Source organism: Coenobita brevimanus, chromosome 92, assembly GCF_032717465.1.
Source record: "Coenobita brevimanus isolate Jiangsu-jjx chromosome 92, ASM3271746v2, whole genome shotgun sequence".
In the NCBI taxonomy this organism is placed as follows: Eukaryota; Metazoa; Arthropoda; class Malacostraca; order Decapoda; family Coenobitidae; genus Coenobita; species Coenobita brevimanus.
In genome coordinates this window covers 8543872-8615960 of record NC_137045.1, presented here as the reverse complement: position 1 = coordinate 8615960, position 72089 = coordinate 8543872, and the positions used below count along the sequence as shown (strand labels likewise).

The 72089-nt window shown below is 40.7% G+C and overlaps 1 protein-coding gene across 6 annotated transcripts; it reads right to left on the bottom strand.

Moving 5' to 3' along the window:
• Positions 1 to 11700: 11700 nt before the first annotated feature.
• Positions 11701 to 71349, bottom strand: LOC145412252 (glutaminase liver isoform, mitochondrial-like). Of its 6 annotated transcripts, none has more exons than XM_080282199.1 (20): positions 71276 to 71349; positions 67472 to 67593; positions 56394 to 56693; positions 55833 to 56180; positions 55004 to 55105; positions 54123 to 54245; positions 46303 to 46463; positions 38618 to 38714; positions 37428 to 37561; positions 35314 to 35443; positions 32174 to 32301; positions 28443 to 28558; positions 22747 to 22805; positions 22439 to 22471; positions 21636 to 21812; positions 20996 to 21172; positions 19972 to 20103; positions 18553 to 18710; positions 17352 to 17487; positions 11701 to 17061 (listed from the first exon to the last, which is right to left on the bottom strand). In XM_080282199.1, the coding sequence occupies exons 3-20, from the start codon at positions 56664 to 56666 to the stop codon at positions 16882 to 16884; spliced, it is 2664 nt and encodes an 887-aa protein (XP_080138325.1). In that variant the 5' UTR covers positions 56667 to 56693; positions 67472 to 67593; positions 71276 to 71349; the 3' UTR covers positions 11701 to 16881. The 6 variants fall into 6 exon arrangements, with proteins under 6 accessions (XP_080138325.1, XP_080138324.1, XP_080138323.1 ...); XM_080282198.1 differs by lacking the exon at positions 71276 to 71349 and adding an exon at positions 71171 to 71212; XM_080282197.1 differs by lacking the exon at positions 71276 to 71349 and having other exon boundaries at positions 67472 to 67699.
• Positions 71350 to 72089: the final 740 nt, after the last annotated feature.

Genomic DNA, 72089 nt, shown 5'->3' with positions numbered 1-72089 from the left:
TTGGGCTCTTACAGTACTGGTACTGTACTTACCTGAACATACTTCTGCCCACTCTCCTCCATGTAGTCAAGGCCCCTCGCTACTTGAGTGCTCCAGAAGTCCCCTATCGCTCCTCTTGAACCAGAATCAGGCTGAACTCTCTGGAACCAGAGTACAGTATGTTAATACTTCGTTTTCACCCACACGAACCCATGGCCACCATGGCAACACCACTGCAATGATTGCAGAAATACAGTACGAATTATTTACACAAGTAGGCAATTATACAGATAACATTAGTCCTTTTACCTTCTACTTGCCCTGGATTTTGCCTTAGGCAATTCATTACCCATAGTTCTGTGGCAGAACAAGATAAAGTGGCTGCTAGTTTTCCTTTCTACAGCGCTTCTTCGTGATCAGATTCTAGTATTCATCCACTGTTACAAGTCAACATTCAAGATGCTGAGCAATTTTATACCTAGTTAAAGTGAAGAGTATAGAGTCATATTCAAAGCTTTTGTTGCAGTTAAGTATTCAAAGTCAGGGGTTGTCATCTACTGCCAGTTTTTCTGATAATGGGTCACTTCCACAAAAAATACGATGTGGTTGTACGGACTTCGATGAGCCGCAGTTATGATTTAGGAACGAGTCCTTGGTTACCAAACTGCTTTTACTCAAACTTTGCCTAAAATTGCCATCTCTCCATCTTGAATGCAAAATCGTAATATTGTACTTGATTGATATCAAATTAATCATTAAGTGTTATGGGAAGAATGCAGAGCCACACCATTGTTTTTCGGTTAATGAGTTACCCGTATGTAAAATATTACGAAAGAACGAAAATCTGTACCAAGTTATTGTGAAGTAACTTGTCAAAATTACTGCACTTGGCCATCAACGAACTGAAAGGGGCCGGGGATCTTTACGTTGTGTCTTGGTCATGAGTTACCCATGTCTCCCTGGTTACTATTCAAAATTATCATCCCAATCTGACTACACTTTGCCATCAACTAGCTGAAAAGGGACTAGGTATCCTTGTTAGATGAGACATGCTATACCATATTCTCAGAATGTGAAAATTAACCTTCCAGAAAAGCCATGTGGAAGAAGCAAACATGAAATATAATAAAGCAAATGTAAGCTATACTTGAAAGTAGGGCCTCAGTTCAATTCATATTCCACCAGTTTTTCTTTTTTCAGACTATTTCCTGCTGAAACTTAAGCCCTACCTACGGTTGTTGCGGCATAATGGTAGAATCTTACTCAACGTACTCAAAGGTAGAATTAGTTTCCCAACTTCCTCACTGGATGCTTGGTTAGGTTGGGTTAGCTTAGGTTAGGCTAGACTAAATCATTTGGTAAATTTACGTTAGATTAGATTAGGTTTAAACACTCAGGTTAAGGCAGTCCCTTTCGCCATTACCGCTGACGAATCAAACGAGTTGACACCAGTGGTTGACACAGTGGAGCATGACAAAACAGCGGGGAAACAGATTTCGCATGAAACTTTCTTTACCACCCCAGAAATCAGAAAAATATAACAGACTATCAGAAATAACTGACTTGTTAAGGTGCTTTTACTGCCTCAATGCGTATGTTTAATAATAATAATAATAATAATAATAAATAATAATAATAGCTGAAAAGACTAGCATACCAAATTAGTATCCTCTTAAAAGCTCCCTCCACAGTGATGGTTATTTGCGTTAGTGGTGGTGGTAGTTCTGGTAGCTGTGTGGTAGTTGTGGCAGATGTAGTAGTGGCAGTCCTCAACAGCTAAATGCCTTGAAACAGGAAAGTGGCCACAAATTATTCGCCTCCATGCTATGTTTTTCGCTATCATGCTGGAAAAAAAAAAAATCCTTATAAGCCATCACAGCCCCCTCCCCCCCAAAAAAAATCCATAAACTATAAAAACTAAAATTCAACATCCAAAACCTGAACTTCACATCTCATCCTAAACTCCACTCCGCACACAGCTCTATTGCCCTTCTATTATCAGCTATTACGATTTCAGTTATCTGAGTGAGCTTTGAAACTACTCAGGAGTGTTTATAATACAACCTATAATATCATAAAGGCAATTAATGGAAAAAAAAAAAAGGAAAAATAGCTTACCAAAATCGTAACAACTTTCGCCACCCACAGTTCAAGCCAGAATGACCGAAAGCCGGAGAATTCCACCTCACTACCCCCCTTTCCCCAGATTCTTTCCTCCCTCTTGTTCCCTCCTTCCCTTCCTCCCTCCCCCCACTAGCTCACACCCCCTCCACTAACTTGTCTCCACCAATGGCTTCCACCATCTCCCTCCCTTCACACCCATTCTTCCTCCTCCCCTCTTTCCTCTCTCCCCCCCCCCTTTTTTTTTCCTCAATTTCCTTTCCTTCCTCTCCCCTCCTTGTCCTTCCACTTCTTGTCTTTCTCCCTCCCTCCACTCTTCCCTGAAAAGCACGCTTCCTCCATCCCCCCTCCCCCCATTCCCCCCTCCCTCCTCTCTCCATCCCTCCTTCCTCCCTTACCTCCTCTCTCTTCTCTATACCCCCCTCCCTCCACCCTCCCCTCCACGTCCCCCTCCCTCCTCCCTCCCCTCCATATCCCCCTCCCTCCTCCCTCCCCTCCATATCCCCCTCCCTCCTCCCTCTCTTCCACCCCCCTCCTGCCTCCCCTACTCTCCCTCCTTCCTCCCTCACTGTCGCTCTTCCAATCTCTCTTGCTTTCTAGTACTTTCGATATTTTAAGGACATTTACACACACACACACACACACACACACACACACACACACACACATTATCTATGGAATGATGATGATTTCGCCAGTATTATTGGTTTTACAGTATGATCTCAAACAGGATTATCACCACCGCCATTATTTCCATCAACCTCCATCATTACCATTATTAACCACCACAATTACCATCACTACCACCACCAGCTACCACCATTACCACCACCACCAACTACCACCGTTACCTCGATTCAACCAACTACCACCATTACCACCACCACCACCACCAACTGCCACCATTACCACCACCACTACCAACTACCACCATTCCCTGCACCACCATCAACTACCACCGTTACTACCACCACCGCCAACTACCAATATTACAACCACCACCAACTACCACCATTACCATCACCACCAAAACCAACTACCGCCATTACCACATTATCACCACCACCACAACCAACTACCACCATTACCATCAACATCACCAGCTACCACTATTATCACCACCATCACCAACTACCAAAATTACCACCACCACCACCAACTTCCACAATTATCACCACTACCACCAAATATCAAAATTACCACCACCACTACCACCAACTACCAAAATTACCACTACCATTAGGCTACCACCAACTACCACCACCATCACAACCAACTACCACCACTACCACCACCATCACAACCAACTACCACCACCACCACAACCAACTACCACCACTACCACCACCAGCTACCACCATTACTACCACCACCACAATTACCACCAACTACCAAAATTACCACCACCACCATTACCATCACTACCACAACCAACTTTCACCATTACCACCACCACAGCCAACTACCACTATTATCACCCCCACAGCCAACTACCACAATTACCACTACCACCAACTGCCACCATTACCATCACCACCACAACCAACTACCACCATTACAAACAAGGACCAGCACTACAACCAACTACCGCCATTACCACCACCACAATCAACTACCACCATTACCTCCACCACATCCATATAGCACCATTACCACCATCACAATCTACTTCCACCATTACCTCCACCACAATCAACTACCACCATTACCTCCACCACAATCAACTACCACCATTACCTCCACCACAACCAACTACCACCATTACCAACACCACAACCAACTATCATCATTTCCATCACCACAACCAATTACCACCATTAACTCCACTACCACCAGCTACCACCATTACCACCACCACCACCGGCTGCCACAGTTACCTCCACCACCACCAACTACCATTATTATCAACCACTATTACCACCACCACCACGGCCAACTACCATCTTTACCACCACCACCACCAACTACCACTATTACCATCACCACAGTCACCAACTACCATCACTACCATCATCAAATACCATCATTACTACCACTATCTCCACCAACTACCACCGTTACCACCGCCACCAACCACCACCATTACTATCATCACCACCACAAACAACAACAACTACTATCATTACCACCATCACCACAACCATTACTACCACCAATACCACCAACAAATGCCACCATTACTATCACAGCCACCACCAACTACCACCGTTACCACCACCACCATTACCACCACCAACTACCACCGTTACCAACAACAACTACTACCACCATTACCACCAGCAACTACCACCATTACCACCACCAACAACTATCACCATTACCACCAACAACTACCACCATTACCACCAACAACTACCACAATTACCTCCACCACTAACTACACTACCACAACAACCACCAACAACAATTACAACAATTACCACCACCAATTACCATTATCACCATCACCACCAAATACCACTATTACCATCATCATCATCAACTACTACTACCTCCACCATCAACTACCACTATTACCACCACCCACAACAACTACCACCATTAATTCCACCCCAGACAATTTCCACCACCACCACCACCTACCACCATTACCACCACTCCCACCACCATTACAAAGTCACTGAACCTATTCAAGGTACGTAACTTTTTTTAAGAAGTCCTAAACTGTATCTCCTTAATGATTACAAAAATAAGAACAATAGCCTACTTTTTGTACTACGGCACTATCTACCCTGATAATCTTAATAGCCCAAGAAAGTACCCTTAAGTACATATACTACTCGCATTTTTTTTTTTTTTTTTATAACGGGTGAACAGAGGAAGGACGAACGAAATGGGCTAAATAGAGAAAAAAAAAAAAATCCATACACCAGACTACATGTGCCTTCTATTCATAAGAATATCTGTAACAATATTTAACAATCCTAACCTAATTTGAATATTTATTTCATTTTTTCTTGGGTAGTCGTAATTTTCTTTCATTGATAACTAGGCCTACCGTTTTTGAGAAAATATTTATACCGGTAAGTATACATGGGAGAGACAGGAGGGTGGAAGGGTTGTTGATAGAGCACTGATGGACTATGTGGTTGTGTCCAGGAGTGTAAGAGGAAGATTGATGGATGTAGGAGTTTTGCGAGGGGAGGATGGAGGTATGTCTAACCACTACCTGGTGGAGGGAAAGTCGAGAGTAGGTATGAGGTGGGTGAGAACTAGGAGAGTTGGATGTGGCAGGGAGGTCTTGAAAGTGAGTTGAACAAAAGAGACAGAATGAGAGCATCAGAAGCTGAAAGATGAGTGGAAAGCAGTGAAAAATAGGAAAATGGCGGTGTGGAAGAGGAATGGCAGTTCTATAAGGGTGCTGTAGTGGGGTATGCGGGTGAGATGTGTGGTGAAAGACGAGTGGGTTGTGATGTAAGGGAAGTGAACAGTGATACGAGGAAGTAAGTCTGGCTGCAGCTGAGAAGAGATGTGCATATGAAATGTGGCTGCAAAGGAAGGATGAGGTGTCATAATATGAGAGGTGTAAGGAAAAGATGAATTAGGTGAGAAGGGCTGTGCGTGATGCTAAAATGGCTAGATGAGAGGTGGGGTAGGCAGTTGACTGAGAATTTTCAAAAGGATATGAAAATGTTTTGGAAGGAGGTGAAGAGGGTACCAAAAGGAGAGTTTGGGAAGGACGAGTGAGTAAAAGTAAAGGATAGTGCAGGCCGGGCCATATATTAGCCCAGTCAGTGGGGTATGGGCTGATCAAAAAAATAATAGTAAGGAGAAGACAGGACCTGGGGATTCCCCAGCACACACGCCCTGTCTCCTGGCTGGCTTTGTGGTGTGTAGTTGGTAAGCTTCACGGTGTTTTCGTAGGTATAAGTTTGAATTTGAAACGGTGTTGCGCGCCGTTTTCCTAGCGGCACATGCCATATGAACTAGCAAACCGCTGCCGCGCTGGTACGGTTCATTCAACCACAAGCGGGTTCAACTATATTCCAGTCTAACACCTATAACCTATACCAGCTTATTTTGCATATGATGAATTACATCATGACCATAATTATGATAACCGTCATTAAACATGTAGCTTTATAGAATCAAATCATGTGTCATACGTAAGGTGACCAGAGTCCTGCTTTTAGGCGGGACAGTCCCGCTTCCTTGACGTCTGTCCCGCTAAATGTCCAGCTTTTTCAGCAAATTATCTTAAATGTCCCGCATTTAGAAAACTACTATTACATTAGATAAACCATGACCTTTTATGACGAATTAGCAAAATTATCCATAATCCAAACCATTTTAAATACCGAATTGTTAATATAAAATCTGTAATACTGTACTCACTAAACGGTAACTTTGGTCGGCCCATTCACCGTACCGTACTGAATGTTCGGAGTTCGTTTGAGGCGTATAGTGTTTAATTACCAGCATCAGGGTCAGGTGCAGCGTAGCAGCAGTCGCTGTCACTCGCATGTCACTGTGTGTGTGTGTGTGTGTGTGTGTGTGTGTGTATATATATATATATATATATATATATATATATATATATATATATATATATATATATACACACACACATGACAATGTCCTGCTTTTAGCTTCAATAAATCTGGCCACCTTTAGTCATAAGTAGTATATCTGGCTTGAATTTTCATATATTTTCCCGGTTTGTGTGTAAGCAAATCATATATGTTTCTAACTGAAAAACTTCTGGGAGGCTAATGAGCTTTTTGGGGGGCTAAGCCCCTCCATAGCCCCCCGTGGTTACGGGCCTGAATGTGTTGGGAGTGTTTAGTGGTTCTTTGTTCACGATGGAGGAAGTGGAAGCAATAAAGGATATGAAAGCAGAGAATGCTGCAGGTATGGATGGGTGTGCTGTGGAATGTTTGAAAGGTGGTGGAGCGGCTCTTGTTCAGTGGTTAGTACGATTGCAGAATGCGTGTTTTATGAGCGGTATGGTGCCGAATGACTAGGCAAGTGTGTGTGTGGTTCTGTTGTATAAAAGTAAGGGTGAGAAGTACAAATGTAGTGTACTAATTTTAGGGGTATAAGTCTAATGAGTGTTGTAGGTAAAGTGTGTGGTACAGAGGAAGTAATTGGTGATGAGCAGGGTGGTTTTTGGGGAGGGAGGTGATGCGTGGATCAGGTGTTTGCTGTGAGATTGGTGTGTGAAAAGTATTTGGCAAAAGGCAAGGATGTGTTTTGGGTGTTCATGGATTTAGAGAAAGGGTATGATAGAATTGATAGGGAGGCTCTGTGGACAGTTTTGAGACTGTATGGATTAAGTAGCAAGTTGTTAAAAGGAGTGAAAAGTTTTTATGTAAATAACAGAGCTTGGGTAAGAGTAGGAAATACTGAGTGATTGGTTTCCTGTGAGAGTGGAGCTCCGACAGGGATGTGTGAATTGCATTGGTTCAATATTTATATGGATGGTGTAACGGAGGTGAATGCAAGAGTGTCAGGTAGACGTTTGAGTCTGGTGAATGCTGATGGTAGAAAGTGGACTCTGAGTCTGCTGCTGTTTGTAGATGGTACTGCACTGGCGGCTGCTTCGGAGGAGAGACAGCTGGTAGAGGAATTTGGAAGAGTGTGTGCAAGAAAGGAGGAAACTAAGAGTGAACGAGAATAAGTGTAAAGTGATGAAGTGTATGAGGTTGGTAGATGACAGAAGGATGAATGTAGTTTTGAATGATGAGTTGCTTGAGGAGGTACAGTGTTGTAAGTATTTTGAGTCATGTGTTGCTGTGGACGGAAGAATATATGTAGGGATGAAGTTTAGAATGAATGACTTAGGAAAGGTGCTGGGAGGAATGAAAAAAGTGTTTAGATGTCATTCACTTAAAATGCATGTTAAGAGAAGGCTGTATGAGGGAGCAGTGGTACCGATCGCTGCGTTATATGGGGCTGAAGCGTTGAATACGGAAGTAGCAGAGAGAGACTGTAATGGAGATGAAGTGTCGGAGAAATATGTGTGGAGTGACGCGTATGGACCGAGTGAGAAATAAGTGCGAAGCTGGAGTTATGCTGGAGATGGCTGATCGAGTTGAGAAGAGGGTGTTGTGGTGGGTTGGACACATGGTGAGGATGGATGAAGAGCAATTGGTGAAAAAGATAACTGGATCTGATGCGAGAGGTGTAAGGCAGAGGGGAAGACCATGAATAGGATGGATGGGTAGTGTAAACAGAACGTTAGATGCGAAAGGGATGTCTGTAGAGCAAGGAAGAGTGGCTGTATGTGTGATAGAGATGAATGAAGAGAAATTGTGATGCGGTCCCAACGGGATATTCTCCCGCATCTGGTCTGATCAGCTGATCAGGTCAGGTGCGGGGAAGGGGGTCCTTTATGATGTGGCAGGAGTAAACCAGCTCTGTTGTCGGGCCCTGCTGCGGATGTCGCTGGATTTCACTGTGCAGATGGCCCTCGTGCGGTGTGGTGCGGTGAGGAGCTGTTCCTTTTCCCCTTAGGGGCTAAGATACGAGTAAATGTGTGCGAATGGATGCGTAGTTTGGTCAGCGTGTCGTCCTGTCTTGGCTACCCCCCATTAGAGAGGGGGCTTCCCGAGCTCTACCACAGGAAAACGTGGCAAATATGGTAGAAATGCCCATGAATAATCGATCAAAATACGATAAATGGGAAATCACCACAAAAATCCTAGGCATGCAACTGGAAGGACTACCCACACCCCCTTATAATATTAACAATCCAAACCCCCACTAAGCCTAACCTTGAAAGCCACTCAAACCTTCCATGCACATATCATCTTAGACCATTTGTAAGCCGCTTACCTTAGGGAGAAAGTGCTGTTTGGACCTATTTGCCTGCCACCTTCGAAGTGACTGGTATAAAATACATTTCATATCCACAGTCGGCGCATTTCTTCATTCTTGAGCTCTTGGCTTACGTCATATCTTTATTTTACACTGATTCAATTAAACACGAAAACAAGAAAAAATTCTTCATCGTTCGCGTTGATCTATCCCAACCAATAGTTATTGGTCCCAACACCATATGCGGTGCCGTTCGGCAGAATCAACATCTCGAATTAGTATATATATTTTGCTGCATCACATTCGACCTACCAATTATCAGTTTTCAAACGTGCACATATTCAAAGCCATTAAACGAATTAATTGTACTATTGATACACACAGATAAACAATGTATATTTCAAACATGCGTACACAAGTTATGAAGACAAGTTAGGCCAACAAAGAGTGGGGAGGTCCAAAATTCATGCCCAACATATTCTTTGTATTTGCACCATCCTCGCAATAAAATTTATTTTTTCTCATCAACACTTGTATTAAAAAGGCACACTTATTTTAGTATATATCATCTAATCTTTTCTTGCCTCATCAGACTGGGCAAGTAGTTTTCTTGTACTTTGCTGCATCAGACTGGGCAAGTAGTTTTCTTGTACTTTGCTGCATCAGACTGGGCAAGTAGTTTTCTTGTACTTTGCTGCATCAGACTGGGCAAGTAGTTTTCTTGTACTTTGCTGCATCAGACTGGGCAAGTAGTTTTCTTGTACTTTGCTGTGCCCTTAAATCCCTTACTCTAGCGTGGGAGCGCGGTAGCTTGGTTGTAGGGTGTCGGGCTCGTAATCGTGAGGTTGCGAGTTTGCGCCCCGCCCGGTGGCTGGCGTGCTGGGAGGGGTAGCGCTCTTCTGTAACCCTAGCAAGACTATATGATCTGATGATGTCTAGCTCGGGGATTAATCCCTTTTGCTCTAGTGGCATTTTTCTTTTCATTCTTACGGTAAGGGGTCATTAACATTGTGAAGGATAGAAGATTCAGCTAAGATTTTTTTCAGTTAGTATATATATTTTGCTTTAATGGTAATCTCATAAATATGATGATATGGCATTTAATAGAGAGTAGTGGTTATCTATCATGATGTCTGAAGACAAGTGGTCATCCAAACTTGTGTGTGTAGCAAATAATTGGTTCTTCATCTATGATGTTCACTGAAGGGCTGTGTCAATGACGTGAAATCCGTAGCAACTCTACCGGTGGCTCTTGGAAAGAACTGAATCAGAGGTGATGAAACTGTCCAGACCTTCGAAGGAAGACACGCACACACTGTAGTGCAGTACTTGGTGCTGCAGTTGAAGGCTCAGCTTACCCCACCAAGGAGGATTGGGAAGGCGAAGTCCAACCCAGGGCAGCAAGACATAGGATCTGAGGCAGTGTAACCTCTCTCTTCCTCTCTACTTATAACTCTCTTCCATCTCGCAACTTCTTCCACATCCCTGTTTCTCAACCACTCACTATATGCTTTCTTTTGTGCCACAGCCTGTCACACCTCTTCATTCCACCACGCAGTTCCTTGCACCCCCTTTCGTCTTCTCTTCACCCCACACACCATCTCAACATGCTGCACAGATTTCTTCTGTGAATATCTTGCACACACCTTCCACGTCCCCCATCTACCCGTCTATATCTACCCAATCGCTCCTCCATGTATCTCTTATATTCTGCCTTTTTTCCATCCTTTTGTAACCTTTCCACCCTCCTTGTATGAACTACTTCCTCCAGTCCTTCCCTTCTTCTGTTACTCCATTTCATTTGGACCTTGATTCTCACCACCACCAAATGGTGGTCAGAAAGTCCACTTCCCCAACCTCTATATGCTGTTTCATCCATTATAGACCTTCCCATCCTATCATCCACACAATAAGGTAAATAAAAGATATGTTTATCAGTGTACAGTACAGTATTATTATGTATATTATACCATATGATTCTTGTTACGAATCTCTAATACAGTACAGAACTGTAATGGTAATGAAAACAGTTTTAAAACTGTTGGTGCGATGTCTGATATATCAGGTAGGAGGGGGAAATCTGGATATTGCTGTTATCTGAATTTCACTTTTTTCAGAATAGTTTGGGCCCCAATTAGTCAGTTATAGTGAGGCTTCACTGTATATATATATATATATATATATATATATATATATATATATATAAATATATATAGGTGTCATAATTTGGTTATATGGTTACCACCTGACATAGTAAATGGTTTCCTGGTGTACAGGAAACCATTTGGCTTGTCACTCGGTGTAGAGTTACCCAGACAGAAAGAAGAGGAATGAATGAAGAAAAGACAGAAGAGGAAGGAAGGAAAGGGCAGGCACCCGAAAGCAGAACTACATCGAATGAGTGGATAGTGAACCCCCCCATCTACCACAAATATATATATATAAAGATGCTGCAAGTACAGTATGTGGATGGTCATTTATCGAGAAAGAAAACATAAATCTGGCAGCGTTGGAGAGTCGCCCTATGCATGCAAGCATGTTGGAACCTTTATAAATGACACGATACAATGTGAAGGAAACAAAAACTGAAATGCAACAAAAACAAAAAAATTATACTAGGTGACCATTTACAACGCTGGGTGGTAACCATATAACCAAACCATACGTGCTCCCTACGTGTCAACAAGTGGGTTGGTGGAGGGTTAGTGCCCCTCCCTGTAAAATAAATAACTCAAAGTCAAATGGCCAACCTTTACGGGATTATGGCGTCTGGCAATAGATAGACAGATTATTTTAAGCCCACAAAAAAAATATATATATACCAGGTTATTGAAAGCCCACAAAAAATATATATATATATATATATATATACCAGGTTGTACAGTAATAATTCATCATTCATCATCCAAGCCTACATAGCCCCATCAGGAGCGTAGGAGACCGGGGATAGGCAAGTTGGTCCTGACATTTAAGATGAGGGTGACCAGCGTCACCCATCCCTGAGTGGCACTACATGAGCAATAAACCCCAACCATCCCTTGGATATAAGCCTTCACTGGCTCAATCCAATTGGAGCACCTTAATTACCCACTAAACCACCAGCTGCCAAAATTTAGTTATATGGTTACCACCCAGTATAGTAAATGGTTTCCTGGTGTACCTTAAACCATTTGGCTTGTCACTCAGTGTAGAGTCACCCACAGGAGAATGAAGAGGAAAGAAAAATGGAAATGGTAATAAGGTAATTACTAGTAATAATAATTCATCCATCCATCCATCATCTAATCCTGTGTTGCCCCATGAGGAGCATAGGAGCCCAGGGCTAGGAAAGTTGGTCCAGACATTTAAGATGAGTGACCAGCCCCACTCATCCCTTAGTGGATTTACGTGAGCAATAAACCCCAGCTACCCCTTGGATATAAACCTGCAAAGGCTCAATCTGACTGGAGTACCTTAATTACCCACCAAACCACCAGGTGCCATAATTTGGTTTTATGGTTACCATCCAGCATAGTAAATGGTTTCCTGGGTTACAGGAAACCATTTGACTTGTCACTCAATGTAGAGACCATAAGACAGCACTACATTGAGTGAGTGAATGATGGGCACCCCCATCTACTACAAATAATGATAATAATATTATTATTATTATTATTATTGTTATTATTATTATTATTATTATTAATAATGCTCCAAAGAATCTCAGAATGAACAAACTCTATATCCATTCATTCAGAGGTGCCTGGAGGTTATCAGCAACTTCTTGGGACAACCAAGATCAGTTGAGCAAATCCCCTCATAATCTGCCACTTCCTTCTCATCTTGGACCACTCTTCATCACTCACACGATGTTTTATTGTAGATATTGATCTGTCTTTCCAGCAGCATTTATATAAATAAGCACATTTATCAGCATTCATTAATGACACAGAGCTGAGTATGATGCTTATGGTCACATTCGTAAAATTTAGGTTACAAAGGGGAAGGCAAGCCCCACATTTTTACAACTTCCAAAGCACCAGTTGTTGTTGGTGTTGTCCCAGACTCATGTGAAATGTGAACCAGGTGGACTATATGCTGATGCTGCCTTTCTTTCTCAGTCCACCACCCTCTGCCATGGGAACAGGGAGTGAGTTGAAGAGCATTTGTATAACCAGGCATTGTAGCCTCACAGTTATATCAGTACACCCACAGGCATCTCTCTCCAGCACCTGACAATGGTAAATTGCACCTGGTTTCTCTGTATCATACTTGACTGCATTCTGTATTGTTGGATAATGGTAAAGAAAAGCTAATAATCATTGTCATCCCATATGACCATCAAAAGTTGGGAGTTTTCTTTCCTTTTGCAATCTAAGTTTTAAAGATGCAACTGTTAGAGATCTCACTCCCTCTTTCATCTTCAGACCTGTGGGCCATAGCACTGAATACAAAGAATTAGCCTCCGAGTCAGCATTAAGGTCACTGAGAAATGGTGTTCTGGATGGTAACTCTTAATCACTCTGTGCTATTGTATTCTGATTGACAGAAAATGTGCCTCAGGTGATTGGGCAGATTTTTGTTAAGTTCTCCTTCCATCATTTGGTTTGTTTTTCTTGCTCTCTGGATCCTGCTTCACTTCATCCTCAGCTGAGGAAAGAGGTCTAGATGATGATAAAAACAGTTTGTAGACTGATACTACTGCAAAACTGTCACTGGGAAAGATCGCAATGCAAATATCCCAGTTGCTGGTTTAATTGCATATTTGTAGAATCAACTGAATCTTACACTAACTTAGAAAAAATAACGTAGTTCATGAAAGTCATTGTAACAATTTAGGAAGACTATTGTACTGTGTACACCATTAATAATTATGCCTTCCCAAAAGAGGCAAACATCACTGACCACAGATACAGTACAGTATTTGGTTATAACAAAATAGATACGGTACTTTACGAGTAAACAACCTTACAATTAAACAAGACGATATGTATAATCCCTCACATAAACTTGTATCTCACCTTGCACCAAAATAAATGAAATTTTGAGAAAATTATCTTCAATACAGTAAGGCATGTGTATAAATGGGAAACAATACAGTCAGGCTTCAGTATACTGTACATCAGGCTGGTATGCAATAAACTGATAGAACAATGAACTGTAAGTTATACTGTACCAATTTTGTGACAATAATGGTAAAATTCACCAACATGATGATTGTGGGGGCTGCATACGAAAATCCTGTGTACAAATGGTGCCTCCCAAGCGAGCTGAAAGTCAGACATTTGAGCAAATATGGCCACTCAGTGTTTGTATGCACTGTGATCATCTCCCTTTCATTCCATTTCACATGTGCAAGGCCACTGAAACACCACTGCTATTGCCAAATAAGTGGAATGATAAAATTGTGTGTGTGAAATATCGAAACTTGTGACTTGAAAATCATGTCTGACAAGGATGCTACCCCTAGTGGAAAGTGTGGTGCTACTGAGGGCACCAAGGGCAAGCCTAAAAAGGTAATGTTTTGTTAGATTTTAGGTCACATGGTCCATGGCCCCCTTCCTATCCCCACTGAACCCATGTACAGTAATAACGGCCTTGATACCTGTTTAAGATACATCATAATATGATGAGTTTTCATGTGATGTAACCCCCTTTCTATACCAAGGCATGACTGTATTTAGTGGCTACATTTCTATCACTAAGCTAACTTGTACTATAAATTTCTCTCCACCAAAAGCAAGAAAAGAGCTTCTTACACTACCACACCTACCAAATCTAGTAACATGTCTCAAAAAAACTATTGCACTAGCTATATACTGTATACATTCCGATTGTTTTTTCGCTTTTTACAAGATTCCTGTCTTTTATGCATCAAAAGCTATGTCCTCATATTCACTGACAACACCTAAAACTATATTCTGCATCAGATATACTCTAGACTCAATATAAGACTTGGATGGTCACAGTGTTTTATTGTCTTTTAGTCATGTTCTCCCTAAGGGACTACAGTATATGCATGGCCCCTAAATAGAAGACTTCTGCTGTATCATGTAGCACTTTGCAACCAGATGCTCTTCCTGACATCAACAAATGGTCCTCAGATGGGCTCAAATACTCACTCCTTCTGTCAGTAGTGTGCACAATAACCCACTGAGCCATGGTGGCTACATAAATTTCCACTGTGATAATGTTTTATTGCTGACACTTGTGTGGGAGTGAAATCTGGCAGTGAGTGACACAGAGCTTTCTAGGTTGCAAAATGTAGAAATGATACTTCTCAGAACTGCTACAGGCGATAGGAAGATGGATGTGTTAGTAATAGGGAAATTTATGGGTGTTCTAGAATGGAAGAACAAGGAATGAGATGTGGAATTGCTGAGTGGATAAAAAGGAATACACCGAGATTGTATAGACATATGCAAAGAATGCACATAGATAGGGTGCCAAAAAAAGGTCTGTGAAAGTGAGACTGAAGGTAATGCTGTTTGAGGTACACATTATGTGGTATGGAAGATAAGAGTGGAGCAGTACAGTACCCTCGCGTCCAAGACGGGTTTGTCCAAGACATCTCGTGTCCCAAACGGAGACCATAATTAATAATCTATAATACTGCTGTAATACGGTTACATACGTCCAGTATGGAACCAGCGATTCATAACGGCCCAAATTCGAGGAGAATACAGCTATGATGGTCTCACCCGGTCCAACACGGTTCCTGCACCCGAGAGAGTGATGTGGTTGAGATGTTGTCCAATAAAATATTGGCATCTGGTCACGTGATGAGTAAGTGGGGCTTGCTTTTGTCTACCTCACCAGAGCATCGTGGACACTTACCACGTGTTGCACTCAGCATTTGCTTGTAGGTTATTGCCTGTCCTTACGTAACCATGCCTAGGAAACCGTCTGCTAATCCCTTGAAGTGCCACCATCTACCTCAGGCTACTAAGCTGCAGATAAGCTCAGAAACACACATTTTGAAGGTGAGGAAATTTGTTTTGGTGCCAAAATAGGTCTAGGTTGATGTTTTTAGGGTCAGTTTTCAAAGATTTTGTGACAATATTAATTTTTTCCATAAGATCTTGTGTTAGTCCAAGACGTTTTTCGTCCTAGACGGGACCCTCAGGAGGCAATATTACTGTCTTGGATGTGAGAGTACTGTATATTGGTGAGAGAAAGGGAAGAGGAAGACAAGTGTCTGAGTGCATGAGAGAGGTATGTGAAAATAAAGTAGCCTGGAAGCAATTCTGTCATGGCTAACCCCTGTTTGAGGGTTACCAAGGCATTGGAAATAAAGATGGCCACAAATTTGTAAGTACAGTAAAGAAGTACCTTTAGTAAACTGGGTTATGTGATAATATTTTTTTGCTGTAAAAAATATATCTCACTATTTTCATCATTAATGTGACTATAGACTAAGCTATGACTTTCAGGACAGGTAGAAGTGAGGACAGTCGACACCTAACTGTCATGTTCATACTCAGATTACCACATTAATAGGACAGTTTCTCATGTTCAAGCTGTGAATACTGGTAACTATGTAGCTGTATGTTAAATAGTGTATATAATGAAATGGAATAAAAGTACCTCACTGTGTGGTGCCTATGGTGATTGTCTCTAAGCAGTAATAAATCATCATACTACACTGCTGTCTCCGGTACATTACATAACCAGATTTCTAATGTGACTTAAATTATACAGTAGCTACATGCATTACAAAACCTTAGAGTACTGCTAATACAGGAAGGAAGTGTAAACAAAGAAGTAAACAACTGGCACCTTGTTCAACTTATTTGGTTCAACTGGTACCACACCTCTCTATATTATTCAACTTAAATGTTAGAGCACCCCAGTCCAAGTGACAACCTTGACATGTAGCGTTGATTCTCAAGAGGCAACTGGAGGTCCTTTTTTCTTTTTTTTTATCATGTAATGCCAGTATTACATGGTGTTACCATTAAATTTCTTGAACAATGGTAGCCTAGCCTTGGGCACCTGCATTTTGAAAGAAGTTATATGGAATTTGCCATTACCCATTTTTCATTAATTATTTTGGAAATAACCATCATAATCACACTTCAGTTCAGTGGTGCTTGAGGTGGAGTCTGCAGGTCCATGTGGCACCTCAATGCCTCTCTTCTTGCAACTCTCCCGAATAAGGGCAGCACAAAGTGGTTGATTGAAACTGACGGCATCATCCAGTGGCGTCCTATCCCAACGATCCTGTACAGGAAAGCAACTCAAATGCTCAAGACAATCAGAATCACTAAAGCTAAAAAACAAAAAAGGGGTAGGTTCAGATTAATACCTGTCAATTAAATGTGGGAGCTGACTGAACAAGTGATCTTTTAGAAATCAGCATGTGATCTAAAACACTACACTACGGCTGCTAAATACGGTATCACTTATGAACAGCACAATATAAGTACTGTAAATGAGGTCAAGAAGGAACTGACTAAATCATAAGTCTGTGATGAACAGACAAAAAATTAGTTAAGACTTCTTTTTCAGACCTTGGGTAGTGGATGGACTTGGCAGTTCCTGAGAAGATACTCCACAATATCCGCATGACCCTCTGAGGAGGCCACATGCAGGGCTGTTCGACCATCATAATCCCGTGCCTGCATGTCTGTCCCAGATAATGAGTGTCTGGAATGGAAAGAGAGTATGATAGCACAGACATAATGAGGATTTTGTTTCTTTGTGCTATTATCACCATCATCATCATTATAATCATCAAAACTGTTTTCCATGAGAATACTCTGCAAATATGAACTGGAAATTAAAAAAAAAAAAAACTGTAGATCTATCAACAGAGTGCCCAGTGAAATGAGCCATACATCCACTCATTCATCACTTAAAGTCTTCAAAATTCTCAGCTCCACTTTAAATGTTTAACAATCCATACACACACAAAATGTGCTTCATAATGCCTGAGGGATACACACCACCCTGTCAAGCACCAAGTTATAAGAGTGGTACAATCTGTGTCATGCACAGCTCCATCCATATTTCAACCATCCACTCCTATCATCTATCAATTCCTTTGCTTCCTAAAGTTCATACCTCTCTTATTTACACAAGCACTTACACTATCCACCAACTATCTTCATCTGCCATGTCTCCTGCAACCCTAAAACTCACATTCAGATATTCTGTAAGTGTCCACACCAAGTAAATGCACTCCCACATACTCTTTTATTGATATTACTCCACATCTGTTATTAATCTGGCTCTGTTGCTGTCCAATGAATGCATTATTAAAAAAAAAAAAAAATACAGCTCAATTGTTGACTCATATTTTAAATCTTATTATACCATCTTTCACCTGGAAATGTACCACAGGAGGAGAAAAAAATTTGCTTAAATGCCTGTAAATAATAATTTGAAAATACTGAAGCTAACTTAATTATATATACTCACTTATACTCAGTGTTATTATATATAGCCTACTCACTTACACTCAATGTTACTCCTTCATTTTGCAGTTATTGCATTTCTAATGACTCCACATGAATTTCCATGGATGTTTAAGTCTTATGCAACACGCAAGGTTTTGCTTATTCCTACAGTGACAAAACACCCCAAAATTGAAATAAAGTTGGCTGCATGTATGCTTCCATCAATATCCTATGATCCTGAACACTAACAAGAGCTATTACTCTTCGTCCTGAAAGTGCTGATTGAAAGCAACAATTAATAAGAGCACCATACCTTCTGAGTGCAGAGAGGTCTCCAGCAGCAGCTGAAAATAGGAGGTCAAAGAGGATTTGGGCAGTGCTTTCAGCCCTGACCGTACGTGGGTCGATTTTGTTTGTGTAATGTCCTCGCAAGTTGTCAAAATTGTGGAAGTTGAATCTGGAAACCAGCTCCTGAAACACATAGTACAGTACAATCACACAGGCAGTGACTTGGCGATGTTGCAGCTGTTTTTTTTTTTTTTTTTTTTGTTTTTTTTTTTTTTTTACAAAAAAAATGTAAAATAAAACAAATCTCAATCCATCCATCCATCCATCATTCAATCCTATGTTGCCCCAAGAGAAGCGTAAGGAGCCTGAGGCTAGCCAAGTTGGTCCTGACATTTAAGATGAAAGTGACCAGCCTCACTCATCCCTGAGTGGTATTACGTGAGCAATAAACCCCTACCACCCCTTGGATATGAACCTACACAGGCTCAATTCGATTGGAGCACCTTAATTACCCACTAAACCACTAGGCACCATAATCTGGTAATACAGTTACCACCCAGCATAGTAAATAGTTTCCTGGTGTACAGGAAACCATTTGGCTTGTCACTCAGTGTAGAATCACCAATTGTCAGAAAGAAGAGGAAAGAGTAAAGGAAAGAAAGACAGAACAAGGAGCATAAAGTCACCGGTAGGCAGAAGGGTGAGGAAAGAATGAAGGAAAGAAAGACAGAAGAGGAAGGAAGGAAGAAAAGGAAAGGGCAGACACCCCAAGCAGCACTACACTGAGTGAGTGGATGGTGAGTGCCCCCACCTACCACAAAATACATTATTAAAACTAACATACAGACAATTCTGTACAGAATTTTATAGTTCCATAATCTTTATTACAGACCTAAGTAAAGATTAATATATATTTCACATAGGCTCAAACACACGGATATGACAAAAATTAGATGGATGTGTACTGCAGCCCTGCATGTGGGACCTGAGGGGGACTAGGATTACGGCTGAAAGAGCTGAGGGGAAGGGTGAGACACGAGTGTATTGGTGTTGTGATGGAGAATGACAGACTGATATGGTTTGGGTATGTTGTGAGGATGGAGGTGACAATCGGGTGTAGAAGGTGAGAAGTATGAATGTCGGGGGTGGGGTTGTGAAAGTAGACCGAAAAAGACCTGGGAAATGGTCACAGAGTGTGACCACCAGGAGAAAGGACTGAATAGAGTGGCTGCCAAAGATCGAGCAGTGTGGACAGCTGCCATTAGGTAACCAATGCAGATGCATGCAAACGTTTGAGCCTTTAAAAACAATATGAACAATACAATTTCCCATATAAAGTACTGTACTGTATCCCTTTATTCAAAAGTTTGTAACAATATTTTCACTATAATATCGGCTTATGTAGAGTAAGACACTTCCATTCGTTGCCTGTCCTAAACCTTACCATGCAGAACTGAACAGCACGGCAGGAGTTGCCATTGATGTCAAGGGGTGGGGACCAGAGACAGATGCCCACTGTGTTTGGAACCACCAGCAGCACACATCCAGATACCCCAGACTTGGATGGCAAACCCACCTGGAACATAGTTATTATCAAAATGATGCATTATTTATGAAATAATGTTATTGATTATTAACATATTTCCATACTACTGAACAATTCTCGGTTCATCATATTAACATGTTATTAAGCTGAGATTTTCTGGAGTGTAATAATGCAGAACTCATGTTATTTTGAGGATGTTGGTAAATATTTTATATACAAGCAATTGTTAATGAATAAAGAAAACACATATGTTCTTTCAGTTGTTGTATATTGTAATCTCCCAAGCCTCTCTTGTGATGCAGTAAACAGTATCTCCTTGTTTTTCTCTTTTTTTCTATCTATTGCCAGATGCCTTCATCCCATGAGGGGTGGCCATAAACAAATTGCTTCCCTGTCGCCCTGTCTCCCACCATTTCAATGCCATCCTTCCAGCTCACATCCCCCTCTCTCATATACCTCTCCACTCCATCCCTTCACCTCATCCTTGGCCTCCCCCTCCTTCTCCCCCTCTCCACCTCACACACATACACTCTCTTCATTAGTCTCTAGCTCTCCATCCTCTCCTAATGGCCAAACCACCTCAATGTAGTTCTTCTAACGCTTTCTGTCACATCCATATCAACACCACAAAATTCAATTCTTTCATTTTTCCAGTAACTAAACCTTTCCATCACTTTGTGGTACAAGAAGTTCTTTTTTCACAGATTATGATCTTTTATGTCAAAGCAGAGACACTCCATGATTTCCTTCTTGATTCACAAACTACATGGTTGTTACAGTACAGTATTAAAGCAGCTGTAGGATTAACTGTGACATAACTACATTTAATACAATTCTATTAACCAGTGCTAATAATACATACTGTGCTGATAACTTTATCTTTTGCTGCTGAACAGTAATAAAATGTCACATAGTAGCCCACCTTGAATGCAAACTGTCCCGAGTAGTTGTACATGCCACAGGAATGCATGAGGGTGAGTGTGTTTCTTACGGCATCTACAGTTAGAACAGGATCACCAGTCAGGGGGTTCACTCCACCATTGGCGAGAGTGGCTGCCATCACTGCCCCTGATTCTGCTGTGATCTCAAGTGAGCACAGCTAAATGACAAAACATATTTTTGCATTATGCATTAAACACCATCTCAATAATTATATAGAATGTCTATCAAAAGACTGAAACTGATGATGTACATGTATGCAAACATACCAGCCTTAAGTACATTAAAATATTAAAACATGTAATGAGTAATTAACAGTACTACAATTCATTCATCTTAACTTGGCAGAGGTTCTTGTACTTCTGTAGCTTATTTCCTATATCTAAGTGGCAGAATATGATAATATTACAGCTCTATTCTTTCCATAGCACTTTCTGTGACTATCATCATAATATAATGTTAATATCTTGTTACTGCTCAACAAGCAAGGTGCAGAGATGACAATTTTATGCCAAGTTTAAGTGAAAAGAGTAGAGAATGATGTATGAGGGGACAAAAATTTTTGCATGCATAAAGTACTTTACAGTCCATGACCACCACAACTTTCTATCGCTGTTACCCACCTGGAAATAAAAGTCAAGCGTTTCATGTAGGCGAGTACCTGCAGGGAAGCATTTGTTCTCCCGCATAAAGTAGGCGAGAGCAAAATTTCTGTCAGCACACTCCTTCTCAGAAAGGAAGACTGCATTGTTGAATCCCAGGAACTCATCTCCAGCTAACCGTTTATACATGTTGAACACCTTTATTAAGAAAAGATATATATGTCTATATATGTCTATATATATATATATATATGTCTATATATATATATATATATATATATATATATATATATATATATATATATGTCTATATATATATATATATATATATCTATATATATATATATGTATATATATATGTCTCTCTCTCTCTCTCTCTCTCTCTCTCTCTATATATATATATATATCTATATATATATATATATATACACTGTATATATACATACACTGAATGCATACAGTTTTTAATTTCAAAACATGAAATATTTGATTATCTAAACTGTACCTCTTCCTTCTAGTATGCTCAAATTCTGTAAAAAAATCAATACTCATTTCAAATACAGTAGTTTCAGTATTAACCAGCTGATGTATTTACACCTACTCATCACTAAAAGTTGCTTGTGATTTGTTATAAGATTGTTTTGAAATCAGATTTTAAACCCTTCAGTTATAAGCTGAAGGCATAACTTACATCCACCCGTTTAATTTGAAGTAGCATTTTGCCTGTACACATAATAAAATTTAAGTGAGGACTCACTGTGATAATCCATGGTTTTAGCATGCCAAACCACAAAGAGGAATGAAGTAGCCATTGTCGTACTTACAAAATCAAAGCGGTCAGCAGCAGAGAGTTCAGGCTGAGGAGCAGAAAGACAAGTGAGTTGGTTTCTACACTTTATGAATACCTGTACATGGTAATTTTAACATGAATGGATTATTTTAGAATGTCAACATCACCATTTCAAGTGAGTGGATGGTGAGACAATACTTATTCATACAGGTTTATATAGTGAAAAGTTACTGTGCATGTTCAAGAAACAATAATAGCATTTATGTTTATGAAAACTTTGTCTTGTGAAATACTGTACTTTAAAATTTCAAAATAAAATACTGTAACTGTACAGTACACTACCTTGATAAGTGCTGTAGTCATGATGGCTCCTGCATTGATCATGGGGTTGTGTGGCTTGTCTGTAGAAAAGGTACCATCACTCATCAGTAATCAAATCACAGATAAAAAACAAAATTATACTGCATACCGTACTGTGTTTTGAGTCAAAATTTGAATGTAATGCATTCTAAAAACAATATGTACCATATTTAATGAGCATGAATGTAAAATAACTATGGAGTTCCTACATTTTTAATGTTAGCTCCATCCTGGATACAAAGTTTGAATTCTATGTAAGTTCCAAAATACTATTACAGTACTTTCCTGCACAACAGGACTTGCTACATAAAATTTCTTTTATTCTCAAAATGAATTAGTGTACTGCACTTCACTGTTCCTACTTCTGTCAGTACTATATATCCAAAGCATTCAGGTTTACAGTACTCTCAAAAGAGAAATATGTAGTGCCAGATAACTTTACTATTATTATGGAATTACTAGGCAGTGCTGAACAATGGATTAAATGGACATGATATCATGACCAATGCTATGTATGGAATGCTACCATGATATAATGTATTTCTACCTCCACTAAGTGCTGTCACCACATACACCATCATAGCAGTTGTACTTACAAGGTGACAGCCTATCTCATACTACCCCATATGGGACACAAGGGGCCTGAGGCTAGGTTAGTGTGGTCCAGAATTTTTACTGATAGGAGACACAAGAACTGCAAGGATCGTCTTGAGTAAAGAGAGAGCTACTTCTTTTCCTCCACTTTTGTAGCCTGTCTTTCCATCTTTTTTATTGTTAGCTACTGACTTTTGTACCCTCTTCCTGTACTCTGTTAGCCCCACAATTACATGCATCAGTTTCCTCCTCCTATGCCTTTACTGATTGATATACAGTACAAACTCCTAACAAATTTTGCTTCAAGCTGCAGTATAATCACAGCTGTTATATAACAGACCCTCGTTCTACAATGAACTGATATGTATTGAATCATATACAGTGGAACTCAGAAACTCGTATGCCTCTCTACTCGTGCGACTCGGTTTTCGTACAGCTTTTTCGTCCAAAAATCACTCCAGATTTCGTTCGGTGACCTGCTATTCACACTAAGAGACATGGCGTTGTAGGTGCCATGTGGTCATCAGTCCCACTTTGTCTTCCACCAGCTACACATCAGTCATACAGGCTCCATTAAACTTTGTGATGAATAACGTATTTTTGTTAGAAAATTGTACATAATCATGGGCCCTAAGATGATTAGTGAGTCAGTTGGAGCTAAAAGAAATGCAGTGAGAATAACAATTGAGCTGAAAAAAGAACACATTGCAAAGTTTGAAAGTGGAACCCAAGCATCTCCCCAGCCCCAAGCATCTCCCCAGTCCCAAGAATTTACTCATCCAAAGAGACGGAAAAGAGAAAAAACACCAGAAGGGCAGTTACCTACAGTTTTCATGGAAGGTAACTCCCCTTCCAAAAACTAACACCTCCTCCTCCTCTCCACATCCATCCACTAAGGCCATCAGCTCTCCTCAGTACATGTAAGATGCAGTAAAGTTATCCTTTATATCATCTACAGTTCTTTATTTTAAAGGTGTTATGTACGGATTAATGGAAAATACGGTGTTTCTTATGGAAAAAAAGGATTCGGTTTTCGTACAATTCACAACTCATACAGCCTCCAGGAACGAATTCCGGGGTTCTACTGTATATGATGAAAAAATTTTGGATCTGTTTTGGAGTTTATATTACTGTACTAATGACTTAAATGTAAACTATGACAGTCACACAAAGTCCTGCTCAGTGATGTCTTTTTGAATACTTGTATTAAGATTTAAACAGTCAAACCACCCTGCATTTATGACTGTTACATAGCACTACTGGTAGTATACATTTGTGGCTACAATGACAGGACTTTAGGCCACTGTCTTTTGCTAAGAGGAGAGTGTTTTACTAATGAAACTCCTGGGAAGTATCATGACTGATAAATGATGTGAAAACCCTAGCATTTCTGTTGGCACGATATTATAAACCCGGGAATCTGTGGATGAGCGGAATCAAGAGTGCTGAATTTAAAATCCGCCTGTCTCTCCGATACCTGTTATATTACTGTGTTTCACGTGCTGCTTATTACTTTCCCAGATTGGGTCATCATTTGTGATTAGCACTCACCTTTTAATTCTTATTACAGCTGCTGGGTACAAGGATGGAAATGGAAACATGATGAGTTTTCTATTACCTGGGTTCTCCTCATAATGACAGCCAATTACCAACAAGAATGGAAACCCAGGTAAGATTCAGTTACAAGGTTCAGAGGAATTCACTATAGTGCCAGTGACTGTTGGAACAATACTGTGGTGTTGGAGTTCAAGCAGCAAGTGAAGTGCAGCGAAGTGAAATAAGTACCAGTTTAGGTAAGCTGGAAACTTATTATTATATTAGTTTTGGTGGTATGCAGCAAGTGAAGTATACTGAAGTGAAATAACAACCAGTTTAGATGAGCTGGAAACTTGTTTTTAGACTCCGTTGGGTAGATGACCCTTGGCCAAAAACATATCCTCAGTGAATCCATCTTATAAATGACTTGATCTATGATAGACTGTTGTGTATGGATTTTTTCCAGCACATCCTCACTGTAAAACAAAGGCATGCTGTATTTAGTTACAAGAGCAAGTTTCCACGAAATCCACATCACAGAAGAACATAAAATTAACTGTGTCTTCTCTATAGTGCAATGAATGGATCGATGTATGTGTCAGATGCTTTTACTAATCACTGATGATGATGGTTGTTGGTAAACCTGAACACAGGAAAAGTAAAACGAAACCAAAGCACAACATATGTTAGTATTACTGTCAATGAGATTAAACAAGAAGTACAACAGTAGCAAACAATCAAGGTCCAGGGCATGGGTGGGTCCAAGACTAGATTACCATAATGATCTGGACAACAGCAGTCTAGCTTCCGACATCCCTATTCCCTGGGCCCTCTGAGGCTCCAACTTGGATAATTAGTGACTGGATATTACTAATTAATTACAATATACAGTATTAGGAAGAACTTACTGTTGCAGAGACTGTATAGGTTTGCTGGCTTATGAATTCTTTACATGTTATGGAGGAGGAGGTTTATGAATATTGTACAGATCACTGTTGCTGAGATATGCAACAAGCATACCTAATATCAAGTATATTATAATCTTATATAATTAATATTCCAATTATAAAATGTTAAACATATATGCAGGATGGTCAAGATGTCCTTCCTCATTGAGAACATACATACATCTATCTATCTATCTATTGCCAGTCACCTTAATCCCACAAGGGGTGGTCACAAACAAATCGCCTCCACATCGCCCTGTCCCCCGCCATTTCATTGCCCTGCTCTCAGCTCACACCCCCCCTCTCTCATTTACCTCTCCTCTCCATCCCTCCATCTCATCCTTGGCCTCCCCCTCCCTCTCCCCTCATCCACCTCACTCACATACACTCTCCTCATCAGTCTCTCACTCTCCATCCTCTCCACATGTCCAAACCACCTCAGTGTGTTTCTCCTGACGCTTCCTATCACATCCACATCACAACACTCATACATATATATTTTGATATAATGTAATGTGTTCCCAAAAAGAAAAATTTACTGTTCAAGGTATTGTTTAAAAATAGTTAAGGTTTAATCTGGCCCAGCTTGGGTTAGGTTAATCATCATCACCATCACCATCATTATTCTCACTTTTTTCATTTTCAGCTAAGAATGAGGTAGGGTAGATTGAAGTAAGAGAACTATCAACAGCTTGCCCAGTGAAGAGGGTCACATAATCACTCACACATCATATAATGCCTTGAATCCTGGCTCCATACTAGCCATCTACATACACGTATCTTTCTTTACAAATGTATTTCATATACATCCACCAGACAGATCTATCCTATAACTATCAAGTAAAAAAAAAAGGGAGGGGGGGTGCCAAACCCTTGCCAAGTGCTTCTCCATACATAATTCATCTGACGAACAACATCCCTTGCCAATACCCTAGCCTCATCATCTGCTGCATCTTGCTTCTCACACAGTCATTTGTCATATCCATTCACCTTTTTCTTGGTGTACCATGCCTCCTATCTTCAAACTCACTAACATGTATACCTTTCACCACCCTATCTACATAAAAAAAAAAAGCACTTATTAATAATTTAATAATTCCCAGCTCTTGATGAATTTATTTACAGTCCTCTTTCAAAAAGTGGCCTGTTATATGAACTGCCACACTGTTATAACTCCCTTTATTTGCTATACATTTATTTGCAGGATGTACTGCTAATAAAAATGATAACAGGAAGAGAAAACTACTACACGACAATAAATGTGTTATGTTTTTACTTAATCCACTCATCTGTCATCCAAACTTTAACTGCCCCATCAGGAGCATAGGGGCCTGGGGAGAGGCTACTTAGTCCAGAAATTTAAGGCAAGGGTGACCAGTCACTAACCCCTGACAAAATAAACATTACACAAACTGACTCAAAATTACTCCATAACACTACCTAATGGTTTGCTATACAAACATACTGGACGTAAACTGTACACACTGTCATCACAGCCATACAAGATCTTTAGCTATTTATTACTCTCCATGATTGTCCTCCAGATTTTCATTCTGTAGAAACTTTCATTCCCAGAAAGCCACAAGGGTGACCATCACTTCTTTACACATCACTGCTAACAGAGAATACAACTCATAAAAACAACTCATTGTGCTCTCACTGCAGTTCTACCCTTCACACATAAACAACCTTCACCTCATGCACTGTGCTCTCACAACACAAACAATCCTATAAAATAACCTCAACAATATCAGGGAATGCTTGGTTGAAGTGGCCGGATTTCTGTAGTCTAGTGGATACATGTTCAGATGAACAAGAACTAACAGCAAATGCAACAACAATCACAACAACACCTGTGTACAGTATGCTTGTAACAGGGTTCGTCAGAAACACTGTCAGGAAAAGAGGACAGGATACCCAAAAGGAAATGATAAAAAAAAAAATTCTTTAAACATTTTTGCAAATGGTGAATTGTAACAAAAGCATTTTTAAGAACTTCAGTGAATTTCTATGAATTCAGCACCAAAGCAACGATAAAGCATAATGAAAAATGAGGAGTGAGAACTTAAAGCCAAATGAGAATAAGGCAGGGTAAGGGAAGGGAAGGAAAGAAGGACATACTGTTGTAGTCAAGACATAGCTCTTTGTAGTAGCGGCCGGATGCTTCCATACCAACTCTGGAGTGGACCCTCTCAGCCCCCAGCTCCCCCAGGACCATCGCGTAGTTCATGGCATAGCTGCAGGGAGAGGCCAGGTTAGGGCACATCGGACCCCTGGCTACAACTCACCTCGCCTTACTCGTCTTTCTTCCCTTCTTGAAACTTCATACCAACCTGATTCAAGTTCTTTCTTTCTGTCCATACCAGTCCTTTTGTTATAGCAAAGCAGGAATGCAGACAGTGAGTAGGAAAGAGCAAGGAGGCCTAAGGCAGTGCCAAGTACAGTATAGGCCAATAAATATCCATTTTTTTCATCAAGCATGTAAGGAAAGCTCGAGGAAGAAAACACGGGGCAAAATAAATGCATCTGATGATCTATGGGTTAGGACAGAACAAGCACCACCACGACTACCACCATCTTTAACTAATCATCTCTACTTACTGTCATAATCGAGGCAAAGCTCATTGAAGTAGCGCCCTGATGGTTCCATTCCGATGAATTTATGCATGGTGTCGGTGCCGTTCAATCCCAAGGCCATGGCGTACGTCAAGGGCTTGCTAAGACACCCAGAGGAATTGAAAGGAGAGCAGTCAACACAAGCCAACAAACAAAAGAGAAAATCAAGAATGCTGGCAAGCAAGATACAAGCAAAGGATAAAGAAGTGGATAAAAGTACTGTACAGAAAACAAAATATAAGGTGATGGGAGGCAGGCAGTTCACATATACAGTAAAACCTCTGCAAGTCGGCATCCTATAAGTCAGAATTATGCACAAGTCGTAATGGCACGTGAAAATCTTTAATGAAAATAATTAAAAATGTTTGAAATCAGTAAAAAAAAAATCTTGGAAAATTCCCCCAGGGTCGTAAAATGACGTCTAATGGATGGTCCATCTTGGAATGATGACACATCATTCTAGGCCAGGGTTGCCAGATTTTTTTCATTGAGTTATCTTACTGATGTTTCAAAATTATCGTTTTTCCATCCAAATTATCATAAAAATATATCAGATGCCTGTGAAAATTATTGTATATTCTTTTAGCTACTACTACACTATGCTCTAGGCTACAGTAATAAGATGATGATAAAATAAATGATGGAGTTCTTACCAACACAACATGTCTTCAATAGTGTTTTAAATTTATATAAACAGCGTTAGTCTCATATAATAGAAAAGAGAAAATGGAAGTTCCTAAAAGTTTCAATATATGTAACAGCTAATGTAAATACAGTACTGTATACAGCAGGTATCATTTAGGGGAGGTTTATACAACAATATGCAGTTTAGAAAAGTTAAAGAAATTCATCAAAATTTATTAAATAAAATAAACAATTCCTCTACACTATTTACAAATCACTGATTACACAAGATACTTTTAGGTAATTCTTTCTTGTTATCAAAATAAATTTTTCTTTTATACTGTATAGTACTTCAAGGTGACGATTGACGAATATCAAACCGTAACAGTCAACTGTCAGTGTGACTCAAAATGTGCTTGTACAATTCGTTCAGTACAAGTATAACAAGCCTAGCTATCTCATAAACACAATTACCCTACGTGCACTAAGGAAAATTACAACTTCTCATTTTACAGATAAAATACTGTCTATGGAAAAGATTTACTCTTCATGAAAAGGCTTTTTATTATTATAATTATTTTTTACATTAAAACTCTTATCCCATGAAACACAGACTTATCGTACAGAACGTACGATAATAAGAAAAGGTATCGTACATCGTACCAGAGGCAGTTTAATCATACATGTACGATAATTATCGTACGAATGGCAACCTTGTTCTAGGCTGTGAAGGCTCGTGTTGCTCCACTGGTCAGAAAATTCTCATAAAACTACCCCTAAGACATGAAATCTCAGCTAAGGGAAGCAATATCTCAGTATGATGACACACTGGTCCATCATGTTCTAGTCTGTGTAGGCCCGCTAGCCACCTCCTGCCCAGTGTTGCTAATATGGCGGCTTCCCCAGTAAATGTAGAGGTTTTGAAAAAAACGTGGGGGATAATAAATGATAAAGCTTACTCTATATCTGACATATTGTAAAGTTCTATCTAGCATTGTTTTCCTTAATGTTCCCTAATTTCCATCAGTCTGGTGGATTTTTATCACTGTTTAGGCCAGTCTAGCAGATTTCTGCGCCGTACAGTACTGTACGTTCCGTTTCCTGCAACCTCCCCCCTCACTCTGCCTCAGTCTAGCATCTGCTACTACTAGCTTCGGTATTCTCTCCCATTCAATTCCGTATTCCACACTTTTATTCCTAACCAGCATGGCTTCCAAGGCTCCTTCAGGCAGGAAGGAGATGAAGCTGAAGACCTTGAGCATTCACGAGAGGCTGAAAGGTTTGGAAAGGATTGATGTTAGTAGCTCGATGCGTGCCATATGTACAGAGTTTAACCTGAAGCCAAGCACGTTTTATGATATAAAGAAGAACTGTTGTTTAGTTGTGATTACGGTTAAGAAATGTTGCACAGAAGCGATCACATGCTCCCCTAGCATCTCTACATCCTACCAAGAGGCCCTCCTTATGCTTGGATTACACCCTCTGCAAGCACGGTATGTGATTTTTGTTTTTTTGTGTCTGGTTAGTCAGGAATCTCTTATTTCCCATAAGTCGGCATTATAGTCAAGTCAGAATGGCCTCAGCCCTAATTAATCCGATTTAGAGAGGTTTTACTGTATTTATCCAAACTTCTCTCTCTTTCCACTCACCCTCACTCTCTGCCAGACACATACATACAGTACTTCCATGAAAAACAAAGTATCAAATAATCCTACCTTGGAGTGGCTACACCGAAGTTCTTAATAGGGGAGAGAGAGAGAGAGAGGGAAAGAGAGAGAGAGAGAGAGAGAGAGAAAAAAAAAAAAAGAAGGAGAAAAGAGAGAGAGAGAGAGAATGCATTCTCAAGCAGACTTCAGTTTTGGAGTGAGTGGACGAGATGCTCAGCTTCATCACTTACAAATGAGACTTATTCGACTTATTCATAAAGTCAACACATAATTATTTCAATAATTACCTGAAAGCAAGCAGAGTACCGTAGGGCATACAGTACAGTATGTAAGAGACATCTCTCAACATTACTCATTCATAGTGAAAGGCACTGAGGTATAAGTTTCAGTTACCTGATCATGCAAAAGTGTTGTTTATGTCATTCTAATCCAGTTTCTCACATTTACATGGCTTGGACTAATCAAATGCACAGTTCATGGCTCTCACTATACTCAGTTTTTTTTATTGAAGTGAAGATGCATTTGACAGGTCGGTGATGATTGGCTGAATGCAACACGTCCAAAAAACATTGCCGTACTTCAAACAAAATACCAGGTAATGTGAATTGAAACTTATTTACCGACTCAAATTTCTCCCTCGGATATACATTGCAGTCAGCTAATCATCACCAACCTGTCAAGTGCATCTTCGTCTCGATAAAAAAAAATGAGTCAGGAGGAGAGGGAAACATCAGGTACAATCTCCCACCACATGCACTGTAAGAGGTATGAGATTCCTTGCAACTCAAATGTTGGGTGGTGGGAATGGCACTTCCCTATACTAATAAAGAGTACCAGGTAAAAGTTTCCAACCTCTTTTGGCCTCTTTTAATGACATACCAGCACTGTACAGAGAATCTTTCTTTCCTGTTACAGACACACAACTTTGTATTTGAACATCAACAAATGAAAAGGCACTACCCTGTACAATACTCTTTACTTAATTATCAGAGAAAATATATTTCTATTTAGCATAAATAAACAATAAGCTCACAGTGTTCCTGGTATCACTCCCTGGTGCTAGCTGAGTGGCCATACCTCCTCCTGTCATCACAGTATTAATGCATTGATCAGAGTAGGATGGTATGGTCAATTTATGGCAATAAAATCATAACAGTTAAGGAGCAAAATGATAACAAGCAAAATATTCTCTAAGCAGATGCAGTGGCTGTACTTATTATTACAAAGGAGGCATCATTAGCAAAGTATCACTGCAAACCAAACAGATGAAGAGGAACCACACTAGTGAAGGAACAGTAACAGGCATAGGAGGACAAAAAAAAATCAAGGTGAGAGAGAGGTGTGAAGTATAGCAGTGATACAAAGTACAGTATACACAAGTTTTGACTATAACAAAAAACAGACAGTTCTTTCCACAATACTGACCTGCATGACTGGAGTGTGAAAGGAATGTTGACATCTCCAAGGGAGTAACGTTGGCCATCCACAGTACATACAGACATGGCCCAATGCTCTGGCTTGGATCTTGCCAACTGGGGAATGTATGATGCCGGCTGCCAAAACACACAGATATCTGATAGGCTATGTTATATACAAGCAATCACAGCCCACATATAAATCATCATAAACTAAAGTAAAACTACAGTACTAGAATTCATCCATCTAAACTTGGTGGAGATTTACATCATCTGCAGCTATTTCCCATAGGAAAATGCCAAAATGAGGTAGTTCTTCATCCTTTCCATAGCAGTTATGTGTCTCGCAACATACAGGTATTATAGTGATTACAATATGCAACAGTAGTTGAGATGTTTGCAAATGTTTAAGTGGTCTATATGTTAAAAGATGCACTGAATCCTAAAATGCTGTTAATTTTCCATCATCCCCCCCCCCCCCCAAAAAAAAAAAAAAAAAAAAAATCAAGATTGTCATTTCCCATTTACCGGTAACTTGCCTAGCCTCAGGCACCTACACGTATGCTCCTCATGGGGAAACACAGAATTGGATGTTGGATGAAAGATGGATTATATGTGTTGCATACATCACAAGTGTGCACCATTAACTCATTTTTAATGCTGATGATTTAATACTAATGCTAAGCTTACATTTCAAATTAGGTATGATGACAATCAGAAGATGGAGAACAATCTACATATATATATTGTTATTTCTGTGGTAATTATACTACTGTGAAACAGCAACAGAACATTACAGCTTTTGTCAAACATGTTTATCATCCATACTTTGGCATCAAACCTGGAGATCGAGATATGTCATGGACTCCGCATAAAGTTAGCAGATAATGTACTGAATCACAAAGACTATGGAGCAAAGGAAAGAAAAAGGCATGTCTTTTGCCATCCCCAACAGTGTGGTGTGGGCCAAACAGTCATGGAGATGACTGTTGTGTGTGCTTCTTGGTTGGCAATACAGGTATATCAAAATGCCTTGTTTTATGTGTGAATGGAACAGCAAGATCAGGTTAGAATACTGGATGAAATGAGAATGACCAACCAGAGCACCTCTTGTGCCTGGAGTCAAGAATACTGTTTCCAGATGCCTAGCTGACCCTGAAGAAGTACTGTTGCCACCACTACATATCAAATTAGGACTTAAGAAGCAGTTTGTCAAGGTACTGGACAAGGACAGTGCCTGTCTCAAATACATTCTACAAAAGTTTCCTGCTCTTCGCTATGACAAACTGAAAAAAAGAGTGTTTGCTGGGCCCTAGAAAGCAAAGTAGATGTTTGATCAACAGTTTGAGAATACTGTGGTATCCTGTGAACATGATGCCTGTGTTTTATTCAAGAATGTTGTAGAATATTTTCTGGGTAATACAGACAGTTGAATAATGCTGAGATTGTTGAGACCTTCCTTGAGAACTACAGCAAACTGGGTTGCAACATGAGTTTCAAATTACACATCATGCACTCTCATTTAGTTTATTTTCTGGACAATACTGGAGAAGTGAGGAAAGAAATGGGTGGGCTATTTCACCAAGACATCAAAGAGATGGAGAAAAGATACCAAGGCTACTGAAAAACCACAATGATTAAAGACTATTGCTGGTCAGTCAAATAGAATTTGCCATTTGTGCAGTATGGATGTCAAGAAAATGTTCTTTTTTGTCCAAAACAGCTTAATATGTTAGGGTCTATCATGTATGTGACTGCTATTTGGTTAACTATATCATTTATATGCCTTTTACTTGGTTAAATATTTCATAACCAATGTAAAGTTTCTTTACACTGTATGCTATAGCAAAAATCCTTAAAAATTCAACTTCATTTTGCTATAAAGATTTTGCTTGTCATTTTATAAATCACCACCCTTAAAATGACTTAGGACATATAACTAGATCAAAATATCTAACAAAATTATAAATATTGCAACTTAATGCTATCTCTTGTGGCAATTTTGGGCCAATTTAAATGGACAAGGTACTGACCTATATAAGACAAAAACACAGCTAGGAAAATATAAACAGCCAATCAGGAATCAGCCTGCTCACAGGTGTCATTATTGAAATTCTCTATTGGGAATTCTTACACAAAGCAGAATGATTCAGTACTACTAATGTCTTATGATGTATAGTATATTATCACAATGTGCTTCAGCAGTGTGATTCTGTTAACTGACTCATACTTAATCTGTACTGCACTGGGGGGGGGGGGATCATACCCCGCTATTCCCCCCCACTAAAGGGCTTCATACATCAATACAAGATCCCTGGCACTAATAAAAGTAATCACCAAAGCCAGAAAGTAGCTTGAATCGGGTCAGGCTGGTGCCACTCGACCTATGAAATCTTCAAGATTACTGAGAAAGCAGAGCGGCTCCAGGCCTTTGAAGACAGTAACCTGCCTCCCATGTTCCTAAATCAATGTTGTAAGCAAAGTGGAGAAATGTCTGAAGTTAGTGAGATATGTTATTACTTTCTATTTTACTTTGGTTGCTTGCAATGACTTCTCAGTGCTGCAGGACGTAGATCTACATCCTGGCGTTTCAGAGGGGGACATAAATCTATGTCCATAGTGCAGTAAGGGTTAAATCATCATCATCATTGTGACCTTTTCTGCCACCCAAGGCTATGGTGAAGTATGTTCTAAAATCGTGGGAAAAAGAAAGCACAAACAGAGATAACTATGAATAGCATGCCCAATGAAATGGGCCAACACTCATTCAAACACAACTAACTTTCTATCAAAAATTTTTGGATCTTTTTCTTTAAAAGTGTGCTTCATTTACACCTGCCCGATAAGAGTCATAAACAGTAAAAATTCATCACCATCATCATCACGCAAACCTGTTTCTCATATTCACACGGACAAGGATGATCACGAGTACTGTAGTATATGGAGATGTTATTTCTTCCTGAAACCCAAATACTGTAGTGTGGTTAGAGCAATGAAAGTTACTGATTCACTGATTCTGTGAAGACAGTTCTAATTTTACTGCTTTGACCTTATTAATGAGATTGTGCATTTCCTCATGTGGTGCCTGTGAGGTCACTTTCATACAATTCTGTTTTTATTCTGCTGTTCTCGTATAGTTCTAGTGCTGACCTTTCCATGGTTGTTGGAGCGACAGATGTTGTAGATCTCATCAAGGTGATCGCTGAATCCACGGAAGTCTGGGATGATAAATGAGCACGAGAAAGCTTTTACCAAAACTTCAAGGTTGTCCGAGATGATGCTGTAAGAAAAGTTGGTCAGATGAGGATAGAACAAGACAAGGACATAGAAACTCCATTATGAAATAGTAGTAAAAATAATAACTAAACAGGATGAATAACAAAATGTAACACCTCAAGGCATACAAGATGATGCTGTGAGGGGACAAGCAGGCCAAGTGAGGGTTCCAGACAAGACCAAGAAACTCAATTACAAAAAGGTGGGAATAAATAACAGAGGCAGGTACTGTAAGATACCCATTGAAATGGAGCATGACTGACAGGGATGCTAGGATGTTTAATTCCTTCAGGCTGAGGATGTAATTTTTACTTTATTTTTGTAACTACCAGACGGTTTTATTCAACTTAAGAGAGCACTGTGGAGGGATTAATGAAAGAATATCGGACCCCTCCAGTTCATTAACTCTCCCCAGGCCTGAATCAAACTGCATGGTATTAACTGGAATAAAATATAAGAAAATGTTCTTAGGCTGAAGTGGTTTAAGATTCCATGAATGGGAGGTAAAATACTGTGCATTAACATATGATGGCAGACAGCTTAAGAAACTAATTTTAAGGCATCTTCGGAACTAACTGGAAGATAAATATCAAACTATTCACTGCATATCCAATGTCCCACATGACAAAAAGGTGGTCAAGATCCAAAAATAAAAACATGACAGTAGAAGACTTTTGCAACAGAGTAACCAGGGAAAGAAGTTATACATCAATCTAATCATCATTGTATCCTTTAATATTCATAGCCATCCTTCCCTCATTCTGCTACATCTACTCATACACTCATATATTCACCACTACTGTTGGATTTATTATCTCTGTGACAAAACTATCTCATCTCACTTTTTCCTATTCCATGATAAGTAAACACTTTTTTAATCTTATTTCACATCATCTTCAATATTTCTTTTCCTGGTTTGCCATAATATTTATTTTCCCTTACCACTACCAACTCTATGCTGATTAGCATTTTATTATATGGTAGCCTTCTTCCACACATATCACCTAAGTTACACCATCATGTCTGATACCTGACTTCCTCCTAAGAAAAGAACATACTGAGTCTTCCTCTCTCAGTATCATCATCTGTCTTAATCTCAAATTCTTTTTGGCACCCTTTCTAACTGCATTCTTTAAATGCCTATAAAATCCAGAAATTTCTGATTATTCCTAGTTATTAGACATATCTCATTTACAACCCTTTCTTTTATTTCAAAATAATAATAAATGTCTAATATATAGACTATCCACCCTACTATAACTTGTAGCTGTTCTGAGGAAGGCTATTTCTACAGCCTACAACTTTGAAAGTTCTCTGTCACTCACTGTCCAGCCTTCACTCCCCTATGGGTATTAGAAGAAACTCTTTAGCGTCTGGTCTTCTTCACCAAAAACCTAACCATTCGACCCTTCAGATAACTATTTTTCTCCAATAGCTCCTTTCTCCTGAACTTACTTTGGCCCTGCTTCCTTCACTGCACTCTCATGTTTCCATAATTTTTGTTCCTCTCTGTGTTTGCCTTATTAGCCTGCTACACGTTTTATTCTATCCTTTTATTACATCATACTGTCATTTCCTTCATTAAACATTTCTTTCCCTGCTTCCTTCATTATACGCCTACCTTCATTCCCACCCCTCCAACTTTCCTCTCTGCTTCCCTCCATCTGCATTCTATTTCCCTCCCTCCACCTTCTTTCCCTATTTCCTTCCCTCCATCTTCTTTCCCCATTTCTTCCCTCCACCTTCTTTTACTGTTTCTTTCCCTCTACCTTCTTTCTCTATTTCCTTCCCTCCATTTCTTCTCCAGATACCTTCTCCCTTACCTTCCCTTCACCACACACTTTCCATTTCCTGCACTTCACATTTTCCCCTATTTCCTCCTTTTCCACATACATTCATTATTCAAAACATTACATTACATCTATCTTGCTCCTTCCCCATACCATCCATTCATATTCTTCATTCCTCCTTCCGTCCTTCCTGCTTACGTCATGAAGGTTTCGTAGTCCACCTCAATACCCTGGAGGTCTGTGGATCCTAGACGGTCCTGCAGCTTCTTCAGGTTCTGGCGTGTCTCTCTCAGACGGGGGTCAGAATGCCGCATCCCCGTAGCCGTCAGGCCCTGATAAAAGTAATGACGGTCAGGGATGTGGAAAATTGAATGAGTAATTAACACACAATAATGTGGTGACTGTGAAATTTGAAAGTGTACACGATTGCACCATGCCCTCACTTTACATCATCTAGAACAATAACAACTACAAATACAACTACTGCTATTACTACAGATGTTGTTAATACCCGTCCCCACCCCGGAGGGGCTCGGAGACGGGGATTGTTTTCACTCGGTTTGCCTATCTGTCTGTCTGTTAACAACTTTACACGAAAATTGCTGGTGAGATTTTGACTGAAATTACTGGGATGATGGTCTATGACCTTCTGATCACCTGATTAAATTTTGGGCCAAATTGGGCCCAGGCCCAGGCTGTATGCCTAAAATATGTAAAACACAAACAAACAAACAAACAATAATCGTTGTTTCACCATAACTCCTTTCAAATTCGTCATACAAACATGAAACTAAAACCTAAAGGTGCATCTTTCAAATCTGCATCCTATAACATGCCTCATTATATCAGGGGGGTCACCCCCTAGTTGGTGGTAGGGGGTCAATGTCAGGTGGGTCGGGCCTAAAATTTCATATGGGCATAAAATCGTTAATTTTCACCCGATTTACTCCAAATTTGATATGTGACATCTTTGACTAGATATCCTGTTGTGTTTATACTGTACGTCAGCAATAACTGCCGGGGACGGGTTTGCTGTGCCTTGGCACCGCTTCTTGTTATTATTATTATTATTATTATTATTATTATTATTATTATTATTATTACTACTACTACTATACTACTACTGTTGCTGCTGCTGCTGCTGCTGCTGCTGTCGTTCATAATAATAATAATAATAATAATAATAATATTATTATTATTATTAGTGTGCCAAGTTGAAACGATACGGCCTTCAAAGATCTTTCAATTATTCTCTGTCACTTGATAATACTACTAACAATGATATTAAACAGTTATAATGAAAAGTGTAAATGTTTATCTGGCACCGGTGGGCAAGGTTTGAAGGCTGGATAGTGGCCAATCTGCCAGTAGTGTGCGCCAAGACTCACCGCGAGAAACTTGTTGATATTGATGGTCTGTTTATCCTTGTCGCCAAACATCTCGAAGAGCCTGTTCTCCACATGAACCAGGTGCTGACGGACGAAACTGTCACAAGAAGGCAGGTCATGTGTGAACGACAGTGAAGTATTTGTGAATCATCATTTACACTACCACATTTTGCTTGGAACTTCACAGTATATACAGTACATTAATACAATCACCGGGTGGCCAACTGTAAACAATATTCGTTAAATTCACAACAGGACCTTCCATAATCACACACACACACACACACACACACACACTAATAACAGATGCAGCCCCTACAGGTTTGTTCGAATTATGTGGCTCGAATTTGATTATGTAAAACACTGTACACGAAATTCAGTTTATGCACTAGTGTATATTATAGAGAAACCCAGTATCTACTCACGCTTTACAATCGTGCGAGATCCCCCTGAAGTAGAAGCGGGGAGGACTCTCATGAAATGCTATAGTGGACATAATGGCGTCACTTGACCCTGCGACACTAAAATAAAATCACCAAGGTGCACTTCTTACATACAAATATCCCAAAGATACTCTTTTCAAACTTTAAATTTTAGTCGTGTTTTATTTTGCAGCAGTGAACGTTCCACAACCATGCAAAAGTAACTAGTGAGCCGGAGAGAAAGCCAACTGTAGCGACCTCTTAAGCCCGTTCCCGCAAAGTGACACAACAACCAAGAATGCGTGTCGCCGACTCTCTCGTGTCCTCCCTTTATGCGGTGCACACTCTGGAGGTACTGCTGAATGTGTGGGGGACTGCAATGGCGAAGGCACAAGCTACCGGTCGACCTTATTGCCTATATTCCCGGGACCAGAGGGAGGAAAGGGGATGGGGAGGGACGAAGGCAAGAGGTTGAGGGAGATTGGCCACGTGCCCGACGAAAGGGTGGGTGGATGATGACTTGAGAGAGGAAAGGGAGGGAAAGGAAAGATGACGTAAATCCACTATTACCACTGCCACCCGCACCCATACCTCCCATACTTCAAGGCCATTAACCCCTTCACCAAGAAGACGGTATTTTATATTTCATTCTACCTCCAGATGATTTTGTTCAACTTAAGACCTATCTGCTGTACTGAAGGGGTCAATGCAGGATATATTTAATCTCTCTAAATTCAAAGGTCTCCCCAAGGATACATAAAATTGTCCAGAGATACCAAAAATAAGCAAAAACGTAATCGAACTGAAGATATTAACTACTAGTATGCACATTTCCCCACGTTTGTCTCAGCACTACAACATTTTCCTTCCCCTCATTAAAAAATAAATAAATAAACTTTCTTCCACCCCAAATACTGTCATAAGTCTAATAATAACTTTCAGTCGAGATACACAGTCAATGCACTGTTGGGTACGAGAGTTCTGGCCAAAGCTGAGATAAATTAGTGTGCCGTCAGCCGGAATAAACTGACAAAAAGGTTTATCGTGCTAAAGAAATTAAAATAGGCGTCACGCGCTTGTGGAAATGGCCGGGTATCTGCTCAGGAATCGTTTGGGTTAAATGTAGATGAAAACAAGATTTTAGTAGTTTACATTATTCGATATACAGCAGACTATATATACATTACCTACAATACACACACACACACACACACACACACACACACACACACACACACACACGGGGGGAGGGGAAGGAACTGGTTCTGAGTAAGGGTCAGTGATAAAAATAAACGGTTCAGTCATCATCAGCAGCCAGCCTCAGAGCGTACGTCACCACCCATCTCTTAATAGCTCAATGACTGAAAAAAATAATACAATGGCTTACACCTTTTCCACAGCACTTGTTCGTGATTAGCACCATAACTGTGTTACGCCTACTGATACCACTCAACACTGAAGATGGACGGATGGCAATTTTGGGCCAAGCTAAGGTGAAGAGAGTGTAATGATTGGGTTAACACGTGGCCAAACTCATGTTAGTGCTGAATAAAATCGTAAGGCACCAGGGAGAATATTATGTACAGAATTAGTTGGCTTGGATGTCGAAGAATACTGAAGAAATAAAAGCCAAAGCATCCGCTCACGAATGCATATCGCCCGCCATCACTAAAAAAAACTTGATCAGTAATCCTCGGGCTTTCGGAGGCATATAATCATAGCCATAATCGGGAAAAGTCTTGGGATTTCGCCCGCCGCGTTTCAGTGTCTGTGCGTTCCCGTCTAAATAATAATAATAATATGTAATCTTTTGGCAACAGAAGGCATATCATCTCAGCTTCGCCAACATTATTAAACAAGCCAGATATCCCGGGACACTGCCCACAAAGTTGCGATGCTATTTGCCCACTTGGTTTTGAGTTATTTTGGCAACACACACACACACACACACACACACACACACACACACACACACACACACAGATGAAGGCGCTTACTTTATTGCCTCGCTAAGCAGGCGATAAAGAGGTAACTGTATCGAGGGGCCAGCGAAACATGTTTCCTACTTCTTCACTGCGAGTTCTTCTGACTAAAAATACTGTCTCCATCACATTATCTTTCTGATCATCATCATCATCCCGCCTCTCTTTTTTCCCACCTGCATGTCTCCCTTACAAACAACATTCGAGTTTAACTCCTTCAGTACGATGGCGTTTTATTATTATTATTGCTATTAGTAGTAGTAGTAGTAATATTAATAATAATAATAATAATAGTAGTAGTTGTAGTAGTAGCAGTAATAACAGTTGTAGTAGCTGTACTAGTAATAGCAGCAGCAGCAGCAGCAGCAGCAGCAGCAGTAGTAGTTGAAGTAGTACTATCTTGCTAACCCCCTGGCCTTCTTAATCATTTTAGGAAGGACCTACCGTAGTGAAGGAGTTAACAGAGGCACTTTATCCCCGGGCCGTTCAAAGATCGCCTCCTAACCAGAATAAAATCGTCAGACAGAGGCCTCTTATACAGGATGCTCTCTGATACACTGCGTCAGGGGGAAAGGTGACGGACATTACCTCACTGTGAAGCAGACGCTGTGGAATACCGGCCAATCTCTTGTTCCTGATTGAGTGCACTGTTTACAGTCTGTCCTCCTCTTGTGCTCACCTTTTCCATCTCTAGTTCCGAATCACTTAAGAAAAACTGTGTGGAAGTGGGTTAAGGTGCTGAAGTTCGAGCGACTATTAGGAAATTTCGAGTGTTTGGTTGGGCGTACTACTTTCTCTCTTCAGCCAGAACACGCGTTGTATGTTTTATTATCGGTATGTACATACAATTCTGTTCTGCGATTTGTTTGTGTCCACCTCTTCCGGGATTATGGCGTCTGACGACAGACAGATAGAGAGATAGAATACGACAGACTATAAACAAGAGGGGTCGAAATAATCTTCATTAAGAAATTTCAGTCACAGAACGTCTTTTTAAATTTTGTGCTAGGTAACGTCAGACTGTTTCATTCACTTTAGACAACACAACCACTGAATGAGTTTATGAAGACTTCTAACGCTTACCTCCAGCTTGGAAAAGGCTTAAACGTCTCTCCTAAGCTGAATAAAACAATCGAGAGATAGTTGATATACTACAAACAGTACGTCATTGCAGTCAAAGATAACCGCTCCAGGACAAGGTCTTTCCTGAAAAATTGTTTGGATGTTTGAAAAAATAAGGAAGTATAAGAGGTGGTCACAGTAATGGGGATACACGTGGCTCCTGCTTAGAAACAGTATGGTGTCCTAGTTTTGTGGTGCATTAGCTGCCAATCTGTACACACACACACACACACACACACACACACACACACACACACACACACACACACACACACACACACATAGTATTTATTTTTCCGATATCACAAGATTTTAAATTTAATCTCAATGTGAAACTTATACTAACATAAAATGCTGCGATAATGGTCCGTAACAGCTAACAAACACAACTTTACATTCTCACCAGAAGCAAATTTTCAAGCAAGATCTGGCGATATTCATTTCCATTTTGGGACAACTGTTTAGAAATATTTACCAGGTTTTGGCGATTTCTAGTCTTTTTACCTTATTTCATGACAATTTTCTACAGAATTTTGTGCTCACCAATACCTTAAAATTTCTGAATGCCAGCTTAGCACGACTTCTGAATCTCACTTGGTATCTCTCACTTTCTCGGCATCTTCCTCGGCTTGCGGCATTTGTTAACCTCGTCACTACGAGGACGTACTTCGTCGTTTGTTCATCCTCTTTCTATAGATAATTTTATTTAGTTTATGTAAGACCGCCCCACGACTCTACAGTGTGGGCTCAATATTCGCAGAGTGATAAGGACCTATCTCCGTTAACCAGATCGCAAGATCAGTGTCGCTAGTTCCCTACCCGCCCTAAGTGCTGTGCCAGTAAGCTAGACTGCTGGATGGTGTTAGAAAATAATCTATCTCCTTGTGAACGAAGTTCTGAGACTGTGCTGCAACACGGATCTGCTCAGTGATGTATATAATGTATATAATGAATATTTGTGAAATAGACTGACAAAATGTTCACTGTTTATAGCTGCACCAATGTCTCTGTCATGTTATAACAACTTTGTCGCCAACAACCACTTGCGGTGCAGATGGTAAGACGAAACTGGAGGGGGGGGGGGGATGAAATGATACTGGGAGGGTGGAGGTGGAGGTGGTGGTGGTGGCGGCGAGGTGAATGGAAGGTGAGATGATGGAGGGTTGGAGGAAGGAGAAGGACGAAAGAGGAATGAAAGGAGTAGGACAGATGAAGAGCGCCTGGACATGGACAGGATTAGTAATGAGGGATATACAGTATATAAGTAGAATTATATGCTTATCGCCACTGACTACTATAAGTAAAATGCTCTCTGATTATCTACTACTTTCAGTTCCCTACACAGACATATAATTATCAACGTAAAAGATAAACGTGCATAAGTATGAGAAAACTAGGAGACGGGTGAGGAGTGAGAGGAAGTAACTCGTAGCTGAAAATGTAGAATCGCCATCAAAGCACTGTATGTAATGTTTGGCCTCGTAATATAAAGTTTAGTGCTGAAATGTTCAGCCATATTTAATGTACTGCCCGCTGGCAACATCAATGGAAATAATCCAGTGTGTCTGAGTCTGTAACAATGCATCTTTATCAATGTCTTACAACGTACCATAACATCATCTCGACTCCTGCAGATTATTAATAAGGGCTTTCTTTATTTCCAGTCACAACAAATATTTTAAATAGTCATTTAAATCATACCAGACAAATTTCCCAAAAAAGTCGCTCACCAACCAGTCACTCGATGTAGTGCTGCTCTCGGGTGACTGCCCTTTCCTCTCTTCCTTCCTTCTTTCCTTCCTTCCTCTTCTGCCTTTCTTTCCTTCTTTCTTTCTTCTTCCTTCTGTCTACAGGTGACTCTATACTGAGTGACAAGCCAAATGGTTTCCTGTACACCAGGAAACCATGTACTACGCTGGGTGGTAACCATTTAACCAAAGTATGATGCCTGGTGGTTTAGTGGGTAATTAAGGCGCTCCAACCAGATTGAGCCTGTGCAGGTTTATATCCAAGGGGTGGTTGGGGTTTACTGCTCACGTAATGCCACTCAGAGATGTGTGAGGCTGGTCACTCTAATCTTAAATGTCAAGACCAACTTACCTAGCCCCGGCCTCCTACGTTCCTCATGGGGCAACACAGGATTGGATGATGTATGTAGGCTGTATGTATGTTGCCAGGTCAAAAGCGTAGTAGAAAGCAGGCTGACAGGAACGAACTTCAGTCAACTGAACATTATGACGGTCAGCTGATACCGAACTCGCTGTGGTTGTTATCTGACTAATAAACGTCGGATTCATACCAAGGTTAGACATACACACATACGACGCAGGGAGATAGAATTAAGCTCCCTATGTAGCTGTGGTCGATCACTCCCACTCTTCAAATATCTAAATCATAATGCAGATTGAAGTTTTTTCGCCATCATTATTTGCCCGTCTTAAACTTCTGAACACGAGGAAACTCAATAATCAGCCTGTTATTAGAGGTAGCTCTCCCGGTACCTGGCAGTCGGCCCCACTCAGGAACGCCAATGAGGTGAATGCCATTGCTGCATTAGAGCCAAACACCTGTGATGGACTATTTCTGCCGTCACAAACACAACCCACACCCAACACACGCCAACACTCCCCCATCTTAAGCTTCATCCTTCCACCCACTTCTTTGATATTTCTCGCTGGTGTGAAATACAACTCTGGTCGACTGAATCAAAATATATACCTCTTATACTCTATAGTTAAAGAAGTAATCAAGGTACAAGTTCAACTAAGTATCTCGGCTTAATTCTGATACAGACATGAAAACCGTCAAAACTATCCACAGCCTCTACTGATTTTAACCTGTGCGATATTTTCCCTGATGCTTCAGCAAGATGAGCAATGCTGTTTGAGGAAAGCATCTAGGCTTGTGCCATAGTGACATTACAGAATTACAGACATAAAACAAGCAATACTACCATGCACTTGCAAAGTACTGCTGGTATGACACGGGCGTGTTATCCATTCCACAAGTGTCTCTCTCTCTCTCTCTCTCTCTCTCTCTCTCTCTCTCTCTCTCTCTCTCTCTCTCTCTCTCTCTCTCTCTTTCATAATTCACCTATATAATCTACTCTCCCTTGCCTGAGGTGCTGGAGAAACTCAATTAAGTGGCAGTTATAACCTGACACACTTTTCTCAATTTCCACCCTATCTCTCAAAAGGAAGACGGTGAAGTGCAGGAGAAGGACAATTTCTGCCTGCCATCCACTGGGTTCAGTGGGTTCAGGCCCATGGCCACAACAAATATTACCAGTTATCTATTCTAATTCCTGTAATGTAAAGAGTCTTCGTTGCTTAAGTATATGGATAATTACGTGTGACTGGGTGGGTAAAATAAACTGGCCACTGCAACCATCCAATGTAAATAAATTAATACATACCGGTAAATCACTAACAGTATTATCAACATCAAACGTCAACAACATATCCACACATAATTGTAGCCTAAAAACAACACCAATGCAAAACACTTCACAAGACCAAAAACAAATAATATGGTTGATGCTAAGAATGTGCCCAATCATGAGTAAGTAAAATAGTAAAGAAACACAAAAATATAAAAAGAAAATATCAGTAACAAACAAAAAACAAAACAACAAAATATTCACAACGTGACAAGTGAAACAAATTTTATACCTCAAGCTAACAATAACTTAATGATAAAACCTGGTGCGTACTAACGGTGACTTAATCCTAGGTCTTAGTAAATGAAAAGAATAACAGGAATAACAACACACATTGTACCAAAAACCACAACACAGCAAAATATTCACAACACGACAACCAGCAAAATCAAACCAGATGCAGAAAGCAAATACACATGTTAAAAGCCAACTGAGCACTGACGATGAAAAAAAAAAAAAAATCAACGACATAATTATACTACACCAAAATCCACATACAAAAAGACGGCAAAACATTCACAACAGTACATGCAGCAAAATTAAATCAGATGCCAAAATAAATAAAAATGTAGGTCACTTATATTCCAAGGAACGAAAAAATAAAAACTACCACCACCAACACCACCCACAATAAAAAAAAAAAAAAAAAAGCCAACAACAGTAACAACACATCGGCCAAATTTTGCACAACGGGCCTAAAAATAAATGAATGTATAAAACCTGTTGTGTACTAACGGTGACTTATCTCCGCGGGTGCGACTCATCTTCTCCATCTCGTCTTCAGCAGCAGGATCCGACACCCCCCCGTCCCCTGCCTCCTCCCCATTCTCCTCATCTTCCTCTCTCTCAGTCAGTACAGACCACACCCGCCCCACGCCAGGCTGTCGGGAGTGAAAAATGAATACGGGTTACACGTCAGACGATGAACTTGTGTGTGTGTGTGTGTGTGTGTGTGTGTGTGTGTGTATATATATATATATATATATATATATATATATATATATATATAGATAGATAGATAGATAGATAGATAGATAGATAGATAGATAGATAGATATGGTTATGCGCGCGCACACACACACACACACACACATACAATAAAACCACCACATATAAATTATCAGGTTGCACTTACATCAATTACGTACACATGCACGTAACTGGCACAGAAATCAACGCTACTCCTATCCTACAGTAGAATGGAAGGTTCAACTCTGCACAATTCTGTCCACCTTCTCCACACTCTCCTACACTAGTCTGACATTCAGCAGAGAAAATCTGTGGGGAAATATAAACTCTGAATGCCTCTGAACACTTTCACAACGATGACGACTTTTTTTTTTTAGGCTACCGACGGACGATTTAATTCAACATAGATAAACCCTCTCGCAGTGAAGGGGTTGACCCGTTAGAACCGATGATCCTAAACAGGAAAGGACCGAGACCGTCATTTTTAAAAGTCAGTGTAGGAGGTAACCCCAAAGTCTGGGTCTACACACTTCGCGACTGTAAACCAGTAGGCAGAAGGCGGTATGCTAAAAACCCATCCACTAATATCGAACACGCAGTAAACCTAGGCAGTAGTGAGTTAATTACAAGGAACATACAAGACAAGAGGGCAATCTTACAAAGCCGGCTTGAACACACTACTACATAATACTTATGTAAGTCAAGGGTACATGTCATTTAGTCAAGTATGTGATGCTCAGAAGATAAGTTACATGTGCTGTCCTTCATTATTTGCAATGTGGCATACCAGATTTTAAATGAACCGTTGACGTATTACTTGTATCTCATTTTCACTAACACTAGAACAGAGCGGCAATGAACTTAAATCATGCTGAACGTTGACTGGATTCATTGTATAAGCTGAATACACAGTATTATATATATATATATATATATATATATATATATATATATATATATATATATATATATATATATATATATATATATATATATATATATCATGGGTGATTCTCCTAATTATCATAAGCATCACCATACGGGATTATGGCGTCTGGCAATAGACAGATAGATAGATAGATAGATCACTGGTAAAGACAAACACTGTCTGTCTAGGCTTATGCGATGTCTCTCAAGTTTATTTCCCTGGGTGGGCAGCACCGGAGCCAAATTTACAATGCCAAATCCTCTCGTCAATTTAAAGCACATTATAGCTCATCCCCGAGTCGCCTCTTTTGGAGGCAAAATTAACAAAATTATTGCAACCGGTGCAACCTGCATTCAAAGGTAGTATATCTAAGACAGTACGATAATAAGTATTACTACTTTTAATTACGAATACTACAACACGACTACACCGTATAAACTAAGATTTTTTTCCAATAAAATATGTGAAACTTCAGCTAATAAAACATTCATTTTCTTTCTTTCTTTGTTGCTTCGCTGCAATGCCATATGAATTAAGTTTTGTAAGAAAAAGTCTCTACGGTATTTCGTACTGAATAACTATTGTGTATTCAATTAATGAGGTAGAAATATGGATATACAGACTAACAATTATATACAGTACCAAACTCTGCATGGACTTAATTTATATTTATCCCTGAATGCTGGGCAGAATGTTTTTATTTACCTGTGGGGTAACCAAAATTAAATACAAAATCCGTCCTCAGGCTGCAAGAGTTAACCATACTGCGTGTACTGTTACATGGATGTTCCTGTTGATGATGTGGAGGCCTGAACCGGTTGCTCGCTGACCGTTGCCCTTGAGAGTCTCTTGTCTTGACTTCCCATATTACCTAACCTCACCTCTCTCCTCGCCTCGCCTCACGTCACCTCACCTCACTTCACCATGGTACCGGTACATCAGACTTGGCCAAACACTGTGACCCTCACTCTCACCAACAAGTCATGACACCAACAGCCGCTATGATTACAACTGGGTAAGCGAAGGAGTAAGCAAGCCCTAGTTTTTGACAGTCATTTTTATGGAACAGTAGTAAGTGTTAGATGCGATCAGATCTCATTCCACACAAGAATTCTGGTTAGACATATCATTATCATGTGATTCTTTGAGCTCTCAGGCTTAGTAAAACGCCCATTAATTATTTTATAATATTTTCCGTGTGTGTGTGTGTGTGTGTGTATGTGTGTGTGTGTGTGTGTGTGTGTGGGTGTTTAAGGGAGACTTCTCGATGTAAAGAGTTAAAGAGGAAAGAGCCAAGGCAAAATACAGTGTAAGGCACCTACCAGAAAAACTCGTGACTCAAGATTCATAGTAAATCACGTAGGAGACCGTTAGAGGGATGATATCAGCGCAGTTCAATGTGCCAACAATTGTTGCTCTTATGTTCATAGCTGAATAAAGTGAACAAGGTATGAGTAAGCTAGCCCTTCTTTTCCGTAAATTCTGGAGACTGAAGATGAGTGTGCGGCATTTGTGTCTGTCGCTGTTGCTGTTCCTCTTGGTGTCACCACTATTTTACCTTTTTCCTTTTTTACTGGAAGCGTACAAATCATCGTTCAGACTCCGCGTAACATCAGCTATGACCAGGGATAAACGGGTTTGAGAAAACTTGACTGTGAGGGATGCTTAAGCTTCACTGATACCCTGAGGTATCAAATATTGCGAGCAAAGACCCAAGATTTCTCAAGCATCATCATTACCTTCACCATCACAGCTGGCGGCTGTTTTTATCCCTGGGTACCTGTCTGTGTCTGACGGAAGGCTCTTATTTACCTAAGGATGCAGTTAGCACATTATAGTAAACGTACATGAAAGGGCAAAGACAGAATTATGCTTTTTACAAATTCTCTATAAAAAGAACAGGTGCTCTAAGCAGATGGAAGAAATTAAGAGATGGGAAAAGCACACAGTTTCTTAAAGATTCGACCTAAAATGTCTCGCGAACTGCTTAGCAGAGGACTGAAGCTGACTTACTGTCTATGATCTATCATTACTACTGTCAATAGCATAATTTCATTCATCATTGCAGTGAATTCTTAGTTCCATTATGCAACCTCTTCTTCAGTTATATATGCACTACTAGGGACTTTCTTAGGCTGAAATAAAAGTGTCTGGTAGTAGCAAATATAGGCTTAAACAAAGTAACAGTAAAAGAATTAAGTAAAAGAATCACTAAGAGAGCAGAATCACATGCCATCAATGGGAAATGTAAACACTCCGACACGACTAAGTGGAAGTTTGTCCATAATGCCATACTTCTACGCACACGCGAGCCAAACCACTTTCAGACCGTCTACAAGATTTTAGTGTCGGTGATGGAGGAGGAGGGTACACGGGTGGTGTGGCCCCGGTAATAGCCAAGTACTTGTTTGTTAGCTTGGGGACAAACTTTGTGAGGTGCAGTGAAGTTCGGGTACAAAGTCTAAGGTGGATAATTGGAAAGAGGGATAGGGAAATGTCATCCGTGGAAGATGGGGAAATGGGACGAAAGTGCTGGTATAGTGAAATTTATACACACTGACAAAGGAAGACGAAAATGAACAGATATAACCTAGCAAAACATAGCACTCGGGGAATCTATTAAAAAAACAGAGTATGGAGTTTCATCTGGGGTCGAACATTTACCGTGCCGTATGGCCCTAACCTCAGATTGACCGTTCTCAAAATTTGCGATCACTCCTTTCATTCTTGCCTTATCCTCAACCCTTCCACCAAGTTTGGTTTAAACTGGGCCATAACTCCTTAAGCTGACCTTTGACCGGCTGTTCTAAAAAACAAAGGTCAACCCCTGGGCTGGCTCTCAGCGCTTTCACCAAGTTGAGTAGAACAGAATATAAACCATGGTAATAAAGAAGACTACAACTCAATCCCTTAGTTATTTGCGACTCTGTCCCTTGTTTCCACAGTCAGTTATGAATAGTCAGACATTCAAATTCTTCGTCTGCATCGAAAAATCATAGAACTGACAGGGATAAAACAGGATACGAAGACTAGAGAGGCTGAGAGACAGGGACGATAGTAGTGGTGGGAAGGAGTTCAATATTTATGACCAGCACATATTAATGCACATACAATAAAACCAGCGAATATTTGCTGTCATACAATAAAACCCGTTAAGTACAAAAGAGTTAAGTGGCAAGAACCTGGCACGAGGAGCCTGGGCTGAGATTCAAGAATATGAAGGTCAGATGCGATGAGAATAAACAAGTAAATGCGCATAGTCTAGGGTCATTTATTTATTTATTTATTTATTACTCCTTTCATGAATTATTCAAAATGGTTAGAGTACCAGGCGAGTGCATGTTATGGCATTATCAACAAAACGTTACGGAAAAATTTTTAAGAGATCGTTTCGTTTCGTTTTTGAAGGCTCCAATATGCTTGCATGCGTCGGCCTTGGTCACCTAATAGCGGCTTTCCATGCTGCTCGATCTCTGGCAGCTTCCCTTTTCAGTCTCTTATCCCTGAGGTCACAGGGATAAGAGATAGAGAAAGTAAACAAAATACGTAAATGCGCTCTGACTAGCATGACTACTCATTTATATTGCACGAAATGTTCCGCAAGATACAATGTTTAACGGTATGCAGTGCTGCACAATATGACAGGGATTTATCATTTAACTGAGCAGCAAAGGGTATACAGAAGTTCACAAGCATTTCTCCGGGGCTAGTGCTGCTGCTGCTGTTGTCTTTGCTGTTGTTTTGGCAGATATTATTTTAAGTTCATGAAGTGATCCACATGCTTGGCGTGCGACGCGACAGAGTGCCTTGAGGCAGGGCGCAATATTCTGACCACAGGCAAGAGCACACGCATACACACAAAAGGGGGGAGGGGGAAGGGGAGACAATAGCAACATGCGAAGGGTAAAGAAAGGTTAATGCCAACTGTCAACTGTAGATTTTTTGTGTGTACGTGTGTGCATGAAAAGTTGCACAAAGATAAACAAAGCACGTTAATGCACATATTCTTCTTGCGTGTGTGTGTGTGTGTGTGTGTGTGTGTGTGAGAGAGAGAGAGAGAGAGAGAGAAAGAGAGAGAGTTAATGCGCATTTTCTTGCGTCTGTAAGGTGTGTGTGTGTGTGTGTGTGTGTGTGTGTGTGTGTGTGTGTGTGTGTGTGTGAGAGAGAGAGAGAGAGAGAGCACGTTAATGCGCATTTTCTTGCGTGTGTGTGTGTGTGTGTGTGTGTGTGTGTGTGTGTGTGTGTGTGTGAGAGAGAGAGAGAGAGAGAGAGAGAGAGAGAGAGAGAGAGAGAGAGAGAGAGAGAGAGAGAGAGAGAATGTTTTTTTTTTCTCAACACCTTCACTAACAGTTCCTTTCTGAGCTGATTAAAACTACCGTATGGTAACAATGGGCGACATTCTAAGTTAAACAGCCTCTTCATATTACTGCAAAGTTTCACATAAAATGACCTAAAAGAGTGCATGATATCACTGTCTGCATTCTGTGCCTAGCAACTCGCGTAACAAGTGTCAGAAGGCGCCGGTTTGTGTGGGATGTCATCATCCATCAAATATGATTATGTAACACGAGGGAGTCTCTCCTTGGCTTATCAGAAATGTCTGAAGGTGACAAGAATAACATTAACAAACCCCATGCTACTGACGGTGTTGCTGAGGTCTTTCTAACCTCGTCACTACAAGAGGCCTTGGCAAAACCACGTAGTATCGTCTGCCTGTAGTAATAATAAAAAAGATAAGGATGCTTTATAATAAGGGAATTAAAAATAAGACCTCTAGGCTGGCAGAAGGTGGAGTCATGTAGAGGATGTGCTCAATCAAAATGCTTATGTAACTGAGAGAGGGTGCTGGAGGGACGCCTTCACGCGGTGGCACAGATATAACGGGATATACAAGCTACCCCGCTCTACGAGCATTCCTCAACTCCCTCCCTACCCCCTAAAGAAGGATGGCAGACTGCAGGAGAGGAGTGACTTACACTTGAAGTTAATCACGTTCACGTTCAGATCAGCCTGGGGCCAAAACAACAACTGGGAAGGACGTTACCCCATAACTACGAGGGAGGACTTATCCTCCACTGAATAAAATAGCCTGGTTGCAGCAAGAACAATATTAATTCCGTAAAGAAGCTATTGTATTGGTGGAATACCTGGAGATTGTTTTTAAACTCTTTCATTACAGGCGTCTTCACACAGCCGAATTACATCCTCTGGCAGTACCAAGATTAAAATAATAAATTATATTCTGATTATATATATATATATATATATATATATATATATATATATATATATATATATATATATATATATATACAGAGAGAGAGAGAGAGAGAGAGAGAGTATATACATTTATATATAAACTATACATACCCGTACATATATATATATATATATATAGAGAGAGAGAGAGAGAGAGAGAGAGAGTAACGCCATCATACACCAAGGACATCCATAACACGGGATCTCGTTCATCTCAAAACCTTTCATACAGCTCAGTGTTCAATTCTTTTTTTTTGGGGGGAGGGGGGCTAAACTGAAACTACTCTCTTAAAGGCTGCACAATACTTATACCTGGAACATATATAAAAAGCATGGAAATAATATCACGTCACTGTTTGTCTTACTCCATTAAATCTGTGCGTGTTTGTGTTTTTGTTTTTGTTTTCTAGATAATAATTGGAACTGCTAACTTAAATGCTGTAAAAAACGCATATCCGAAACATCAGTAAAAAGTATGGATGTAATTTAATCCTCTAAGGGCAGGGACGAGGGAGTCCCTCAGGACAATAAAACTGTTTAGCGGTAACTTCATATGGGGAGCTGTATATCTGAGAGAGGTTTCAGCATTTAAAAATCGGTAACAAAAACTGAGGCTATACTACTGACGAAATACTACTACTGCTACTACTACTACTACTACTACTACTAATAATAATAATAATAATAATAATAATTTATAATAATAAAATAATAATAATAATAATAATAACAACAACAACAACAACAACAATAATAATAATAATAATAACAAAAGGCGCTACAGCACAATTCTTATGTGAGATCCAGCCCTTTCACCCTTGACGTAAGATAATAGATGGGACAGGACGTCTGACGGGGAGGTGGGTTAATGAGGAAGAAGAGAGATAATATCCTGGCCTGGTCGTAACTACGGATAAATTGTGCTTAAACGGTACTAAGGAATAGACCTGGGTGGGACGGAGGGAAACAAGTGAAGGGGGATGCTGGATGCTGGAGAAGAGAGAAGGACGAGACAAGATTAGGAAAAAAAAAAAAAGAGGGAAACGAACAGAAACGAGGAAGATGATCAGTATACTTGAGAAAGAAGAACTGTGAGCGGATACAAAAAGCAAGAGGGTCGGACTCATACGGGAAGCAGAGGAATGGAAAGATAACTAAGAGAAAAGGTTGAGATGAGGATGTAGCACAAGGAAGAAAGAGACGATAATACCTCAGGGGAGAGAGAGAGAGAGAGAGAGAGAGAGAGAGAGAGAGAGAGAGTGAAAGAGAGAGAGAGAGAGAGAGAGAGAGAGAACGAAGACAGAAAACGTTACGGTACACAGAGAGAGACAATGAAGATGAAATATGGAGAGAGACAAACGGCCGTACGATGGGTTATACATACCCTGAAGCCTCTGATCTGTGGACCAGGAGGATTTGTGGTTGGCTCGATGGGGTGGAAGGGGGATCCAGCGTACTCACTCCTGGTGCTGCTGCTTGTCGGCTCGAACTGAATCCGACGCGGCTCCTGGTGGGGATGGAGAGGGTAACGTTAGCTGGTGCAGTGCCAGTGGGATGGGGTTTGGTTCAAAATATTCATAACAACTTTATTTATTTCTCTATCAATTAGTCTACTAAATAAAAAAATCCTTTGAGTGAGGTGGTTCAATATCTAGAGGGACCAGCCTAGCCCAGGGTCCTCACACTCCTGATGGGGCAATAATAGTTGAAATGAGGGATGGAAAGGTGGATGGTAAAGATACAGGGTATGTACAGAATAACAATTTCATGTGTGATATTAGATTATACTTTTTTTTTTTCAATAACATATATAAGTATATCAGGAGTATTGTGTGGACAAAAATTAAGAGTGTCATAAATATACCTTGCATTCTAACGCAAGGTAAATCGTCATCATAACGTAATTCCAGTACGGGCCTTTCTTTTTTTTTTCTTTTTTTAATTCTAACTTAGACTACAGTTGCCATCACTCCGTCTTGAATGCTGAGTTACAAAAAACAGATTAATAGGAGAATATGATGCTAGTCATCCAGAAGTGCTATGGAAAGAATGCAGAGCCGTGGCATTATCTTATGCTGTCAATGAAGCAGGTGAAATAACCTACAAATGACCAAAAATCTATGCCAAGTTAAGCCTGAAGACTTACAGCCATGAGACCAGAGCGAGAGATATCTAGTAAAAAAAAGGCAGGTGAAGCCTGATGAATATGCCCTCTATTTCAACTAAAGCCCTATAAAGTCACTATGAGGGTAGTCAAGAACTCACAGGAAAGATGAAAGGAGTGTCTGCGCTGACCTTCCTGTAAGGGGCATCACTTGAGGACATGGTGAAGGGAAAGACCGACTTCGCGCTGTTCCGACCTGGCTCCTGGTGGGGATGGAGAGGGTCATGTTAGCTGGTGCAGTGGGATAGGGTTTGATTCAAAATATTCATGACAACTATATTTATTTCTTTATCTATCTATCTATTAAATTAAAGTCATATGAGTGAGGTGGTTCAATATCTAGAGGGACTAGCCTGGCCCAGGGTCCTCACACTCCTGATGGGGCAATAATAGATGAAATGGGGGGTGGAAAGATAGAGGGTAAAGATACAGGGTATATACAGTATAACAATTTCATGTGTGATATTAGATGATATATATTTTTAAAATATATGTAAGAGTATCAAAAGTATTGCGTGCAGAAGAACTGAGAGTGCAATAAATATACCTTGCATTCTAACGAAAGGTAAATCATCACAACGTAAATCCATTATGGGCCTTTCTTTTTTTTATTCTAACTTAGACTACAATCGCCATCACTCCATCTTGAATGCTGTTATAAAAAACAGGTTAATAGGAGAATATGATGCTTGTCATCCAGAAGTGTTATGGAAAGAATGCAGACCCGTGGCATTATCTTATCCTGTCAATGAAGCAGGTGAAATAACCTACAAATGACCAAAAATCTATGTCAAGTTAAGCCTGAAGACTTACAGCCATGAGACCAGAGCGAGAGATATCTAATAAAAAAGGCAGGTGAAGCCTGATGAATATGCCGTCTATTTCAACTAAAGCCCTATAAAGGCACTATGAGGGTAGTCAAGAACTCACAGGAAAGATGAAAGGAGTGTCTGCGCTGACCTTCCTGTAGGGAGCATCACTTGCGGGCTTAGTGAAAGGGAAGATCGACCTTGTGTTGTTAAAGCCATGTGGTTCACTCACGCTACGGTTCACGTTCACGTGGTTCTGCTCACTTTCTGGAACCCCGTTCATTTGACTGCCGTTATCCAGCTGAATGCCGTTGATGTGGGCTGGTTCCCCGCTGCTTCCGCTGATCTGAGTTGGTTCTCTGCTGCTTCCGCTGATCTGAATTGGTTCATTATTGCTTCCGCTGATCTGAGTTGGTACACTGTTGTTGTGGTTGACTTGCTCCGCCTCGTGGTTGTGTGTGTCATTCATCTGATTAACGAATGCCCTTGTTCAGTATCACGACTGAATGTCAAAATATCACAACTTTTATTTTTACTCAAACATTAACGTAAACAGGTAGATACGGTAAACCTACTATCTAGATAGAAAAGGTAACTAAGTAAGGAACATTTCTTTTAACGTTCTGTGCACCTAAGTACGAAAGAGAACATATGAAAAGGTAACATATAACCAACGACTCACTGCACTTTCGTTATGATGTGCGTTCTCCTGCTGAAGTTCGCTGTGGGTGTCGTTCACATGGTCGGAAACGGAGAGCAGTTTAATCTCGTTCAGTGGGTCGTCACCGTTAAATCCGTTGGCCACCGTTAAGTCACTGATCGCCGGGCCGTGACTGTCTCCGCTCAAGGAGACAGAGTCGGTGGGAGAGTCAGGGCAGGAGCTGATGTCCAAGTCTTCCAGTGGTGGCTGTACAATGCCCGTGCGACGCTGGGGCAGTATGGGAGGAGCCTTCATCTTGTGGCAGTCCAAATCGATCAACACCTGCGCAGAACACACACATAAGCACATGAGGGTATGATGTCAGTGTCACTAGGGTTATGCGGCGTTATTTATAGTACCATGTATATGTCTATTTGTATACAGCACTCTATCAGTGACCTTGACCACTGGCATTCGTATTTATGACAATACATCTCATCTTTCAAAGAACCTCCTGAAAAAGTTATAAGCTACCTGAGGTGGCCGGCAACATTACAGGCTTATTTTAGGGAGTCTGACAAGGGTTATAAAAAGCCCAACAGGATAAAGGGAAGAGAAGGGGGGGGGGCGTCAGAAGGTATCACACCCGCACGTGTGCACATACACCCATCTTTCTCTCTCTCTCTCTCTCTCTCTCTCTCTCTCTCTCTCACACACACACACACACACACACACACTAACCACTCCACGCCAGTACTTTACATTCCTTCCAGACACCAAGCCGTCCGTGGCCCCTGCGGTACCCAGGCAACAAAGACAAAGAGGGAAGGATAGCAATGCCCGGCCTGCCTCGCTCCACCGCACCCACAACGCCTTCCATCCCAGTCATTTCATGCAACTTTCCACATGAATATACCGCAGTTACGTGCCATAACAAATCAATTCCTTCCATCTGATGACAATTTGTATATTAATATTGCTATCACTAGACGATTTAATTCAGGTTAGGAGAGACTTTTCAAACTAGAGGGGTTAGATACAGACTTCATTAACTTCCTTGCAGAATTAGCCGGACGTAACAAAGATAAACTAGTAAAACACGTCAACAGATTTAGTGGGTTAATACACTCTTATTCCGTTCTAGACATTACATTTGTAGCATGAATAAAGTATCGGGTATCGTAGTGAGACAATGGCAAAAATTAACCACCTTGCAACCTAGACTAAAATGACGTGCATGTTTAGGAGTCTATTACCTCTGCAGAGAACTTATCATTATCATCAGCAGCACCTTGCAACCTAGGAAAAATAACGTGATCATCAATCACGCTTATTATAACTGCCAAACAGTCTACCAGCTATAACTCATCACGCTGAATGCGAGCCATGAAGTTGTCATAATACCTTCGCCACAGCTACTTCAATTTAAACCCTCTTACATCTGTCAATATATTACTGACAGTCATATGTCAATGTAGTATGTATGGACGTTCACCATCCATTTACTCGATGTAGTGCAATCATAAGCTGACTCTACAGTGGATGACAAGCCACATGCTTTCCTGTAGTCCAGAAAAGCATATACTTCGTTGGGTGGTAACCATATAATCAATGGACGCCTGGTGGTTAAGTGGGTAAATACCTTCCAACCAGATGGAATCCATTAGGTTTGCGTCTGAGAGGTAGCTGGGGTAAATTGTTCACATAATGCTAATATGGAGCCAGCGATGCGTTGCTGATTAGCCTAGCTCGGGGTTCCTCAGCTCAAGATGGGGCAAAAAGAATTAGACAGACAGTCAGACACACAGGTAGACAGACAGGCAGACAGACAGACAGACTGACTGACAGATGGACAGACAGATAGACACAGACAGACAGACATATACGCACACATAATATCACAACTTAAGGTAGAGATTAACCCTTTACGGAACTAGGGTTTCTTTTGGATAATAAAATCACCTGGCAATAACTGGAATGATATAACAAGTGGCCTTTCCTTAAAAAATAATAATAATAATAATAATGTTTTTCACAATGAGCCATCAGAAACCTATGAAAGGTGAGAGTGATGCTGTTGCTGTTATTGGTGTCGTCATAGGTTCATCTGGATGTGAACCTAGTGGACAGCAGACTGAAGTTCCTCGTCTCCTGCAGACCTCCATCCTCCTTGGGGATGGAGTGGGGGTAGGGGGTTGGAAGGGTGCTGAGGGAAGTACCGCCTAACTATACATCGGTGCCACCACGTGAAAGTGTCTCTCTCCAATTGATGTACTCCAGTGATCATTATTATTCTCCCTGTATTGCGTCAGAGTGGATTGTCCGTGACACTGGCCTTGTGCCCAAGCCAGGGACGTCAGAGAACTCGAGACACTGTTTGTGTGAGGCTGATTAATTCCTGGCGCTACTCTGTGTGTGTGTGTGTGTGTGTGTGTGTGTGTGTGTGTGTGTGTGTGTGTGTGTGTGTGTGTGTGTGTGTGTGTGTGTGTGTGTGTGTGTGTGTGTGTGTGTGACGTGGCGTGGTGGCTAACAGAGTCTAATATGACGTGCGGCAGTAGACACGAAGCACTTCTCATAATATGTTCTTACTCAAGGTAGTTAGGACAGGGAGGGTTAGAAGTTAGACTGATCTTGAGTGGAAAAATATGAATCGATCGTTACTTGACCTTCAGTTGGACTCCCCGCCGATGGAGGCATGTGCAAGGACACTGCTATAAAACACACACACACACACACACACACACACACACACACACACACACACACACACACACGAATACATAGCTTTCCTGGGCAAATAAAAATAGCAGGATCAAACTCGGGCCGAACTGAAACATCCTAAATATAAATACCATTTTCTGTTGGTTGGTATAATTTTTCCATCACGTTAATTTAGGTTAGGAGGATCTTTTTTTTTTTCTTTTTTTTCGGAAACCCCCTTCTCTCTTGCTCAATGGTCATAACAAAACGAAAAATATACCTCCCATTTTTTTTTTTTTTTCATTTTATATACAAACAAGTTTTCTGAGAAGGTCCTTGCATAATCGTAAAACTACTACTTTAATTTCTTTTAACACCTTTCCCTCTTATCCCAACACTGTGAGCGTAGGATATTTACCAAGTGAAATTCCACCCTTCTAAAATCATGAATATGCTCTTGCTAAGTGGTCACTTTATCCAGATCGTAAACCCCAGAAAACAATAAAGAAGTACATAAATAGATAAATAAGTAAATATATAATTAAATAAAGATTCCACGTTTCGAAATGGCAGCTATTTTTGTGATGGTACTCTTTCTTTTCTTTTATTTTATTTTATTTTCTTTTCCTTGTAGGTGTGTACTACTGCTGACATCAATACCGATCCATTTACTTGCGATATTTAACGAGACAGTGAACGATGACTTTCGAATCCCAGTACAACAATTCTAAGGGCCCATCAGACGTCTCAGAATTCTACGTAAGAGATTCCTTAATGTTCGACACACACACACACACACACACACACACACACACACACACACACACACACACACACACACACACACACACGCACGCACGCACACACACACACACACACACACACACACACACACACACACTTGGCAACTGTACAAGGGCTCGAGGTCACATAATAAACAAAGTGCATTCTCTCTAATTACAAGAATAATATTTGTCAATGCAAAAAATATTCTGGCGCTTTTTGTTATCTAGATGTAACAATAAATCCTACACTAAGTGATTACGTGTGTGTGTGTGTGTGTGTGTGTGTGTGTGTGTGTGTGTGTGTGTGTGTGTGTGTGTGTGTGTGTGTGTGTAAAACGCAAGTTGGAATCTGTACATTATCCAGCTATCTGATCAACCGGCGCCACTCCCTCTTTAACCTTTAAAACTTCCAAAACCAACTCCCTCTTCCTCTCCCTCTCTCTCTCTCTCTTCGTTAATCGTCATGAAAATTTGGACAGAAGTTATATTCAAGAAGAATTTTTTATGTCATTGCATCCAAGCTGTGTGGAGACCACCTTGTATTCCTCGGAGAATATTGGCAGTCTTTTATTTTAATCCTGTTTCTCTTGTCCTTCATCTTATCCTTACTTCCTCCTTAATCTCTCCTTCTCCATCTTTTCTCATTCCTGTTTCCTGATCCCAATTTCATTCCTCCCCATGCCCCTCTCATTCTTCTTCTCTACCCTCTCCATTTCTGTCTCTCCCTCCCATACCTTTCTCCAATTCCATCCCTCTCCACCTCTCCACAGTTCCAGCTCTGTGCATTTCCAACCCTTCTCACTCACTTCCTCGTCCCCTTCCTCCTTCCATATCCCTCGCTCGCCATACTTTAATTTCCTCCTTCCACTTGCTTTCTCTGATCCACTAATCCCACCTCCCTAAACCCTCACCTCTCTCTCTCATTCTTCCACCTTCTCCTTGTATCCCTCCTGTCCCTCAATCCCTCTCCAGTTCCGCCCCTCTCACTTAACTCTTTTCTGCCCCGTCCCTCCCTCATCAAACAACATACACCCTAATTACACCCCCCCTCTTGCACCACTCCACCCACCTCTCAGAATTCTAGCTTCATTCGGCTGTAATTATGCGGCCTTGATGGTGATCTTCTCTTTTATCTTCTCTTTCCCGTTCATGTCTTCATCTCCTTCTCTTATTTTCCCCTTGTTATTCTCCCCTTCTTATCCTCTCCTTGCTCCTCGCCTCTGCTCCTTACACCTCCCTCAACCTTGCCTTATTGAACTACACCCATTCCCCTCCCATAATTTTCGATCTATATTTTTTCTTTCGTTCTCCTATCTGCTCCCTTCTACTCCCTCTCTCTCTTCTCCACATCCTTTTTCTCATTCCTTAAACACTTCTGCCTCTCATACTCACCCCTAGCTTCTCCACTCGCCACTTCTGTTTCTCTCACTCACTTCTCCACTCGCCACTTCTGTTTCTCTCACTCATCCCTCACTCCTCCACTTCTACTTTTCTCACTCATCCCTCACCACTCCCCTTCTGCCCCTCTCACTCACCCCTCACCCCTTCATCCTGCTTATCTCACTCACTCCTCACCCATCCACTTCTGCTTCTCTCACGCTCACCTTACCTCCCCTTTCTGCCCCTCTCACTTGCCCCTCACCTCTCCACTTCTGCTTGTCTTGCTCATCCCTTACCCTTCCTTCCCCCAAGCAACATACATCCTATATATACACAGCCTCCTCCGCTACCCACCTCTCATGTGCTTGCTCTCCACCTTCAGTTACTATTATTTAACCTGTATTTGTGTGGGACGTTGCTAGGGGTTCTTCATCTTCTCTTTCCTTTCCATTTCTGCATAATTTTCTTTCTTAGCCTAGTTCCCGTCTCCCTATTTCCTTCTTCTCACCTCTCTATTTCTGTATCTCATCCTTTTTCTCTCATCCTAACTCCGTTCTCAATACTCTCTCACTCTCCGCTTCTCGATAATCCTCTTCCCCACCCCTCCTTTTCCACCCCTCTCCCTCTCAACCCCCCCGCCCCCCTCTCCGCCACCAAGCAACTGCGAGCCTATATATACATGGCCTCTCCGAAGTGGCATCTCTCAAATGCTCGCTTCCTCCTAAGTCAAGATCATTTTACCTTTATCTATATAGATTTGGCAAGGGTAGAACTGTTTACTTGCATTCACTTTACCCTGTCTTCCACATTTCTCATTCTTCCCCAACGACGAGTATTCTGCTTTAGCACACTGTATTACTGAGAAGTATTGCAATCGCAAAAAAAAAAAAAAAAAAAGTTCACGTGACGCCTTCCACAGCACAACTCAGGAAAGAAGTACCACCAAACTTTTGTTCATGGCTGAAATTCAACCCCTTCAGGACGATAACCTGTTCATCATTTTATTCTTCCTACCGTGAGGCGACGTTATTCCTGCCTAGAAACATTTATACGGTTTTTATTCCTGCCTAGCCTAAAATCAACTTCCCCCCCCATCTTGAATGCCGAGTTGCAACAATAGATTAACAATAAAATACTGTGTTTATCATGAAAAAGTGTTTCGGAATGGATGCAGAGCTATGGTTGTGCCGTATTGACACTACCCTACGTGAAATAAACTGCAAAAGAACAAAAATCTAGCTTTAGTTAACGTAAAAAGAGAACAGCGGTGAAAAATATTCGAAAGAGATTCATTTAACCTCTCCAGGGAAACGACGTCATTTTTATTTCATTCTTGTTTCAATCAGACAGTTTTGATCATCTTCGTAGACACCCTCTGTACTGAAAGTCAAATACAGAGAAGATTACTAAGATGCAACAACCAAGAGTAAGGTTAAATCAGGAAGAAACTGCAAGAGAACTAAGAAAGCTATGAGAAGAGGTAGGGGGACGGATATATACCTGAGGAGGATGCTGTGTACCTGGAGTTTTAGGATAAACAGAAATAATAAGTGGTTTATGAGATCATAGAAGAATATAATCAGAGTATGTGGCGGAAAAAAAATGAGAAACTTGAAGAAGATAACGATTAAAGTGAACATGCTTGGTGAACGGTATGGATGCCCAGATTCTGAGATATAAGGAAGTGTTTTATGAAAAAAAAAAAAAAAAAAAAAAAACTAATAATTATACCATGGAGGCTAAATGAACTATAAGGTAAAAGGAAGAAAAACATTATACTAGGGAACTTAAATGGAACTATACGACACAGAAAAAACTAATAATTATACAAAGGAAGCTAAATGAACTCTAGGATACTGAAAAAAAAATAATAATAACTGCTCCAAGGACGCTAAATGAACTATAAGACTAAAAGGCGAATAATTCTACCAATGAAGCTAAATCGACTGTACATGAACGCCCTATTTTTGAGTTATACGTAAATGCTGCACAGGACACCGCGCCCTGAGTTCAAAGACCTGGAGAAAGCACTACACTGGGAACGGGTGGCGACTGAAGAAGGTTCCTTAAAAATATTCAACATGACAACGGAGTATATATGGAATTCTTCCCCCCCCCTCTCTCTCTCTCTCTCTCTCTCTGAATCTATCTACCCATCTCTCATTAATTTAGTTTGCGATTAATTTTTGATCTAGAAGGGTCAAATATATGCCCGTATTTTCGTAGCGGGTAGGTAGCTCACAAACACCTCTTTATTGCTGATTTATTTTGCTTATTACACCTTCTCTCGTACGATTTTTTTGTCTTTACAATATCAACACATTTTGCACAGATAATATCCACGAGATTATTACAGCGCCATTTCCCGAAATAAACTAGCAAGGCAGAGGTGTCTGGGAACTTCCTTACTCGATAAGAATATTAATTTAAAAGCATTCAAAACAGCAAAGCGGCTGAGGTAGATAAGATCAAGCCTTCCACTGGTAATACTCCTATCATATAACAAAGGTAGCTGTACGACTGAGGACACTAATATCCCTCGGCTTCATTCCGATAAATAATGGGAGAGCGAACAATAACTTTTGAAGCCTTGTGAGGCTCTCTTCGGAACCCAGCAATTTTTTCAGGATAATCTGTAAGAGTTTCGAATTTGTTCGTCTCAACAGTGTAGTGATATTCCTGAACGCAATCGGACGTGAGGGGATTCATGGGGAAAAGGGGTAGAATGAGAAGATACGCAGTGGTGTAAGAGGAAAACTGTACGTGAAAAGAATATGAATTTTTTTTTTAAGGATATGGGAAATTCAGGATGGGGAACTGCGAACAGGTAAAATTTGTAGGTAAAATATTTTCAAGAAGTATTTATGGTGTTTACTAGGTTATTTATTATTTTTGTCGGAGATGTTGCCAGGAAAGAGGCGTTGGGTGCATACACGCGCTAGCACACACTCACACACACACACACACACACACACACACACACACACACAGACTACATACCATTTCCAATTACAACAATATAAAATACACTGAAAAATAACTTAAAAACTAATTAATACACAATACAAATGTATGGATGATAAATATACTACAACATTACACATTTTACTTACTGCTCACGTTATATAAATCCTCATACCGGTAGTCCATCTACGTTCGATGCTACAGTGAGATTTTCTGCAGCCTAAACCAAGTCACATGAAGCACAGAGAAGCGCTTTGTTCTGAGACAACTATGTGCTGTGAAACTCCAGCAAGCTGGCCATCTTTAATCGAGTCTGTGTTGTGTTGCTTGGGCGTACTGGCTCCACTCAAAAATGCCCCCCCCCCTCCCGCGCATGTACACACACACACACACACACACACACACACACACACACACACAAATCATCACAATTTGCCATCATTATAAACCTAATCTGTTCCTTATGGCATTATAAGTAAAGTGCGATAGGACCTATATAGAAACAGAACAAAATACGTGACCATGGCGGAAATGTTACGATTATAAAAGACTAGCACGGGTACCCGGCGTTGCCGGGCCAAAAAGGCGAACACTCTAATCCTATTTGTTGTAATTCAATCTTTCTTTCCAACCCAAAAAGACCATGTACCTGCTTTTGAAGAGGGATTATATGAGATCCAGGAATTTTCTATTTCAGCTTTCGCAGACTAACGCACAGTATTTGTGCACACTTGTTTACTATTACCGGTGACCTCAAAAGACCGACCGGTGACCTCAACTGACCTTGGAGGTCAACCTCACATAGCCTAGGCTATGTCCGAACTGGAGGTCATGCGAGTTTCCATGCCAAAAATTGGAATGCTGGGTCGTCATTCGAGCGTGTATTACCGGTGACCTCAAATGACCTCCGACCGGTGACCTCAAATGATCTCGGTCAACCTCACATAGCCTCTATCCGAACTGGAGGTCACGTGAGTCTCTATGCCAGAAATTGGGCTGCAAGGGTACCCGGCGTTGCCCACGCCAAAAAAGGCGAACGCTCTACCAGTGACCTCGAATGACCCAAGTCTGAATTCTGACCCCCTACAACCATCCTTGGGTCACCCTGATTCAGAATATATATGGGTATGGAAGTGACTGAAGGACAAACAAACAAACAAACGAGGCTCTTTTATATGTATAAATGAAAAATGGAAAACAAAGTACCATGGGAAAGGCAGGTTGGATCCTGGACCAGGAAAATGAATAACAAAGTAGGAAAGGTGGGAAGGACCCACAAACAAGAAGGGAAAACACAACGTATGAGGTAGGCAAGATCTACAAACAGGTAAATATGAAATAACGTAAGAAATGAGTTGGATTCTATCATAAGGAAAACCATAATTATGTAAAAAGGTGGGTACGATCTATAATCAGGAACTGAAGAAATGACGTGAGGAGATGGGCAGGATCTAAAACCAGGAAAAAGGCAAAATATAAAAAAGACAGAAGATGAACCCAGAATCAGAAAGGAGGATAAACACAAGAAAGGGGAATTATAATCAGAGTGTCCCCGGCTCCACTGATTCAACATTAAACACTTTATTACAATGAAGCCGAACTGCAGAATATGCAAATTAACTTCAAAACATTTGAATCAGTTTACTGGAGACCTCTTGAACTGAACAGCTGGGAAACATTTACCATTAACTCATTCATGGGGACATCGATTTTTCTGTTGCACACCTGATAAAGATACACAGCCCCTTTTCAAATTAGCTGATGACCAGGTGTAGTCAGATCGGGGGATAAGTTTGACTAGTAACCAAGGAGGCATTCTTACTTCATAATTAAGGGTCATCAAGTTTCACGTAACCACAACTTAGTACTCAAGTTGTGAGTGCGGTCAAGTTCCGTCAGATGAAAACAAACTGGCTACAAACCAGTTCAGTCAAGGTTTCTCAGACTAAAGGAGTTGATTACAGCCTTCAATAGTTCCCAGTCCCAAACAAGGCTCAGCTTATAATTACTGTACAGAGATGCCACTGATCTCATGATCTTATCCATACCCTTCACACATCACTAACAGACCATGGGCACGACGTGACGGGGTTAATAGAGAAGCACTGAAACCTAGCTGATGACGGAAAAAGGGATGGTAGAGGAGGAAGACGGATGGAGTGAAGCCGAGTTATAATATATATATATATATATATATATATATATATATATATATATATATATATATATATATACACACACACACACACACTGAACAGAGAGAGAGAGAGAGAGAGAGAGAGAGAGAGAGAGAGAGAGAGAGAGAATCATTTACAAGAAGGGGACTAGGAATCAGGATACAGTGTTCTAGGGAATAGGTTTGGGCAAGTATGGTGAGGGCGTTGTTGGTTAGCACACACACACACACACACACACACACACACACACACGAAGAAGCCATGATGCTGGCACAGGGATCCTATCAAGCCAAGGATGTAGCTCCAAATTTCCAGGATAAGTAAGACTTGAGAACATTTTTATGATTATCAGAAATCGTTTTGTGTTTCAGATTCTTTGATTTTAATAGACTCTAATCTAATAATTAGATTAGAGTCAGTATTAAAATCAAGCACTGAAGCCACTTTTGTTCACTGCTATATTCATTTATCGTGCATATACTACAATTATTGTAAAGTATCATTTACGTGCATATACTTTTCAATTATTGTAAAGTATATGCACGATAAATGAATAAAGTAATGAACAGGCATTCTTCAACACAATGTCAAGATGTTTTTGTTAATACGGTCGCTAGTTCAGACAACACTGTATCATAGTTGGACACCCCACGGCCCTGATAAGTACTGTATTTAATATTTTCCCCCACTAAAAATAAGCTGCTTCAAACATCGAATACTGGTTTCTCAAGTCTATAGCCAGCACACGGATGATGTGATATACCAGACATATGATTAACAACAGTTTGTGGTGGACAGAAACCTATCTGGGTTTCGTTGTGGTCGGAATTTCTTCTATATTCATTTTTATTTTTTGTCGTCCATATGCCTCTCTCACCTCTTGCTGTCACAAAGGATAGCCTATATATTAAATTATTATATACTGACAGATTAGTCCAAAAGATCACATACAAAATCATGAGTTTATGATACTCTTTTTCTCTCACTCTCACTCCCTTTTGAACATTCTGGCCAAAGAATGTGTACCAAACAAAAACACTTCCCTCTCGTCCTCTTTCTCTTTCTCATCCTGCACTCCTGGCTACACTCTGACCGGAAGGCGGTTTTCACTCACCAACAAATACGGAGTGAAGGAAGCTTGGTGTGGCTCCACAAGGCACTAGCAGAGGCGGTGTGGCGGGAACTGGATGAAGACGATGCAAGGTGGGAGCGGCGCTAGTTTGTTCACATCACTTTCTGCAAATAGTGAAAGCTTGAGATTAATGATACGTTCTTTAAATATTTTGCAACCATGGCTGTCTCCGAGGCGAATAGAATCATACGGCTCTAACCACTACCGCCATCATCCTGACCATTTCTTTCCCGCCTAAGGATGAGATGAGGCAGAATAAAAAGACAAGAGAGAGAGAGAGAGACTTGAACTGACTTGTTGTATAAATAGAGGATTGAGAGTCGTCTGACTCACACAGGTACGTCACATGGAGCAAATGGCAACTCATGTAAGTGCTGCCAACCGTCCGTATTGACACAAGGCAGACTACACCATTTAGCCCTCTGGTATATCTCTTCACCAAAGTTAAGAATACGACTTTATTCTTTCACTGCACACGTCCGCCTTAATGGAGAAGATATGTACACAGATAGTTCTGAAGAGATCATTGAAACAGATATTCAAGGGATAAATATGCAACACTGCAGCGAAGTGAGAAACGTTGAGTGGCGTTAGTAACATGGAGTTGATGAAACGAAGCCTTTGACTCCACCCTGTTTAGAAGAGCTGTATATGATGACCCCTCCACACATGGGTAAGACCCCTGTGCAAAGTCAATAGCTGTGCAGGGGTCTCCATCACATAGGCCAAACCATCTACACGTATTTCCAGAGTGTAAAATTCTTCCAATCCAGTTATCTTTTTCACCAATCGCTCTTCATCCATTCTCTCCATATGCCCAAACCATCGCAACACTCTGCTTAACTCGATCAGCCATCTTCCGCATAACTCCAGTACTCCTTCGCACTTCATCATTTCTCACTAGAGGTGTAAGGCTGAGTGGAAGACCACGAATAGGATGGACGGACAGTGTGAAGAGAGCGTTAGATGCGAGAGGTATCTGTTGAGCAAGGAAGAGCGGCTGCGCGTGACAGGAATGATTGGAGAGAAATTGTGAATGAATAATTGATGACTCGGCTCTGAGGGGATATTCTTCCCCATTAGGTCTGATCAGCTGATCATGTCAGGTGCGGGTAAGAGGATGGGTCCGTCATGATGTGGCAGGGGTAAATCAGCTCTGCTGTTGTCTTGCTGCGGATGTCGCTGATTGCACTGCGCAGTTGGCCCTCGTGCCAATAAATGCGAATAAATGTGTGTGTGTGGATGAGTAAATTGGGAGTGTGTCGTCCTGTCTGGGCTACCTCCCTTCCTTTGGGGGAAGCAGCCTAGGTAAATAGATATGGATAGTAAAATTCTTGTTTTTCGTCTCATTAACTCTCCTCCTCTTACTAGGTCCCTTCAACCTCTGTCTCTTCACCGCATTGTTCCATCTATATACCTTTACTATTGCTACTTCAATGGTCATTGCTCCTCTGAACTGCCTGCTTGCATCCCTCCACCACTACGGCAGGCGCGTAGCACCCGTCTAGCAACAAACTCATCCCTTCTCTGTCTTCTAATGCAAGAGTTAACCATTATTTCCAGTCCTTCATGTATGCAACCTGTCAAATCTGGAACTGTCCCCCTCCGTCTGTATTTCCTACTGTCTATGATCTCCAGTCTATCAAACGGAGTGTGTCCAGGCATCTCGAACGGGTCTTGAATTTGGATCTCTATTATTTTATTTTGTTTTTTCTTGGAGGGACTAATTTTGCAAGCGCCTGACTTTTGGTTCCTTCTTCCTTGCATTAAAAAAAATATGAAAAAGATACCAGATAGCAACGAAAAAAGAAAACGGTCAAAGAACATCAGCTGACTGGTGTATTGCATGAACTAGAGAAGGTTCTTAATCACCTTAACTAAACGACGTCTTTTCTATTGCATTAAAAAACCACCAACGACACACACACACACACACACACACACACACACACACACAAAGCACCACCACTAACGTCTTAACACCATTACCGTTAACCCATTACTATTAGTTCCCATCACCATTTAAACAATTCCTGCCACCATCATCACAACTCCATTACCAAGCTTCCCACCATCACTACCATTATTCCCATCACCATTACCAGCTTTCCCATCAACATCACCATTCCCATCATCATTACCACAGCTCCATCATTTCCACAACACCCCTCATCCTTACCACAATTCCTACTATCACTAGCACAATTCCCATCACCATTACCATAACTCCTACCATCACTACCATAGTTCCATTAACATAATCACTAAAACTAATGTCTCCCCACTCTCTGCTCCACACAACACAAATTCATGTATACCATGGCAAGAATCTCTCTCTCTCTCTATCTATCTATCCATCTATCTATATCAAACTATTTCGTACTTTATGGGTTTTTCTGATCTTCATCATTGGACACCTTCACATAGAGGCTGTTTGTCTGTCTGTCTACTTCTATCCACCAATCAGTCAACCTGACTACCTTGCGTCAACGAGAAAATACCTCATACATACATAAGACCACCAAGGAGTGAGTGCAGAATGATGTATGGTGTATGAGCTCAGGGCTGCTGTGTGGGCTGCTGCTGCTACACGTGTGACCTGTCGTTCATACCTAAATATAAGCGAACACTTGGCACTCGACTTACGTTACTCCCTCTCATCCCCCTTTTCTCATAACTTCAACATTCACACTTAACTAATGTTAAGAAAAAAAAAAAAATAGTAATTACATACACTTTTCCGTTTCATGTATCCCCCCCCCTACTGTTGCCATCCTAATTTTGGCACAAAACCTAAATTACTCCCCGTTCTCCCTCCCATTGCCCCCGTCGTAACTTCAATGGGTATACAGTATTTAACTGATGCACACAAAGAATGACAAGCTTCACCTTTCAGTACCGTGTCCTCTCTTTCCTGATGCCATTCCGATTATGGACGAACAGAATTTTAACAAACACGCAGATTTCAGCAGTGATGCTCGAGTTCACGTTAGGAGTACTAAGTGGCATTTACACTCGGGTACTTTAACAATCACTAAAATTACCTTTATTAATGCTGAAAACACTCTTGCGGAAGTCTGAATGTATGCAATGATCACAAAAATAATTAAATCATGTTGCTGAGCAAGAAGCGTAGCATCAGTGCTACAAGTTGTTTACTAAGAATGGCTACTTCATTTCATCTTAACAAAGAGCTACTGACTTTGTCTTGTCTACAGTATACAGTGCCGTGAAGTGTTCAGATGGAAGATTATACCCACATAATGACAGCATACAGACACTTCGCACATTGACACAGTATTGCATGCTACAAACAACGCCAGTACAGGCAGTGACAATTCCCTATTTCTCCACTGCTTCTGTTAAACGTTTAGGGCGTCCGTCACTTTCTCCTAACTCATGATACCGAATGATCTTTTGTTTCTCAATAGCAACCTTTTTTTTAAAGAATTCACTAGAGTTCAAAACCTCGAAATAACAAGATGATTAAAAAGAAGACGTGAGTTGTTACTTTAAATGAGTCAACGGAGGTTTTAGGCGAACTTCTGTCCTTAACTGCACGACTTGCGGCTGTGATGACTCAACATAACAGCAGCGCACATTGGAGTCAACGTGCCCAGATGAGTGTAATCCGTTGTTTGTTTATGTAAGGTAAGCTGTGTCCGCCAAGCCACGCCTTACCTCACACGGCGGCTTATGAGGCGGAAGTACAAAACACGCAAGGGTCCGTGACAGAAGCGTTCGTCTCTGACCTTATTGTCTGGCGCGCACAGCGGAGCCACTTACTCTGCATATCAGCGTCTTTAGAGTGATCTTGAACTCAGTGAGCAGAAAGACCCAGGGAGCTGGGTTGCTAGAATGACACACCCACGAATCCTTACCTCTAACTGGCTGACTGACACGCCCCCCAAACCCTGGCACCCCCATTGGCTGAGCGCACCGGGTATACACGCCCTTCGAGCAGCTATTGGCCTCCATGCTGATGACGTAAAAGCCTCTGATTGGTCAATGGAGTTATGCAAGTGTGGGTAGAGACTGAAGGGAAACAGGCATAAGCTTGAGGGGGAAAAAAAAAAAATGCAGTGTCGGGTTCTGTGCTGAATGGTAAATAAAGAATCTAAAAGTAAAATGCAATAACAAAATACAGAACTTACTCATTCCTGTCTTCCCTCCCAAGCATTTTTACTGATCATATTATTATCACACTATTATGCAAGCATCTCTTCATGTGATACTGTAAAATGGGTTTACTAATTTATGGCCACTCCAAGATGAGGTTGTGGTATGGGTTGACTAAGGCTGAGGATGGGGCATTTGTTTACACATGGAAATGAACTGCATACCAAACTTACAAGAGTTGTCAAATAAAAGATGAAGATGCAATTTGGATTGTTTTGTTGTATTCTTGTATTTCTCTGTCGCCACTTACACATACCCTACAAACAAACAACTTCGTTATGTTTAGGTTAGGTTGAAGAATTATGACGAGAAATTAACTGGATACCTACATGCGGTGGCTCAATTGGTAGAGAGGTGGCCTGCAGTCCTGACGGACCCAGGTTCGAATCCCGGCTGGGGCAGGGAACAGTTTAAGGATTTG

What these genes read in the sequence shown, in the direction of transcription:
- LOC145412252 (XM_080282199.1), bottom strand. Translation starts at nt 56,666, where the DNA reads ATGAAGGCTCCTCCCATACTGCCCCAGCGTCGCACGGGCATTGTACAG. An exon ending in TGACTACAGCACTTATCAAG is followed by an intron (nt 22,472 to 22,746) that starts GTAGTGTACTGT and finishes TCTGCTCCTCAG; the next exon opens with CCTGAACTCTCTGCTGCTGA. An exon ending in GTGCTGTTCAGTTCTGCATG is followed by an intron (nt 18,711 to 19,971) that starts GTAAGGTTTAGG and finishes TATGTGTTTCAG; the next exon opens with GAGCTGGTTTCCAGATTCAA.